Source organism: Tamandua tetradactyla, chromosome 8, assembly GCF_023851605.1.
Source record: "Tamandua tetradactyla isolate mTamTet1 chromosome 8, mTamTet1.pri, whole genome shotgun sequence".
NCBI lineage: Eukaryota > Metazoa > Chordata > Mammalia > Pilosa > Myrmecophagidae > Tamandua > Tamandua tetradactyla.
Window position 1 is genome coordinate 114,747,558 of NC_135334.1, and position 72,089 is coordinate 114,819,646.

Genomic DNA, 72,089 nt, shown 5'->3' on the forward strand with positions numbered 1-72,089 from the left:
AATATTATTTTTTAGGGTGTCATTATTCTTATCTTATAAGTAGAACACTCATATTTTGTCTTTAAGCTTTTATTATTTTTCAAGAATATAAAGAATAGTTTAGATTTGATATACATATTATTGAAGGGGACTTTAATCTTGGATGCTCATAAACCATACAGAATCATTAGCTAAAATAAACAGTTGTAATAGGATTCAATAATTAATTATTTTCAGTTGAAGAAATAATGAATCCATATCAAAGCAACTCATATAATACAAACAAGAACAAAATCTTATTAGAGAAGAAATCACACACCCTTTAATTATGATATTCCTCTAGTTGCCTGCAATATAATTGACTTATGGATTTTATCATTGAACCTTTCTTCAATTTAAAATTAAATTTCAAAACCAGAAAAAAATTATATTGTCTCAATGGCCAACCGTTGCTTACCTTCAAAGCAGAGTTTACAAACTTTTGCCTTATAATTCATATATGTAGTGCTTTGCTTGTTTTGTTGTTCTCATTGTGTGAGTACATGTGTATATGAAATGATTAAACAATAATTCTATTATCTATTGTGTACCTAGCACTGTTCTAAATGTCAGTGATCAAGTTATGAATTAGATAGGTAAATGCCTTACCATCAAATGGATCATGTTTTCTATGTATGTGCTTGTAAAGAGGGTAAGCTAGGAGGGGTAAGGGGGAAGAAAAATAGTAATTCCTGAAGAAGAAAATATATATCTCTGCAAAGATCAGTGCTGTGTGGAAAACAAAATATGGTATAGCAGTCAGGATTCAGTCAAGAAAATACAACCCATTCCAAGTATTTCAAACAGGAAGGGATTTATTAGAGGGATGTAGCTGGTTTCAAAAATTGAAAACACTGAAGAAATAAATATCTGGAGAGGCAACAACTAATCTCTGATTCACTGGTACATTTCTGGTAATGAGCACAACAACCTTCATCTTAAAAGAAGGTAATTTGCAGAAAAAAGAAATTAGTAGAGGCTCTTACAAAACCTCACATCTGTTGAAACCATCCATCTGCCTGCTGCAGAAGGAATACTAAAATGGATTTTGCTCCTTCCAAATTTCTTTAAAGTGCTTCTTATTGGTGGATTTTAATCAGGACTCCTACCGATTCCAGGTTTCCAGCAGCTGCAATGAAGCAGAGAGCAGTGAATGGTGCTGCGTTGTTGGCAATCTTTCAGAATCTTTCTTGCGGAGGGGACCAGTCAGCACTGGAGTTGTCCATTTTGTGGAACCTATGTATACCTTTTATTCCTGGTGCTATGGCATTTTTCCTTATGAGTCTACTGAGCAAATCTACAGTGACTGAGAGAAGTCATTGGCATTTACTGAATAAACCATTATATCTACCTGATAGGTGAGAACTTCCTCCAGAATGCTTTTCCTTGAAGGACATATATGAAGGGCAGATTTCCTTACATTCTCTGATGTTTCCAAGGAAGCCATCCATGCCACTTAGACAGACCTCTTGCCCCTTGTCTTCTTTCCCAGTCCCTTTGGATATAAACAAATGTTCAGCCAGTACACTTTGATTAGTATAGATCCACATATCTTGCCATATTTTCTTCCAGTAGAAGTTGATAACCAGATATAACATTCAAAGTTGTACTCACTGGGGATATATTTTAAATAACATACATCTAGATCACCCCTTAGTAAGGATATAATTCTGCAGCAGTCGAATGTGTGTGCTGCCAGTATTCACATCAAAATATCTGTAATCAGGTCTATTTTCTTCCTCAAAGTGGCGTGGAGAGGACTTGATCTGTTACATCATGTCCCTGAGAGATCACTGATTATGGATCCTCTCCCATCTTATACCCTTGGCTTTAAATTATTCACAAGCCAAACCTGGCTCCCAATACTTGCATGTATATTTTATTGGTTGTGACTCAGTCATGTTGTTATGCCTAACTGCAAAGAAAGTGTGAACAATAGTGAAACTTTGTGCATAGGAGTAACACAGGAGTAAAAGGAATGCATTTTGGTGAATTGCTAGTCAGTTTCTCCCTCACTGCACTTTAGTATTTGGTACTATCTAATTTTTTTATCCCACAGGGAAAAGTTCAAAGTCTCCAGATAATACACAGTCCTCTCAATGAGTTTTAGTTCATAATGGCATATGAACAAAAAATAAAAGAAAAAATAAAAAAATTATTAACTCCTTGAAATGTTTTTACCTGAAAATTACAAGTAAATGAATAAACAAAAATTCTATATTACAAACACTTTTCAAAAAAAATACAAGCAGACGTTACATAATAACTAAATAAAAATAACAAATATCCCTGAAATTGGAACCTATTTGATACAATTAGAGACCATAGGAAAATGTATAGCTTTAAATACACTTAAAAGAAAATAAAAAATAATGAAAATTAATAAATGAAGTTACAGTTTAAAAGTCAGAGAACATAACAAAAGAAAAAGAAGAAACCAGAAGGAATTATAAAATAAAAATTTAATAAATATCAATGAGAGAGAATATAGAAGTATTAGAAATAAATCAAAATCATGTGATTAAAAAAAAATGAACGAAACAGACAAACCCATAGCTCCAAATTAAGAAAATCCTAAGAGCGATAATAGTACAAATCTTAAAAAATGTGAGAAATCAACCATTAAAGATTTTTAAATTCATTATTGATTATTTTGCACATTTTGCAAATATGTCTGAAAACCAAGGTAAGCTGCAATAGAGATAGATAGAATTCCTAGGAATTCACAATTTGCAAATATTTTGTTTTCCTTTAGGGGAAAAAACTTAATCGTAGAAATTTCCATTAAAAATTAGAGATTCTTATCAAGGGAATATTCCCCATCGAAGAACCATACACATATATTTTTCACCAAGGGGTTCTGTACATAACAACAGCTCTACTTAAACTGTTCCAGAATATTGAATTAAAAAAAGAAAGCATATAAATTCATTTTTAAATGAAAGCATAACGTTAATATGCCAATCTTGTAAGAAAATCATGCCAAGAGAAACCTACAGAATAGTTTTACATATTAAAATTTATTAAAGAAAAATAAATGAAATATCAGCAAGCCAAATGTAATAGCACATTATAAATAATAGATTTCAGTGAAGTGGGTTTATTCAAAGAATGAAAAGATAGTTCAAAACTTGGAAATGAATATTGAATTGATATATTTAAGAAGAAAACTTATGATTTACTCATTTTTCATAAAAGGTGTTTAATAAATTCAATTCTTATAACTGATGTAGTCAATTCTTGTTATTCTTGGTAGTTATGTTCTATGAAGCTGCCATCAACAATGAATTAGTGAATACTGACCCACTGCTTTTAGGGAAAATGTAGTATTAGGTTCCTGTGATGATATAGTGCATTTGTACAATTAATACATACCTTGTTTTACATGCTTTCTGTTTAAATATGTGCTATTTAATCTATAATGTTGGTTCGTTAGCATTGAGCTCATGGCGGAGAGCACTGAAACTCATGCCGGAATGAAAAATCTAATGCACACCTTTTCTCTGCAGCGCTATCACAGCTTGCCGACACTGAGAAACACTAGACAGCACTTCAGCACTGTACTCGGGGGCCATTGTAAACACCAAAACCACCAACAAAAAGTACACACAAAAAACATGACATTAATTACATCGTGAAAAGGACACGTGTACAGTAAAAGATGCCAAACAAGAAGAGAGAGTGCTGCTCTGTTCGTTGTAACACAATGTGTTGTAACACATTGGTTACACGGAAACATGCACATATTGGTTGCACGGAAACATGTGCTTTGGTTTCACACACTGTTCATCACTTTGCACATGTCCGAAAAGGATACAAAAGCACCACAAGTATTGATTTGGGGTTTCAAATAACTTGTATCACGAAACTGAACTCACAAAGAGGGAATCTGCAAATAATGACGATTGATTTTATGTGCCGAACAATACAGGAATCAATGTGCTCTTTTTTAACATGAATATTATATGAGTGTAACAAAACATATCTTAGTTAATATAGAAAGCCTAGAGATAGTTCCACTCAATCAGGAACCAGGATAAATGTTCACTATGCCCACCACAATTTAATATCATATTGCATATTAGCCAAGATTATCAGGCAAGAGAAAAATTTAGAGATCTAAGAATTGGAAAATGAAAAAAAAAACTATATCTATTTGCAGATCATATGTTGTTAAACCTGGGAAACTCAAGAGAATCAATGATAAAATAAATCAAATAATATAAACATTCAGCAAGGCAGAAGGACGTAAAAAAATGAATGCATAAAAATAAATATACTAAATGCAAAAAATAATGAGATAAAATATATTGGAAGAGCTAATATTTTATAATAATAACCAAATTGACGAAATATTTAGGAATAAATTTAGTAAATAACACTTCAATCCTTTAGGGTAACAATATGGCAGCTGTCAGGTTAGAGTTGATGAAGAGTTCCCTTAATGAAATTGCCTTCTTAGAAGCCCAGGCTGAAATGCTGTCAGCTGTGATGATTATGAACATTTTACAATTTTGATGAGATAAAACCACATGCCTGTTCAAAGCAAAATTGTGAATGAAATATCTCATTTCGTCCATCAGTTTTTACTACCTCACAAAATCTACTAGCCAAATGGCAGTGCATGGAAGAGAGAGAAGTACGAGAAACCACACCTTATTAATAAGAAAATAAATAAAAGTGAACACGATGCAGATTTTTTTACAATAATAATTTTAGCTACAATATTTGGAAAGAGTAATGCAATTATAAATTTTACTGTAGATGAGGAAATGATGAGACTAATTAGGCTGCTGTTTGAGAACGTAAATTCACATATCCTTTCTAGAAATCAACTTAGCAATATGAATCAATAGGCTTTCAATTATTTATTTCTTTATTTCATCAGTCCCTCTTCTGGGGCTAGATATCCTATGAAATAAGCAGAATTTACTTAAAGGTAAATGGATGAACACATTCCTATAAGATTTATTTTTATTGATGAAAGGCAAGACATTCATATTCAACATTTTCAGGGAAATTTAAATATATGCATCTCCAAACTTCTAGCTTCTGAAAAGTAGCTTAAATCAGATCCACCCCCTTGTCTAAAACAAGTATTAGCTTTGGAAAAGAATCAAATGCACAACTGTTTGAAGGCACCAGAAGTCAATCAGGGTCAACAAAAGGTAGTAATTGGAAGTGAAACAACTCTTGAAATGAGGAAAACACAGGGGGTGATATTTCCATTTATTCTCCTTTTCCTATGAAAGAAATTCACAGTTTACAATACAAATGAGGAATAGGGCTCAAGTAGAAAGCAGTGAACTTAATGTGTTAAGAAATAGGAGGTATATGGTGGAAAATATCAAGAGAGTAATGGAAACAGTAAAAAAAAAAGTCAAAAATGAAAATTCCTACTGAAAACTGCAACATGAAATAAATTTGAGTTGGCTGGTTCTGAAAAGAAATTTGTCAATCCACAATAAAAAATCTGTGAACTTGAGAAGAGGACAACAGAAATTACCCAAACTTATTCACAAATAATTAATTGAAAACCTTGAAGAGAAACTCAACAACTTGTGTGATAGTATTAAACCATCTAGCATCTGTCTGATTGAAATACAAGATGGTAGCAGCAAAAACTAGGTCAGAGAGCGATATTAAAGAAATAGTTGCTGATAATTTTGCAAATTCATGAAAATGTTAAATCATTTAGACACATGATAGTCAAAATGCTGTAATCCAATGATAAAAATAAAATTATGGAGTCAGCCACAACATAATTTAATTATTCATGCAGGAGAATGGTGATAAAATATTGGCTAAATTGTCATGAGAAATAAGCAGAGTTACAGATTATAAAATTTGACTGCAAAAATGCAATCAAATTATTCCCCTCTTTTTGTACCCCATTTGGTACTTCCTTCCTGTACTAACCAAAGAATGCCACTGTAATTTGCTTTGACCAATTAACATAAGCAATGTAATGCACTGGAGGTTTGAAAAAGCATTTGCACAGAGGGGACTAAACTCCCATTACTCTTGAAGAGGGCTGTGATATGACAAAGCCCGGGCTAGGTTGCTGGATAATGAGCTACATGGGTGGAGACACAGATGGCTCAGTTGCCCTTATCATTACAAGTGAAAAAATGCCAACCATCAGAAGTGAATAACACCATCCTTGATCATAGAGCTATGAGCTGACCTGACATGGAGCCACTAAATTTGGGGAGAGTTCATTAGTAAGGCAAGCATTATTGAAACAGAATTCAGTTCTGGAAAGGATATCAGAGCAACAGTAAAACTAACATATGCAGTACTGAGTTTTGAGCTGGTCAGCATGCATTGCCTGTAAAAGCATTGAGGAAAAGCCTGGGGAAAAGGTAAGAAAAACAATAGCAGGGAATGGAGAAGTTATGAGGAAACTGATACATATGTTGGAAATACAGTGACGTGTGTTGGTTAGCAGTGAAAAGAGAGAACATAAAAAGGCAACATTCTTGCCTTCAGGAAAGTGGAAGATAGAATATGTACATAATGTGCTTGTGTTGATCAGCATGCCAGGCTGTTGCAGGACAGCATTTAACAATTTTTAGAAGTCTTTTCTTTGTCACTGAGTATCTACCATTCAGTGCCTTAAATCTTTAGATCTCTTAGGAAATAATCTCACATTTAGCCTGTTCATTTGATGTGCATCTTTTCACTTTGAATCTCATATCAAATACTGGTATTTCCTATTAACACTTGGTCATTTGGAACCTTTTCTCCTTTGGAGGACAAAAGTATTTAGAAACCAATATCTAGGTATCGGGTGTTCTCACTGACGCCAGCTTGTTACTGCTTTGGGCCTCAGAGAATAAAGCTGCAATAAAGTTGGAAAGAAAGGGAGAGAGTAGACGATGAAGCATAATATACATCAAGTTAAGGTTTTTTCTCTTTGTACTGAATGCAGTGGGAAGATTAATTTAAAGACTTTTAGGAAGGGGTGGATGATACAATATGATTTTATATTTTAGAAAGTTACTCTGGAAAGACTTTCCTGGGTATATAAAATGTACAAAATAGTTAAATTACTTAAAAATAACTCTGTCAACATAGGAAAGTTTATCTTGTACTGAGTTCCACACACCTGCCATGTGCATGTCCAAAAGGAAGGTAGTTTACAAATGTTCAAACTTCTTCAGCATGAATGATTGTTTTAAATATCATACTATTGGGCTGTATGGAGAACAATGATACAGAAACAGTAGTAAAAGTAAAACAGGAAGACCCTGGGGTCAAATAAAATGTCTATATAGCAAGCAAAATATCAAGGAGGAAGTTATACAAGAACAGATATATGGTTTCCTTGACACACACACACACACACACATTAATTTTTGTTCATTTGAGGAGTACTGATGAACCCTGTATAGCGAGCAGCAAGGTGGACAGACAAATTAAGGAAGCTGGTAGCAACTAGAATGTTGAGGAAATTATTTTCAGGCAACTATCTGCCACTGGGTGAGGTCTAAAACAAATTTGCCCTGCAGAATCAGTTTTTAAATGTTGAAAGGCTAACATTATAAATCACAGATGCTTTTCTACCTTTTTGTAATTGAGATTGTTAGACTTCCCTAAATTATATTGGAGACAATAAAAATTGACTCTAACTAAAGTCATTATCCTTTTAAATGAGAGTTACATAGCTTGGGCATTAAGAAATTTGCAAGCCAAAGCAATTTCAAAAAAACAAAAACGCATTTATTTTTAACTAAATCAAGCTGAAGAAAAAAGTGTGGGTAACTTCAAAACTCTGTGTTAACATCTCCCTAGAAGTGAGTAGATTCATAAGGTACTTGAAATTTCTTTTTCCATAAAATCACTGTTAATTATTGAGTACTTATAATACATTATTTATAAATCTGAGATGATTAAAAATAACAGTAATATAAAATAATTTATAGTTACTGTGCTGATTTGAAAGGATTCATATACCCTAGAAAAGCCATATTTTAATTCTAATCAATTTTGTGGGAGCAACTGTTTCTTTTAATACCTATGCAATAATGCAGGTTCGAAACTTGATTGAGTTGACTCCATGGAGATGTGACTCACCCAACTGTGGGTATTAACATTTGAATAGAGGGAGCTGTGACTCCACCCATCCTACCTGGGTCTTTATTAGTTTGCTGGAATCCTGTAAAAGAGGAGACATTTTGGAGAGAGTTCCTTTTGAGAACAAACAGAGCTGCAGAACCCCTACAGAAGGATGAAAGCCAGAGCCCATGCAACCACAGACCTTAGGAGATGAAGAAGGAACATCGCACCCCCGGGGAGCTTTGTGGAGCAAGAGGCCTGGAGAGAAAGCTATCAGACGTCTCCATGCTCGCCATGTACCTTTCCAGTTGAGAGAGGAACCCCAATCTTCATAAGCCTTTCTTGAGTGAAGGAACCTCTTGGTGCCTTAATTTGGACATTTTTATAGCCTTGCTTTAATTGGGACATTTTCTTGACCTTGGAATTGTAAACGTGCAACTTACTAAGTTCCCCCTTTTTAAAAGTCATTCTTTTTCTGGTATATCGCATTCCAGCAGCTAGCAAACTAGAACGTTTCCCAATCAACGTAAGAAATGAATTGGTAAAAAGAAAAGAACTATAGGGAAATCACTATCCTGAGTTGTGTATATTACCCATAAATGTAGGTTTACTATCTATAAATATAGATCCTGTATAAAACAATAGTTGTTAATGTTACAGAAACAAAGAATTCCAGTAGTACACACCGGAGTGGGTTTCATATCTAATCCTGAGCTAGGAAACCCCAATCTTTCATAATGGACTGAAAGCAAATCTTTCCAAAATTTTGTCATGCAAGCACACACATGTACGCACATGTACATATTTATGTATATGCATGCATGAGTGGTGTGTAAATGTATATATTATCTATGCGTGTGTTCCACATGTGCCCATAAATACATTCATACACATATATACACATGTATGCATACCCTCTTCTCCAAATGGATATTTTTTTATCTTCCCAGGCTGCTCATTGTACAAACATCCTTGAGAAAATAGTTTGAAATAAAACACTATAAGTGCCTCTGCTCACAAAACATTCAGATATATGAAAAAAAAAAAATAAATAAAAATTATCTTCCAACACTTAAGGAAACACTCTAAGTGTTACCTATTGGTATCATTATATCATACATACGGTTCATTCTATGGAAATCCACCCGATCTGAAATAATAAATATGTTGAGGTATCATGGCCTTTTAGGAATCATGTTTTAATATTGAGGTCATTAAGCCAAGTTAAAATGTAGTCTATGGTGGTGCGATGGTGGCTCAGTGGCAGAATTCTCACCAGCCATGTCAGAGACCCGGGTTCGATTCCCAGAACCTACTCATGCAGAAAAAAAAAAGAGTAGTCTAATAACACATAGGATAAATTTGAAATAGAAAACAAACAACAATTTTTTTTTTTTTATTTTATTTCCCTGAACCTGCTCTTGAAACAAAGAAAGCCAGGTACTTTTGTTTTCAGAAAGGCAGTTTAAGGTAAAACATGATTTAAATCAAATGCATTAACTAGAAATGGCAGGATTGAAGGATTACAGGCATACAGCGGGCAAGAAAATGTGAAAAATAAAGCAAAACTGCAAATATTCATGGCAACAAATCTCCTTTCATTGAGATACAAATACTGAGTGGTAAACCCAAAGAGCAGTACACACTTTATTTCTACCAGATTGTCAGAAGGCAGTACACATATATAAAATATGTTTAAAGAAACAAAAATAAGGAAAACTTTTATTGATTGACAGGTTCACAACAGTCACCAGTCTCAGTAAGTCAACGCATCAGGTACAGTAACAGTCCCTAAGCTAGATTCTCAGTCTTTCCTTGGCCTAAGGGCAGGGGTTGCAGAGAGGAGCTCGTTCCCCTTGTCCACTGGTCCTTAGGCACTCACAGCACCAGCAGAGATGTGCTGAGACGTGACCCTGATGAAATGTGATTTGTACCCAGGTGCTACCGGCCCCATGGGAAGCCAGATTCCTGAAGGCCCTCCCTGCACCACTGTGATTCCAAAGTCATGGACATTCTGCTACTCTGGATATGTGAACAATAGGGACGTTGTCTAGTTTGCTAGCTGCTGGGATGCAATATACCAGAAACAGAATGGCTTTTAAAAAGGGGAATTTAATAAGTTGCTAGTTTATATTTCTAAGGCCAAGAAAATGTCCCAATTAAAACAAGTCTATAGAAATATCCAATCAAAGGCATCCAGGGAAAGAAACCTTGGTTCAAGAAGGCCAATGAAGTTCAGGGTTTCTCTTTCAAGTGAGAAGGCACATGGCGAACACAGTGAGGGCTTCTCTCAACTGGAAGGGCACATGGCGAACACGGCGTCATCTACTAGCTTTCTCTCCTGGCTTCCTGTTCATGAAGCTCCCAGGGAGGTATTTTCCTTCTTCATCTCCAAAGATCGTTGGCTCGTGGACTTTCTGCTTTGTGGTGCTGTAGCATTCTCTGCTCTCCAAATCTTCTTTATTCTCCAAAATGCTTTCTCTTCTATAGGACTCCAATAAACCAATCAAGACCCACCCAAATGGGTGGAGACATGTCGTCCCCTAATCCAGTTTAAAAACCACTCTTGACTAAATCACATCATCCAGGGAGATGATCTGATGACAGTTTCAAACATACAGTATTGAATAGAGATTATTCTACCTTTATGAAATGATATTTTGATTAACACATGGCTTTTCTAGGGGACATACTTCCTTTCAAACCAGCACAGGAGGGAAAAGGAAGGACCGGAAGTACCGTGAGCTCCGGTACCGTGGCACTTTCCTGCCCACCCTGAACGGGTGAAGCAGAATCCGGCTTCTGCTGGCCAAATGTAGGGGCACTCCCTGCAGAAAGTTCACTTTATTTTTTTCCCAGTGAAAGACATTTCCTGTTTTAGTTTGGAAAACAGTTCTGCTTTTGGTGTGAGGCAGACGCATGCCTGGGCAAGGACACCCACAGGTAACAAAAGGGTAACCACGCTGGGACTCGAGAGATGCCAGACGTGGGTGATCACTCGGCTGCAGGTCTCGTAGCCTCAGTTCTCCCTCCAAGTGCCTCACAGGCCGAAAGTTGCCAATCTTCAACCAGGCACTGAGGCGTTGACCCCAAAGCTGCCAACCCAGAGGCAGAGAGAGCAAGTTACTGCAACTGTCACAAGGCAACCCCAGCCCCCCATTCAGCTTGAGGCCTGGTAGCAGGTGACAGGTTGCTGGGTCCCCTGGCTGCCGCAACCCTGTTGCACCAGCTTCCTTCTTTCCCCCAGCATCGCCTGAGGCAAGTTCCAGCGCTGAGCCTTCAGGCCTTGCAGCACACTAGGGTTCTGAGTCCATGTCCGCGTGAGTTTGGCCAACTGAATCCGGCGTCAGACACCACCTAGTGCAACAGTTATTCAGCAGCCAAAACGGGGCATCCTGGTGACCTTGGTGAGGTAATAAACTGTCCCTCCCACTATGGTGGGGGCACCTGATATTATCTTAAACAGACTGCAGGGTGATGAATGAGCTCTGCGGATGCGCTGTTTCTTTTGGGAGAGGATTTGGGACGTGTCTATGATACCTACTCTTCAAGGATTGGGTTAGGGAGCTGGACACATACGAACCTGCTGGGGAAGGTGTTGCCAAAGGCGTGGAGCCTGCAGAAGGGGCTCCGCGGATCAACGACGAGCGCGTTGCCTGGCACGAATCCTTGGTATGGCCATGCAACACAGCGATGAAGGAGTCGATGGTTGGGGGTGGCGGGATGCGGATCTCCAGGACGTCATGCTCGGATGAAGGTGGTCATGCCTGTGCTGAACTGGCCCTCGGGGAGCATCGTAGGTTTGTTGTTGAAGTCAACATCCGCCGGGGGGCGAATGGAAATCGTGGAGAAGACAGTGCTCCTCCAACGGCCGCAGCTTTTGTGCGCTGAGCTGGTGCAGGCCCCAGGTGACTGCCTGCAGGAACCCGTCTCTTTCTTGCGGCCACATTCTTGCCAGTTGCACATAATCGGGAGAGCAACCCTGGCTGGTGCTTTCTGTAGAGTGGAGTACTTTTTTTTTTCTTAATAGCAGAATACCACTTATGAATATTAAAGCTATATTCACATATCAAACGTATTTTACAAGGAAACATCCATATCTAACTACATGTAATAATGGATGCTTACAGGAGAGGAAAGCATGGAGGGGCGGGTTCATAAAACCAGAGAAGCCTATTACCTTCAACCCACTTAAAACAATCTCAGCCACTCATCTAAAATGCTCAGAATTTTGGGAGTAAATAAATCAAACCACAAACAATTCCTTCTTGATCATGTATTCATTCCTATATTTATACCTTGTTTTCTGACTAAATCTCAGTTCTCTAAGCTTTTTAATCCACTCGTTTGTCCACTCTTCAATCCACTTATCAAGCTGAATTATTGGAGTATTTTGTCTTTTGGGCTGCCTTTGCATAAGTATTCACTTACGTACAAATTCAGCAATGGAGCAAAACGTTCAGTTTGACAACCACAGGTTGCCAAATACTTTGAAAGGTCTTAGCCTCTGTGCTATCTCTAAGTGGATCCCTTAATAGATAACACAGTGCTCATTAATGATATATCAACAAAGGATATAAATTATTATTGTTTTCTAATCCTTTTGGTTAGCTACTCCTTAAGAAAAGTAATGGGGTTGAAAGTGCAGGATGTCTGGATGTTAAAGCTGCTCTTGAAGCAGCTTTAGTTGAATAGGTGTCTCTCAACGTCTTAGGAAGAAGGTGTCATATAAATTATGTGTGATTATTGAAATGTTCTTGCTTAGCATAATGCATGGCCTTTGATCTGCAATCAATAAATATTTTAGGGCAAAAGAGAATCACTTTCAGGTGCCTATATTTCCTCTCCTCCTGTTGTCGGGAAATGATTGATTATCTGCCAGAATATACTTTAAAAAGCTTTTCAGTAATGGCTTTATAATACATATATTTTTGTATATGCTTGTTTGAGTTAAAAATAAATTTTTAGCTATAGCTTAGATACTATAACCATAAGTCTGCAGAGAAAGTGGTGAGAACACATCAGGAAAATGCAAATTAAAACCATAATGAGATGTTATAATACACCTATTAGAATGCTTAAAATTAAAAGGTGGGCCATACAAAGTTTAGTAAAGATGTGGAGCAAGTGGGACTCCTGTTCACTGCTGGTGGTAATGAAAAATGGAGCTACCACTTTGGAAAACTCTTCTTAAAAAAGGCTAACATACATGTACCATTTATGTAAGTTATTCCAATACCAAGTATTTGCTCAGGAAATATGAAAAGCACATGTCCTCACAAAGAATTTATATGAGTGTTCATAGAAATTTTGTCTGTCATAGCCCAAAAATGGAAAGCGTGCAAATGTCTATCAAGTGGACAATTGCACAACACGTGGATTACCTATATAATGGAATACTATTGGACAATGAGAGGGACTAGACAAATCTCAAAATCATTATGATGACTGAAAAAACCAGATGCAAAAACATATTCTGTATGATTTAATTTATATAAAATGCAAACTAATCTATATGACAAAAATAATATCCATGGTTGCTGAAAGCTGGGGGACAGGAAGGAATAGTCTGTAAAGGGGCATAAAGAATACTTTGGGATTGATGGAAATGTTTTGGATCTCATTTGTGGTAAGAGTTTAATGAGTGTATACAAAAGTCGAAATATATAGAAGGTCATAATTTAAATGGTTGCATTTTTGCACATAAATCATTACTCAAGATATTTATTCAACAATTAAAATATAAGATAAGATTTGTTAATAAATACAAGTTATATTAGAAGTATTTTCTAATTAATGAATGGAATTGGTTTTAAAAATATGTAATTGCTTAAAAATATTGAGCACGAACCACCTTCTTTCCTTGAAAATATAAAATAATATGGTATACCTGACAATACCCAATCATTTTAATAGCCCAATCATTGTTATGCCTACTGTCTATAATGCGGACAATATATGTCTATTCTATTAGATCCCATATATTTGTACTTCATGGAGAACTATTTTGCCTGACCATACTTAGAACTTTTTCTGACTCCATTGCCATAATGTATGTCTAATATTTATCAACCCCAAGTTAAATGTCCCCCAAAGTGTCCTTATTGGAGGAAAGAGAGTTGGGAGTTACCCAAATTTTCCCAGAATGGGTTACATGGATCTTCTCTGACTGCTTATTTGCTATGTATGTTGAACATAAACTGGTTAAAACCATCATCTCTTTGTAATATTTCATCTACTAGTGAGTTTTTGGGTGAAAGACTATATACCCCTAATCCACTTCTTATTGTGAGAAACCATTGATATTTCTAAAATGATACAGTTATTATTAAAGAAGCTTATTGGCTTGTGTCAACTCATAGTCGTGAACTACCACTCAAGAAGTTGTAGATCAGGTAAAGAAGACTGTCCTTTGAGACTGAAACTCAGTAGATCCATACCCAATGGATTTGTTTAGTCATTTATGAAAGTGAATGTAGAGACTGCCTCTAAATGTATGACAAAAGAACTTATGCATTCTAAAGTCTAAAGGGTTTCACTCAAGAATGTCGACTGTAATCCGTTACATAGAAGCATGATAGATGACATCACTCTTTGTTTGAAAAAACACAGGGTTAACTTAGAACTTGACACAACACTGTTTATATACAACAATTTTGTAATATCCGCTTTATTTCTTGAAAATAATTTCATAGAAACTATACCTATGCATATAATTTCCAATGAAATTGCTATAAAATATAAATGTCATATGAAGGAGAAATAAAAGAAACATAATTTTATAAATAAAAAATAAAGTCAAATTACTCAGTATGTAAATATTTAGCCACAATTACGTTAAAAAGTATTTTGAGATGCTTCCAGTGGAATGTAGTAATTACCAAAGTAGACTTGAAAGAGATGGTAATTGAAATATTATGAGCACCATTGAAAACTATGATGTGAATTTCCAAAGTTTGAGCAAATCCTGGTAAAATCTGAACCATGGGAACACAAAGAAGGAACACTTGATCCAGTCTTGGAGAGTTAAGAAAGCCTTTGGAGATAGGGAAACAAATACACTAATAAATGAAGTTAATGGCATGAAATGCGGATGGTTATAGATTGAGGACACAGATTGTGCAATAACTCACATGGAGCTCAGCTTTCTCATCTGTAAAATTAGATGGCTAGTTTTGAAGATACCTGTTTATACATTCAAGTAGGGTCGTAGTATCTCAGGTTTCTCTAAGGAAATATACAAACTAAGCTTTAGACTATCCAAAGAGAGAGTAGAAATAATGACCTTTCATTTGAGGACATTTCCATAGTAATTTCCACTGCACAGTTTAATAGTTCTGAAATGTACATTCTTTAATAGAAGAGAATGTTTATATTGTCTTTTTCAAATAGAAAATTTGGGGAAAGATGTTATTCTCAAATAAAATGAGGAGACATTTGCTAGTCACTTATCAGCACAGTTCATCCATATTTGTGAATACATCTCATCCCAAATATATATTAATAGTTTCAGTTTATACACTTAGATACAAGATATTCAGCTATCTTCTTTTTTATTCTGAACGTATTAACATTTTGATTCATTTATTCGGCATGCTCCTTCAGGAATTGCCCTGAGTGTCAAGATCAATGGATAGATGTGCTCAATAGGGATGGGAAGAAGAGACGCACTTTTGGACACACACCATCAAAAACTAAAAAGAGTCTTTAGAAACATGCAGAGTTGTGTAAAACAGGATAGGAGTAGCTTTTGAAGACAAATCCCTCAAATGCAGCCAGTCTTACGGAGTCAAGTGCACAGGGGCTAGAGTTGAATGGAATGACTTAGAACTGGGATGCAAAATGAATCTTTAATAAAATATCTGATTTTGTAACAATTAAAAGAGAAAAATGTAGAATGGAGTGACCAGTAAGTCTTCACTTTTAAAAACATAAGTTAGAATAGTTAGCATCAATATTCAGAGTGAGCAACACACTTAAGTTTCCAAACATTAATTGAAAAACTGTGACTGGTATCAGTGTGTGCTGGGATTGGTGCTTAGAGAATTATATTAATCAAGTAGGAAACGTTCTTTACAGCTTTGTCATCTTTTCATGAAGAAACAAGTGCAGAAGATAGTATACTATAGTAAATAAGAGCACAGGATTTGGAATTGGCCCTAGGTTTAAATATTTGCTCTGCCATTGCTGTGTGGCCTTGAAAAATTGTTAAATCTATTTATGCCTCAATTTCTAATTTTTTTCAATTTCTAAAATGTAACAATCTCTACATATTGGAATTGCTATAAGATATTTAATTAAAGTTTATGTAATGTGATTGTCACAGAGTTTGGCATTAAGGGTGTGCTCAGTAATTGGAGAAAATATTATACACTATTAATAATATGAATCAATTATAATGACATATAAAATTGAAATAGGGGTCATTTGCATTTTCAAGATGATCCCAAAAGATTCTATCTTATGAAAAACTTAGGAGAGAGGTCAAAATTATCTATTAAGCATCTGCTACCTAAACCAGAGACTGTGCTGGCGTAAGCACTGGCTGTCTAGTGGTGAATGAGATGACAGCATTGCTGTACTCAAAGCATATAAAAAACACTTGAGAATTGTGAACATGTAAATATTCAGTAGAAAGAGTCTAGGTAAAAATGTTTTGAGGTATAGGCATTAGAGAAAGAACTAATTTTGAGGGAACTATCTGAAAGAAAAACTGGTATAACTCTAAGGAAACATAGGAGGAGCTGAGTGTGAAATTATTGGTTGAGAAAAGGTGATGCAGTGTAAGGAGAAAATATTATGTTTTCTTTCAGGGAATCTATCCTCTTGCAGAAAGGAGGCTTAATGAGGAATGGAACAATACCAGAAAGATTAGCTTTTGGCATACATTTTAGTTAGCTAGACTGCTTAAAGGAGATGCCATGAAATGGGTTGACTTAAATGATGGGAATGCATTAGCTTATAGTTTGAAGGCAAGAAACTGTCCGAATCAAGGCATCATCAAAGCAATGCTTTCTTCATGAGTACTGGCTGCCATGGATCCTTGGCTTCTTTGTAGCACGTCAAGGCACATGGCAGCATCTACTGGTCTCTTCCTTCTCTTCTAGTTTTTGTTGCCTTCAGCTTCTTGCTTCCATAGTTTTCTCTCTCTTTGCCTGGACTTCCTCCTCTTATAAAGGTCTCCAGAAATAGGATTAGGACCCATCATGGTTAAGGTGGGACACATGTTAATTAGATTAACCTTACCAAAAGGACCCAAGTACTATGAATTTATAGCCACTTATAGATTTAAGTACATGTTTTTTCTGGGATACATACAGTTTCAAATCACCACAGCTTATTTTGTCATAATTGAAGTGATGTGCATTTTGGAAAATGAAATTGAGAAATTTCAATTTTAAGATACCCTTTTCTTGTGCCCCAAAATTTTATATACTAATTTATATTATATGTAACATTACCGGAAATAAAAGCGACAAAACTCTATATGTACTAAAAAAAAAACTATAAGAATTTTCTGCTCTACATTTGTTTTTGGATAGGAAGAACTTCTTTAAAAGTAACAAAATTTAAAGTCTTAAAAATGAATTAAGGGCAGGGCGGTGTGATGGCGGCTCAGTGACAGAATTCTCACCTGCCACGCCAGAGACCCGGGTTCGGTTCACAGTACCTGCCCATACAAAAAAAAAAAAAAAGAAATGAATTAAGGGAGGTGCAACTGTGACCCAGAGGCAGAATTCTCACCTGCCATGCCAAATTCCCAGAGCCTGCCCATGTTAAATAAATAAATAAATAAAAGTGAAAAATGAATTAATGTCTCTGCATATAAATAAGTACATATTTTTATAGAAAATTATGCAGGCCAAGCAGGTTGGAGAGAACTCCTGATCCCTGCTGTGATGAAGTACTTTAAAATAAAGTTATCTTCCTATTATAAACAACTTTAAACTAGCAAAATATAGGAGGCAACTGTCCTGGGTATGAAGCAATAGTCGACATAGAAATGTGGCACTTGAGCAAATGGAAATCCAAATAAAAGATGCCCCACTTTTACCCTGGGCTTCTACCTGTCAACACTTTCCAAACAATAACGTAAAGAAAAAGAATCCTAGAAGAGAGGAATGGTCTTGCTAAATTGAAGAGCAGCAGATTAGAGTTTGAGCTGCTGCAGTGGCTAGTACTTATGGGATGGGTTCCATAAGGGAAAGAGCTGTGGGTGGGGAGTCCCAAGGGACAGGTGGGGTTTACCTATAGCACCTTGGCCAACATTTTGGTTGCACAAAAGTAGGACAAAGCTCTGCAAACTAAGCAGAGGGAATCCATTATTGGGCTAAGAACTCGGTAGAAATACCAGAGATAACGAGGCCTTGGAAACTGAAAATCTAATCCAAAAAGACTGGGAAGTCCTTAATAAGACCAATGGGCATTCAGATGAAAACTCAGAAATGGGATGGCTTCAAAATAAAAGTCATAGACTAAAGCGCAGAACCAGAATAAACTTTATCTAACACACTTTAAAATTAAGTCCAACAATATCAAGATCATTTATATGCAGTAATTTATCTGTTTGCTAGAACAAAATTCAACACCCTCTAAATGAAGATCACATATTTCATGCTCCTTATAGCATATCATCCACAGTTTACATCATTAAACAAAAATATCACTAAATTATTGTTTAGAATCAAAAAGAAAGAAAGCATTCAATGGAAATTGAATGTAATATATTGCAGACATTGCAATTAACAGGCAAATCTTTATATCAGCTATTGATACAATATATCAATATATCAATATATCAATATTGATATATATATATATATATATATCAAGGACTTAAAGGAATAGATGGTTATAATGACTACACAAGTGAGGAATTTCAAGAAAGAAGAGGGAACTACAAAAATGAATCAAATGGGGCAGGACACAGTGGTTCAGCAGGCAGAATTCTCGCCTGCCATGCCAGAGACCTGGGTTTGATTCTCAGTGTTTGCCCACACCAAAAAAAAAAAGAATCAAATGGAAATTAGGAACAAAAAGTACAGTAGCTAAAATGAAAAAGATAAAAATCCCAGAACTGGATTAAGACCCAGTTTGAAAGTAGAGAACAAAGGAAGTTTTACAACCTGAATAACATACAAAAAAATAAAAGATTGGAAACAAGTCAAATAGCGCCTCAGTGACCCTGGAACATCACAGTTTAACCAGAGTATGACTGAAGTCTTAAGAAGGATAGAAGACAGAGAGTTGTCTCTTAAAATCATATATATATATATATATATATATATATATATATATATATATATATATATATATATATATCTACACATATTAAATAATATGTAAACATATAAAGAAATATATAGAAGTTATAAAAAAACATCCAAACTTTCTTTAGTAAATTAAAAGAACACAAGTGCAGTGGCGTGTCTCACAGCATTACTTTATGAGAGAAAATACAAAAGACAACAACCAAAAGAAAACTAGAAATAACATCATCTTAAGAAAATTTCAAAAGCGCATGTTACTAACTGGTTATATCTATAGTACATATTACTCACTGTGGTCAATACAGAAACATTACATATATATGTATTATATATATATATTTGAATTTATAAAATAGGCTGGGATGCCGATTTCAGCTCCATAATATAAACAATCTGGAAGTCATCACTCCTGTTCTCACAACAAGAAAAGCTGACATACAGAAAACAAGAGCTTTCTATGGACTTATGAGAGATGGTTCGTCCAGATGGGCTCATACAGAAAGACACAGAGAAGATGCTGTATAGAGCTAAAGCTGCTGGAGGTATAAACTGGCAGTAACGCTTGCATGACAACTTTGACACATTTTTAGAGGCTGAGTGTGGACCAGGGTGAGAATGAGAAAGTTCTAAGAACACGGTAATAGGGGAAACTACACACTTCTGTCATGTTTTATCTTCAGGAAACCCACCAGATTCTTACAATGAATATCCAAGAAAGATCTCAGGGGGTTGAAAGGGAAGGTTAACTTCTCTGAAATATGCTCAGAGACTTCTCCAGGGTAAAAGAAATTTCCAGAATCATATCCCAACTTGAGAAAAAGTATACCTCCACTTCAACACCCACTAGCCTTCCATCCTCACATAAGATAGGAAGAATAAAAAACTATATATTCAAAAGGGATCAGGTATTTAAGAAAAGAGATTGAGAATATTGCATCCAGGGAAAACAGTGCAGGGAAAAGAGAAAGAGAAAATAACAAGAAAAATAAAAGCTATACCAAAGGAGAAACACTTGTTAAAGTCATACATCTAAGACATGGACCCATTAAAACACAGAGATTTAATCAGAAGCTTATAGAATGCCTCACTCTCATCCACACTTTATCACCCTGAATAGAGGCGCAGTATAATAACAGGGAATCACAGCTGAAAGAGTTGACAGATGCAGACTTACTCAGAGAGAAGAGGTTAGGGTACTGCGAAGATGATCACAGAGACAAACACAAGGATGCTAGAATAATTTGAAGCATCTAACACTTACAGCTGCAATAAATATAAACACTCCTAGTCAGGTTATCATAGAATCTCACTCAGAAGCCCTATTTCCCTCAGTTCTTATTACTCATATAAGCTCAATTTTGAAAAAAATATTAGGCTTACAAAAGACAAGGAAAATAGCACATTTAAAGAGGAAAGGAAAGCAAACATCAGAATCACAGTCAGAAGTGAGAAAGATGTAGGAATTTTCAGACAAGGAGTTTAAAAGTAACTATGCATAATGTGTTGTGCTGGTTTGAAACTATTATGTACCCCAGAAAAGCCACATTTTAATCTTGATCCACTCTTGTGGTGCAGCCGTTTCTTTTAATGCTGACTCAACATTGTGGGGTGAAATTTTTTTATTAGATTATCTCCACAGAGATATGGCATGTCCAATTGTGCCTGTGGCCTTTTGATTAGATGGAAATGTAATTCTACCCATTCTTGATTCATTTACTGGAGTTCTTTAAAAGAGGAAATATTTTGGGAAAACCTCAGATGCAAGCACTTGGAGAACAGTTACTTCAGAGCCAACAGAGCCAAGATGAGACCTAGACATTTGGAGATGCAGGGTCCAGCAGACAGCATGATGTGCCTTCTCATGAGATGCTAAGCAAGCCAGAACCTGGAGGAGCTAAGTGAAGGCCCACAGTTGCCAAGTGAGGGACCCTCACAGGAAAAAGGCGAAAGCAATGGAGCCCAGGAGCAAAGGAACAGCAGATGCCAGCCATTTGCCTTTTCAGCTGACAGCGGTGCTCCAGAAGGCATCAGCTTTTCTTAGAGTGAAGGTAAGAAAGAAACTCTTGCTGGTCCTTTGTTTGATCATTTTTTGCAGTGCTGTAACTGTAAACTTCTAACTTATTAAATTTCCTTCTTAAAAGCCATTTATTTTCTGATATAGTGCTTTCTGTCAGTGTTAGCAAACTAATACATGTGTCAAAGTCTATACTGGGAAAAACTGACGAAACACAAGAATAGATGGATGATGTAAGCAGAGAGGTGGAAACTGAGAAAATCAAAAGGAAATAAATAATTGGGTAATGGAAATGAAGATTGCCCTCAACGGTATCTTCAAGAGACTAGACAGGTGAGGAAAGAATTAGCAAGTTAAAGACTGCCCATATGTAAATGCAAAATCAAAAAGGAATAAAATTAGTCTAAAGAGAACACCCAAAAAGGATGACATTATTTAAACAAGAATAACATGTTGTATGTTGAATACCAGAAAAAAATAATTGAAACAATAACGGCTGAGAGTTTTCCAAAATTATTGATAGACACCAAATCACCGAGGGAGGAAGCTCAGTCAAAACAAGGTTGATTAAATACCAACTCCACTTTAAACCTACCTTGTAATTAATGTCAAAGGGAGTTTTTTAGACAGTAGGAACATGATAAAGAACAGAAACAAGGTATTACCTTAAAAAAAGTGTTAGAGAAGTTATAAATGACGGTAAAATGAAATCTTTTATTTTTCTGATACTTAATTGATCTAAAAGATAACTGCTTAATAACAATAAGAATGGATTGGGTGATTACAGTATATTAATACATGTATAAGTCAAATCAATTGCAGTATTTTCAAAAATGACAGGAGAGAGAAATTGGAAATATTACGTTATAAGGTATCTGCATGACACATAAAGTTGCATAATGTTGTGTGAAAGTAGACATAGATTAGTTTAAAATGTATAATATAAACTGTACAGCAAGTGCAAAAAAATAAAAATAAGAAATATAATTGATAAACTATCAGGGGAAATAAAATGGAATGATATAAAATGCTCAATTAAAACCAGATAAGGCAGAAAAAGGAACTAGAATATCTAAACAACAAAAATATCAGGTATCAAAAAATCTTGTAAGTATAAATGGATTTTAATCCAACTATACAATTATCACTTTAAATATTGCTATACTAAATATAACAATTAACAGACAGAAATATTCAGAGTAAATAAGCAAACAAGATTAAACAATATTTTCCTTGCAAGAAATTCATTTAAATACACAGACATATAAGTAAAAGCAAAGAATGGAGAAATATATGCCAAAGTAAAACTAAAACACAAGAAATCTGGAGCAGGCATCAATTTCAGACAGAGTAGACTTTAGAACAAGAAAGGTTTTCAGGGATAACAAAGAGTGATAGAGTCATCAATTTTTTCAAGATAACATACAACATTTAAATGTGTATGCATCTAATGAGAGGGCATTGAACTACAATAGTGAAAATTGATAGAACTGAAAGGAGAAATAGAAAAATCTACTATTATAGTTAGAAACAACACAGCCACTCTCTTAGTAATTTCTACATCCCACAATCATAAAATTGATAAGGCAATAGATGATCTAAACAGCACTATCAACTTGATTTAGCTGACATTGGTAGATACTCCATCTAATTAGAGCAAATTATAAATTTGTTGATGCTCACATAAAATATGCATGAAAATACTTAACATTCTTGGCCATAAAACACAAGTTAATCAATTTATAATAATATAAATCATACAAAATATGTGCTCTGACCATAGCTGAATTAAACTAGAAATCATTAAGAGAATGATAGCTAGAAAATCCACAACTATCTGAAAACTAAACAAGACTCTTCTAAAAAACACATGGATCAAAGTAGATGTCTCAAGAGACATTAAAGAAATGTCCTGAACCAAATTAAAATGAAGATGCAACTTATCATAGTTTGTGGATAAAATGAAATCATTGCCTGGAGGACAGTTTGTGCCTATAAATGTATGTATTAGATAATAAGAAAGGTCTAAAATTGATAAAATAAGCTTCCATGCAAAAGAAAGCAAAGAATGTGAGTTTAAGTCTAAAGCAAGTGGAAGAAAAGAAGTACTAAAATAGATCAGAAATCAATGGAATTTACAACAGGACAACAGCAGGGAAAATCAACAAAACCTAAAACGTTTCTTAGAAAATAGCCATAAAATTGGTACATTTATAGTTAGCTTAGCCAACTGGGAGGGAGAACAAAAGAAAGAGAGAAGTCAAAAAGTATCAGTACCACCAGAAAAGGTGAAGTTTTCAGTTGTTCAGTTCTGACATCATGGATATTAAAAGGAATACTGTCCAAAATTCAATGCCCACAATTTATGACATGAAATAGAACAATTTCCCAGAAGACACAAACCACAAATATTCACACAAGGAAAAATATATAGCATGAGTAGGTCTCTATTAAAATAGTTGAGTCAATAATTCTAAATATTCTAAAATAAAATTAGATGTCATCTTTGGTGAAATCTTCCAAATAATTAATGAAGAAATTATAGCATTTTTGCAAATTATTTTCTAGAAAATAGAAACAGTAAGAACATTTTCTATCTCAATCTCTGGACAAATATTACCCTATTAAAAAAGCAGATAGGGAGGGCCATGGTGGCTCAGCAGGCAAAAATGCTTGCCTGCCATGCCAGAGGACCCAGGTTCGATTCCCGGTGCCTGCCCATGTAAAAGAAAAAAATAAATAAATAAAAGCAGATAAAGATATTACAAAAAGAAAATCTACATACCAATATCTCTAATAAGCATAGATGCAAAAGTTCTAAAATATTAACAAATCAAATCCAAAAATGTATAAAATAATTATATGCAGCAACCAAGTGGAGTTTATTTTAGGTATGCAAGTCAGATACAACATTAAAAACTCAACTGACCCAGTCCATGATATCAATAGGATTATAAGGAAAAAAATCATATAATCATATCCTTTGATGAAGAAAAAAGCACTCAAAAATCCATCCAACAGACATTCTTAACAAAAATGGACAGCAAACTAGCAATATGGAGGAATTTCCTCAACTAGATAAAGAAACTCTACAAAAATATTAGAAATAACATCAAATTTAATGGTGAGAAACATGATACCTTTCATGTAAGAATGTTATGTATTATACTGGAAGTTGCAGCTAAAGCAATAGGACAAGAAAAGTAAATAAAAGGTAAACAGTTTCAGATGAAAGAAATAAATTTTCTTTGCTGATGACATGATTGTCTATTGTGGGAATTCAAGATGGTGCAGCCATTTTGCAAGACATTGGCATTTTCTCACAAGCCTCAGCAAAACATAGTCTTCATATGACCCAGCAATCATGCTCCTATATTTATTCCTAACTTAATAGAAAGCGTATGTCCACACAAAACATGGACATGAATGTTATAGAATTTATTCACAATTGCCCAAAACTGGAAGTAAACTAGGTGCAATTCAATATGAGAATAAATAAATGACTAATCGATTTCAGTGCACCCATACAATTGATATGACTATGAAACCACAAAAACACATGGATGAATCTTAGGTCTATAATGCTAAGTGAAAGAAGCCATTTGAAGGCTGCATAGCTCAACCAACCTTCCAAACAAATGGTATATTTCAAAATAATATACAAACATCTCCATTTTGCATATATGTCTGTATATATAAATTATCCTTTCATAAATGCTATCTGTTTAGTACCACACATCTCAGAATATAGATATATATCCTATGTCACAAGACCCATTACACAGATCAAAGCAGGCATATCAGCAAATATTTGGGACTGCTGTTTTTGTTAAATTAGCAGTGAATTATTTCCCCTTTAGTTCCCCGAATCTCCTATTAAAGGACTGCTTCCAACAGTCTTTGAAAACCAATCACCATCACATAGAATTCTGAAAAATTTCTCAAACAACTTGCATATTTATGTTATGTTCATTTCATCTAAATCATGAGATAACTGGAAGAGATAATCTCTAAAGAGCATTTTTATACAATTGTCTGAGTCCAATAAATATATGGTGTAGACAGTGCAAAAAAGAAAGGAAGTTTTCTCAAAACAACAATACTATCATTATCCAAATCATATAAGACACTAGTTTCAAAATGAGACTGAAACCCAGTGTTCTGACTCCAAATTTATTTATTTACTAAGCATGTGAAGTTTGGACTGTTAGGGTTTGGGACATCAATAGTTCTCAGAGGTCCAAGGTAAAAAAGAAGGCAAAGACCTATAAGATTTTTACAAATTACAGGACACCCTCTTTTCTCCAGGAACAAGAGGAGCAGAGGCATTTAGTCTCTGTTTTCCTAACATAAAATATTCTTTGTTACATGCTTAGCAAGCTGAACTTCAGGTTCTGACTATTACAATTTTTCTGAAGCCCAAATCAGCAATTAACTTTTACAAGTCCCAAGTAGTCCAATATGGGGAGGAAATGTGGGCAGTTATTTTTTCATAAAAATCCATGCATGAAGTATAAGTGTTCAATGTAAGTAACTAGAAGAGTCAATGAGTCTAAGTAGGAAGAGATATAGGATTTCTTTATTTTGTTATTTTAATGTTTTTTTAATTGTACAATAAACATATATACAAAAAAGCAATAAATTTCCAAGTACATTTTATTAAGTAGCTATATCGAAGATTTTAAAGTTTAGTATGGGTTACATTTCCACGATTTTTCATTTTTTCTTCTAGCTGCTCCAAGACACTGGAGACCAACTGACATATCAATATAATGATTCAGCAGTCATACTCATTCATTAAATCCTATCTTCTCTGTTATATTCCTCCTTCTCTTTAAATAACAAATATCTATAAAAGCAATAAATTTCAAATTATGTCACAATAATTAGTTGTAAAACAGATTTAAATTTGATGTCGGTCACTACTCCACAACTTTAGGTTTTTATTTCTAGCTGCTCTAAGGTACTAGAAACTAAAAGAAATATCAATATACTGATTCAGCACTCATACTCATTTGTTCTCTGTTTGACTCCAACATCAGTCTTGATCTTTTTTCCACTCTTTAGGGGCATTTGGGCTATGCCTATCCTAACTTTGTCATTTTTTAAGGAGCTATTGATAATATAGGATAGGGACATGGAAATAGTTGATGTTCTGGAAGGGCTGGCCCCTCTGCATTCCAGGACTTATCTGGTCCAGGCACTCATCTGGAGATCGTATGTTTTGGAAAGTTATCCTAGTGCATGGAACTTTAGTAGAATCTTATATATAATGCCCTAGGTGTTCTTTATAACTGGTAGGAATAGTATTGATTGGGGGTTGGCAGGTTATGATGGGTAGCAATGTTTAACTGAAACTTTCACAAGCGTGACCTCCAAAATAGCCTCTCAACTCTATTTGAACTGTCTCAGCCACTGATACCTTATTTATTACACTTCTTTCCCCTCTTTTTTTCAAAAAAGTGGTATTTTTTGGACATGGGATTTTTTTATGTAGATATATGCAGGAAGACAAAAATGTTCCTCTCTAGGTAATTATTATGGATAATGTGTTAGTATATTCTAAGGTGTTTTTTGCTTGCTTTCATCTTTGATTCTTTCTATTAAATACATATAAACCTATCTCACTGCTTGGATCTGATAGAATCATACAATATGCACATGGTTTTAGGTTATAGAATACACAAGCCCTTACTGGTAAATGTGGTGAAAGAAACATAGATGAACCAACATGAACCTGAATGCATTCAAAACAAGCAAGCGCAATCTTTGTTTTTAATGATGGAGTGGTCCCTTAAAACCGCTTGAAATTATTTGAGGCTTTTCCCTTCCATTTTCTTAAGAGAGCAAACCATGATCTAATTTAAAACTTTTAAGACACAGATCTAATTTATAATTCTGAACTTTTCCAGAGATTTTAAAATACAGCAGTCTCAACTCACTGGCTACTGAATGTAAGCACCTTTTTTATTTTTAGATATGAGCATCGTATTACAGTCATGTTTAGCTCAGCTGGGGAAGTCTAATGTAGCTTGAAATAATTTTTGTTATGATGAAGTAGTGACTCTGTGTGGGAATGCCTGGTTATGCTGGCCAGGGATGTTCACAGAGTCTAGCACTCATCTTGGGAGAAGAAATTTGAAATAAAGGTATACTTTTTAAGGGATTAGAAGTACTGCTTCAGCTGCAAATACAGTTTTTGGGTTTAATTTGTTTGCAATTCTGTTTATGCACAGAATTTTTCTTTCTTGGGGTATTGCTCACTTGAGTATCTTTGGTTTCCATAGTGATACCCACAAGTAGGTTCTCCTCTATTTGGTGCTTGGCTTACTATTGTTTATTTCTGGTCATAATATGCTTCACAAACCTATATTCTGCTGAATATCACTGAAGGTTATTAGGGAATCTATTTTAAAAATCATATTGTCAGTCTTTTCTATTTCCCAAACCAGATAAAACTTTAGCTTCTAAAACATAGCAGTTCTTCTAAAAGCATTAGAATAAATCCTTAAGATCAAGTAATCCCAGGTACTTTCCAATTAAATGCAACAAAAAGACATTTAACCAGATATTTTAAATATGAAAAAAGAGCTCTACCTGTATTGATTAGATGAATTTTCTGATTGGTAATTACTAATGAGTAATTATATAATTATTATATAATTTTGGATACTCATTTTGTTATTTTTAATAGGGTCAGAAAAATATCAAAAAGAACATTGAAAAAGGTACTGTGAAAAATGGCACAGAAAAGAAAGAAAGTTCTTGGGCTCTCATCCTGAGTTTTACTCAAGAAGGTATTCTCAATTCCATGATGCCAGGGCCAGGCTCATTCCTGCGAGTAATATTTCGCAAAGGCAGAGAGACTTACCCCCCTGAGGGTCATGTCCCACTTAGAGGGGAGAGTAGCTTCACCATTGCAGAGATGAGTTTCATAAGGGTGAGCCTGAACAAGGCTTGGCTTATTACATTGGTATTCCCTAATGCTTGAGAGAATATCAGGAATTCCTCTGGTAGGGAAGATTAATATTTCCACATTTTTCCCTGGTCCCTCAAGGGGACTTTGAAAATACTTTATTGTATACCTCAAATAGTATGGAATACGTCAGGTTATTACCTTAACTGGTAGAAAATAAGATCGTTTTCTCTATTCTAGTTTCCATGTAATTAAATTGCTTAGATATACTGATCAAACAAGTTAAGTAAGAATTGTGTTACAGAAAATGTAAACTTCCAAATAAAATAAACATTTCTTCCTTTGGTCTTCAACAGAAGTTCAAGTTTTAAAATAAAGACACTATCAACACTTACCCTGTATTCTGATTTACCTTAGTCCTAACCATGTTCATTTCATTCATATCTCTAGATATGAAGTATCATAGAAGTATGCTCTCTTTTTCACCTTCTTAAACCATTTCTGTATGGAATAATGCTGACTTTCAGAGCTGTAGAACTCTAATTCTGAGTTTCAGGTCTCATACAGATACCCAAAGTTCTAGGGAACTACCAGCCTCTATACAAAGAGCACAGCATCTCAGAACTTAGAGATAACAGTTAAACTCTGTAATAGTATGACTGTTGTAAAAGCTTACAATCTAGGAACCTTTAAAATGATCTTTATTGAACATTCCATACTATGTAAATCATCAATTGTCCAATTTCTGTCAACTTTCTATGCCCTGATATCTTATGCTTTTGAATTCAATTCTCAGAGTTTCTTCATTATGGTTAGTTTATATTAGTGAAATCATATAATATTTGTACATTGTTTTCTGGCTTGTTTCAATTGATGTAATGTCCTCAACGTTCATCCACAACTGTCGCATGCTTCATGATTTTATTCTTTCTTACAGCTGTGTAATATTCCATCATATGCATATATCACAGTTTGTTTATCCACTCATCCATTGATGGACATTTGGGCTGTATCCATATCTTGGCGATTGTCCACAATGCCACTATAAACATTGGTGTGAAAATTGCCTATGCTTTCAGTTCTTCTGGTATATACCTAGTAATGGGATTGTAGATGATATGGGAATTCTATACTAAGCTTCTGAGGAAATGTCAAAGTGCCTTCCAAACTGGCTGCACCATTCTACATTCCCATCAACAGCAAAGAAGTGTGCTCCACATTCTCTCTAGCACTTGTGGCTTCCTGTCGTTTTGATAATGCTCATTCTAGTAGTTGTGATGTATCTCATCGTGGCTTTGACTTGCATTTCCATAGTAGCTAGTGAAGATGAGCATGTTTTCATATGCTTTTGAGCCATTTTTATCTATGTCTTTTCCCTATTTTTAATCCAGTTGTGTGTCTTTATTTGTGAGTTGTAAGATCACTTTATATATTCTGGACACTAAAGCCTTCCTTATCTGATATATGATTTCTGAATGTTGTCTCTCATTGTGTAGTCTGAATTTTCGCTTTCCTGACATGGTCCTTTTATTTTTTGTTTTTTGCGTGGATAGCCACCGGGAATCAAACCCGGGTCTCCAGCATAGCAGGTGAGAATTCTGCCTGATGAGCCACCACCATACCTTACCTGACATACTCCTTTGACATGCAAAAGTATCCAATTTTGAGGACATCCCATTTATCTATTTCTTCTTTCATTGCTTGCACTTTAGGTGTAAGGTCTAGGAAATGACATCCTAGCATAAAGTCCTTAGGATGTTTTATTTTAAAAGTTTTATGGTCTTAGTTCTAATGTTTAGGGTTTTTTATCCATTTTGAGTTAATTTTTGTATAAGGTGTGACGTAGGGTCCTGTTTCATTTTGGGGGCTATGGATGTCCAGTTCTCCAACCACCATTTGATGAAGAGACTGTTCTGTTCCACTTGAGTCAACTTGACCGCCTTATCAAAAATGAATTAACTAAAAAACAAAGTCAATTGACTGTAAATGAGAGGGTTCACTTCTGAATATGCATTTCAATTCCATTGGTCAGTATATCTATCTTTTTGGCAGTACCATGCTGTTTTGACCACAGAAGCTTTGTAATATGCTTTAAAGTCTGGTAGGGTAAGACCTCCTTCTTCATTTTTCTTTCCCAAGATATTTTAAGCTATTCAGAACACACTGCCTTTCCAAATAAATTTGGTTATTGGTATTTTCATTTCTGCAAAGTAAGTTGTTGGGATTTTAATTGATACTGCATTGAATCTGTAAATCAAGTTTGGGTAGAATTGACATCTTAATTATATTTAGTTTTCCAATCCATGAGCATGGTAGTTCTTTATTTTGGTCTTCCTTGATTTCTTTTAGCATTTTTTTATAGATTGCTGTATAAATCTTGTATGTCCTTGCTTAAATTTATTACTAAATATTTAATTCTTTTGATTGCTATTGCAAATGGAATTTTTTCTTGATTTCCTCCTCAAGTTGCTCTTAATAGTGTATAGAAGCATTACTCATTTTTGAGTGTTGCTCTCGTACCCTGCCACTTCACTGAACTCATTTATTAGCTCTAGTAGCTTTGATGTAGAGTTTTCGGTATTTTCTATGTATAGGATAAGGTCATCTGCAAACAGGGAAAGACTTTCTTCTTCTTTTTCAATCTGAATGCCTTTTATTTCTTTTTCTTGCCTAATTGCTCTAGCTAGAATATCCAGCACAATGTTTGAATAGCAATGGTAGAGGGCATCCTTGTATTGTTCCTGATCTTAGAGGAAAAGCTTTCAGCTGTGGGTTTTTCCTGTATTCCCTTTATTATGTTGAGGAGGTTTACTTCTATTCCTATCCTTTGAAGTGTTTTCATCAAGAAAGGATGCTGAATTTAGTCAAATGCCTTTTCTGCATCAATTGAAATGATCATGTGGTTTTCACCTTTCATCTATTGATGTGGTGCATTCATTAATTGTTTTTCTCATATAGAACCAGGCTTGCATACCTGGAATTAAATCCACTTGGTCATGGTTGACAATTCTTTTAAAATACTGCTGGATTCAATTTGCAAGTACTTTGTTGAAGAATTTTGCATCTATATTCATTAAAGAGATTGGCCTGTAATTTTCCTTCCTTTTAGTACCATAGTCTTACTTTGGTATTATGGTGATTTTGCTTCATAGAACAAGTTAAGTAGCCTTTCCTCTTCTTCAATCTTTTTTTTTTTTTTTTTGGCAGAGTTTGAGTGGGATTGGTACTAAGTATTTCTTGAATGCTTGCTAAAATTCACATGTAAAGCCATCTGGTCCTGGATTTTCTTGTTTTGGAGTTGGTGACTAATTCAATCTTTTCACTTGTGACTGGTTTGCTGAGGTCTTCTATTTCTTCTTCAGTCAATATTGGTTGTCCTGGTTTCTTTAGGAAGTTGTCCATTTCCTTTAAAATTTGTCTAGTTATTTAGTATATAGTTAGTCATAGCATCCTTTCATTAGCTCCTTTATTTCTGTAGTTTCAGTAGTTTTGTCCCACTTCCATTTCTCATTTTTAAAAAATTTCCATCCTCTCTTTTTTTCTTTGTCAGCCTAGTGTAGAGTCCCCTGATTTTATGAGTATTCTCAAGAACGATCTTCTTGTTTTTTTTATTCTCTCAATTGTTTTCATGTTCTCAGTTTCCTTTATTTCTGCTCTACTTTTTTTGTTGTTTTCCTTCTCTTTGCTTTGGGTTGGTTTGCCTAATCTTTTTATTTCTTTCTGTCTGTTTGCTTTGGGGTTCATTTGCTATCCTTTCTCTAGTTCGTCAAGGTGAGCAATTAATTCCTTGATTTTTGCTCTGTATTATTTTTTAATATACATTTTCCAGGCAATAAATTTCACTCTCAGCACTGCCTTTGCTGCATCTCATAAGTTTTTATATGTTGTGTTCTCATTTTCATTTGCCTCAAAATATACATTGATTTCTCTTATAATTTATTCCTTAACACACTGGTTGTTTAAGAGTGTGATGCTCAGCCTCTATATATTTATGAATTTTCCAGCTTTTCACCAGTTATTGATTTTGAACTTCATTATGATACAGGAAAGTGTTTTTTTATGATTTTGAATTCTAAAAATTTATTAAGACCTGCTTTGTGACCTGGCATGTGGTCTATCGTGGAGAATGACCCATGGGCACTAGAGAATAATGTGTATCCTGCTGTTCTGGGGTGAAATGTTCACAGATGTCTCTTAAATCTACTTCATTAATCAAATTATTCAAGATCTATTTGCTTATTGGTCCTCTGTCCAGATATTCTATACATTGATGACAGTGGTGTATTGAAGACATCAACTATTATTGTAGAAGTATCTACTTCTCCTTTCAGTGTTGTCAGGGTTTATTTCTGGCTGGTGCGTAAATATTAATAATTGCTATTTTTTCTTGATGGCTTGTCCCTTTCATTAGTTCATATTGTCCTTCATTGTCCCTTTACATTGTTTTACATTTGAAGTCTAATTTGTCTGATACTGCTATTGCTACTCCTGCTTTCTTCTGTTTGTTGTTTGCATGAAATATATTTTTCCAGCCTCTCATTTTCAACCTATTTTTGACCTTGGGCATAAAGTGAGTCTCTTGTAGACAGTATATAGATGTATTTTGTTTGTTTTTTTAAATCCATTTTGCCAATCCTTGTCTTTTGACTAGTGCATTCCATTAACATTTAATTTTATAACTGTAAAAGCAATACTTTCTTCAATCATTTTGCCTTTTGGATTTTATACATCATGTCTTTTGTTTTCCCTCTCTTTGTAACCATTTAATTACCCTTTCTGATAATCTTAATTTCTACACTCTTTCCAGACCTCTCTCTCCTGTCTTTTCCTACCTTCCTGTAGTACTCCCTTTAGAATTTCTCATAGAGCAGATCTATTGTTTATGAGCTCTCTCAGTATCTGTTTATTTATAAATATTGTAAACTCTTCCTCATTTTTGAAGGACAATTTTGACATCTATAAAATTCTTTTTTGATATTTTTTCTCTTTCATTACCTTAAATATGTCACACCACTGCCTTCTCGCCTCCATGGTTCCTGCTGAGAGTTATGCACTTAGTTTTATAGAGCTCGTCTTGCATTTGATGGATTGTTTTCTCTTGCTATATTGAGAATTCTCTTTGTCTTCGACATATGACAATCTGATTAGTAAGTGCCTTGTGTAGGTCTACTTGGATCTATTCTGTTTGGCATATCCTGTACTTCTTAGACATGTAATTTTATTTCTTTCATAAGAATTGGAAAATTTTCAGTGATTTTGTCCTCCATTATTCTTTCTACCCTTTTCCCCTTCTCATCTTCTTCTGGGACACCCATCACACATATATCCATGTACTTCATGCTTTCATTCAGTCCCTGAGACCCTGCTCATATTTCTTCATTTTTTCCTCAAACGTTCTTTTGTGTATATGATTTCAGATGTTCTGTCTTTCGTTCACTAATTCTTTCTTCTGCCCCTTCTAGTCTACTGTTATATATGTCCATTGTGCTTTTCATTCCCATAAGTTGTATTTGATTTTTCAAGTTTTCAAGTCTTCTGTATGGTCACTCTGATTCTTCTTTATATCCATTGCCTTTTTTTTGCCACATTTTCTTTCAACTCACTGATTTGATTGAGAATACTTGTTTGAACATCTTTAATTAGTTGTTTGAACTCCTGTATCTCATTTGAAATTCTGGAAGTTCTCACTCTTTTGCCTAGGTGTTCTCATTGGCTGGTTTTGCTCTCTCTCTGTTCTTTGCCTCTCTCACTGCACAGTTGTCAGGTTGACTGTCACCCAGAGTCTCACCAAAACCATGCACCCGTGGGGTTGTTTCTGTGCCCTTACTTCATGGTGTGAGACCAAGGACAGGGAGAGGAGAAGACCAGCTCTTTCAGTAAAGAATTTTTCTACCTAATATTTTCCTCTTTCTTCAATTTGACATTTGTAAGGACTTTCTCCAATATATAACTTCTTCCAGATTTCTGAAAAGGTCAAAATTGCCCTTTACTTTGTGAATCTCTGGGGAGAAGTTTTCAGTAGCTGTTTATGTCACCATATTGGTGACATCATCTTAGATGTTCACACAAATCTTTCTTTAAAAAGTTCTAAATAATTAAAGGAAATAAAATCGAATTCTTAACATTCATTTCCAATAATGATTGTTCATTTAGGGTTCAGAATGCATAAGTTTCAATTATTTCTCTTGAAAAAGTTAGAATGAATTACTAAATCATGATTTACGTATATATGGGGTGCTTCACACCCTCCCTCACAATCTCACAGCCACTTTTTATGAAGTCCTTTATTATAATCAGTTTCACCCAAATGTGATGTGATTGTCTTTCTTTGCTGGGATTCCTTTCTGTGTCTCATCACATGCTGGAAACTTCCAGAAGTGTTTGGAAGGGCAGTACTTGACCAATGAGGGACAAGATTTGCTTTTGTTGCAATTACTTTACTAGAGGAATTGCATGCATGTAGTCCTTTGACTTGGACTCTGTTTGCCTCCCCAAACCAGCTTAAGACATGAAGCTAGAAGGTCCAGATGCTATATTTTCATACATTCACCCTTATTTATATCTATGTCAGGAGGATAAATTCCCTAAATCTATTTTCAAAAATCTATGTCCTATGCAGACATTTTTAAACTTGAATGCAATTAATTTTGAATTTACTTACATGTAATCAACGGAAAATACTATTTATCAAACTCTTCATGAGTCTTTGTTGCTGGGCTTAGGAATAAGAAACAAAGAATGCATTCAAACATGTATATACATTCTTCAAAATATAATCCATTATTTTTATTTTAAATGTATATATATCAATGTACATATGTACACATATACAATAAAGCATATTATGTTTTATACAGGGACAATGAGAATATTGATTTAGAGTTGTTCAACCACTACTTGGTTGATTCTTTATTTTAAATAAGAAGTTTCAGGATACCATGCAGAAATAAATAAGTCCAATGATTTATTGAAATCATTCAATAAGTCTTTGATTTGTTGAATGATTCTGAATCTTAGACCTGACTTTTCTCAAATGGTGACCCAGGACAGATGGCAAAGCCTTCATGGTTATTGTCCAAAAATGAAGCAGGAAAAGACAGGGGCAGAGGGTGTGGGGAAAATTAGGCACTGATCGATTCTCATTTATTGTTTACTAAAGGCAGAAATTGAACATCCAAGATAGCCTCCAGTTACAATTTAAGTTTTCCTGACTTTTGACACAGAAAGCCTGGTTTCTCTTTAGTATTTTCTTTTAATATGAGGAGCATGAATGGTTTCTGAACCAATAAACATCAAGTACAATATTTATAGCCTCCGAGCTTGGTCATAAGCATGAAATGGAACTAGGTTTCCTTCTTTTAGACTGAGGTAACATTTTATTATTCATTTTTTCCTCTTATTCATTATTATGCATTCTAATAATATCCCTTTATTGCTTACTCTAGAGATTATCATATGCATTCTTGAATTTTTATTATCTGGTAATAATATTTCCTTTTACCATTATTAGAACTTTTAAATTCCACTAACTTTTGCATCATTTTGTATACATTTTAATTTTATATATATAATTTAAACTTTTTAAGGCATTACATTATTGAGCAGTTTAGACAATATTTTTACATGTGTAAATATATATATTTATATTTAACCTAAATTTATATATACATATAAATGTGTATATATATATATTTAACCCTTATATCTTTATTTCCTTCTGCTTGTCTATGTAAGTTTTTAGACTCATTTTCCAGTTTTAACTGAAAGGCTGCTGACAATGAATGTCCTCAGTTTTGGTTAATCTTAACACATTGAAACATTTTTATTCTACCTTTCTCTTTGAAGGATATATTCTGTACATAAACCATTCTAGTTTGGCAGTTATTTTCAGCAATATAAATACCTATTTAACTGTAGTCAACTTTCTCTCTGTTGAAATGGCACCTGTCATCTTATTTATTATTTTTGTATGTTGTATTGGTCACATTTCATTCCTTTTCCATGTGATATCCCCTTATTGCTGCACCATTTCCTGAATTTTGTTTGTTTGTTTGGGAAGTGCATTGGCTGGGAATCGAACCCAGGTTTCCTGCAAGACAAGCGAGAATTCTACCACTGAAATACCTTTGCACCCCCCTTAATCTTACTTTTGCATTATTGAAGGTACTGCATCTTGTTTTCTCTAGTGGCTCTTAAATCCTCTTACTCTTTGTGATCCTTAGGGTCCTATGTCAACTTAACCAGGTGATGGCATCCAGTTGTCTGATTAAGCCAGCACTGGCCTGATTTTTACTGTGAGGTTATTTTGTTGTGTGGATTTGAATAATCAGTAAACTCATTGTTCTATGGCTGATTGCATCTACATTCTACTGAAGACATTGTCTTCAACAATTAGAGATGTCTCATCCAATTAGTTGAAGGCTTTAAAAGAAGTGATGGTTTCAGCTTTCAGAAGAGAAAATATTCATCTCTACTTCAGCCAGTGATGAATTCCTAGGGAATTCATCAAGGACTTTCATTGGAATTTCCAGCTTACAGCCTGTCCTATAGAATTTGGACTTGTTCTTTCCTATAATCATATGAAGCAATTCTTTTAAAGTTCTCAGAACATTACAGAGAACCTTTAATAAAACATTCCTTTTCTTTTGTCTACAGCATGTGCAATATAATGTGCTTAAGAGAAGTTTTCTCTATTTATCCTCCCTGAGGTTTGCTATGTTCCTTCATTCCATGGGTTGATATTTCACCTCTACTTTCAGGAGAATATCTCAAATGTCTCTTAAATTATGATCTGAAGTTTTTATTTCATTTTATTTTCATTCCCCTCCCTTCCCTTCTTTCCTTCCCTTCTCCCCTTCCTCCCTCCTCCCCTCCCTTCATTCCCACTTATCCATACTTCAATCTGAGTAATTTCTATTGACATACCTTTGATTTCATTCAGTGGGCATTCATTGTCTCCAATCTGTTATTGAACCATATGCTAAAATTTTAATGTTAGGAATTTTAGAATTTTTCAATTCATTAATCCATTTCATCATTTTTTAAAAGTTAAATTCTGTATTTTTTCCATCAAATTTTCCTCTTTCCCTAAATTGTGCTTGCTTTATTCAGCTCATAAGAATTTATCAAACATTCATTATGTTTCTTGTAATTGTTTCCCTATGAACTAGTAAGGGTGGAATAGAAGTGAAAATATTTTATCATTAATGTACCAATAATTCAATCATATTTATTTAATTAGAAACATCTGAATCATCATTGTTTCCTTTTCTATTATTTTCAATAAATATTTTTACCTCTTAAATGTATAGTAATTTTTTGTACTGGACACTGTACAAACGGGGAAATTTCAATAAACACAATCTGATCAGAAACTGAGTTTGAACAGTACTAAATTGCCAGTTTAGTGAGACTGAGTGAATCTATAGATCATTCTGAGGGGTTGATCCTTCCAGGAGCTTGACTGAAAGTTTGTGGGTCTTAGGCATCTTGAGATTGGTAAAAGATCGTAAAAATTTCGAGTTTTTCTTTTACAGTTTCCAGCCCAGACAGCCATGTGGCTTAAAGATCTGGGAACTTTTCTGAGGGAATCTGAGTGGAATGTGTGACATGAACCCACTTCCAGTAGTACTTTGTGTCCTTAGCATTGTGAAACTGTAGGAGAGTTAACACTGTGTTTTAGCTTTTAACCTGGCTCCTATTTCTCCCCTAAAGCACTTGAACTCATCAGAAGTTTGGGACATCTAATACTATGTTTTATCTTTCTGTTTCCAATCTGACACTCCAGCCCCAAATGTTTGCTGATTTCCTTTGCCCCCAGGTACAGGCTCTCTATCTGGAAAAAACAAGCCTTAAACCATGCCCAGATTGAAAAATGCCCCCATGATAAAACAAAGTCTAAGATCATTAACTAAACCATAAATACTCTCCTCTTTTAGAATTACATGTCTTATAATTTTTATTGCTTTTTCATTTCTTTGAAATCTTTAAACATATGATTTGTGTAATTTATTCAGTTCTTCTTAGTGGTTGCTATGGGGGACAGGCTCACTGAAAGCTACTCCCCAAACCACACTATTTTCAAGTGAAAAATACTGCCTGCACAGTTTGTGTGGTACCTTGTAAATACAGAGCAGAAGTTATTAGCTAGAGGATATTTTCAATTCTACTTTTTCCACATCGAAATGGAGAAATATTATAGTCCAAGTATTTTCATTGATACTGATTTTTTGCCTGCATTTATAGTTCATTTTTGACATATATTTTATAAGACAAGAGTCATCAAATAGCAAAAACTCAGCCCACACGCCCTCTGCACTTTAATACAGTCCCAATAGGCTGGAAAGAGTTCAGGGTATGACAAGTGAATTTGGCCCTGAATTAAAAATGACTTCTGCCTAGAAGGAAACTCTGCTGCATAAGAAATAGCTAGAGGGGGACTTCCAGGAAGATGACTGACTAGAGCAGCTTGAAATTAGCCCTGCTCCAAGAAAAAGTTAGAGAAGGGACAGGAGGGTGACTGAGGCAGCAATTCGGGAGCGCGGCTGACCTGGGAGAGCCTTCTGCACTACATGTGTCAACCCTAGTTTCAGAGGCTGAGGGACTGAGAGGCAGAAAGCTGAAGCCTGGCATAGAGCCGTGGAGCTGCAGAGCTGCAGAGCCCGTGGGAGGGCACAGCTGGGAACATGGAACTAGGAAGTAAGCCAGGCCACAGTTTCTTGGGCAGGCTACCTTCACCGGTGCATCCCTGTCATCAGTGACTCACCCCACACCCCATGCACCTGAACCCTGTCACCTGCTCCCATTGCCCAAGCTCCAGGCACCCCCTGCCCCACCAGTCCCCAGTGCATGCACCTGTCCCCCACCCCTACCCTAAATGCAGCCCAACCCACCTCTCCTACACCCCTCCCAAGCACTACCTCCCCTTCCCAGATCCCTGTAGGCTGTTATCAGTGCATAAAGGTTGTGGGCACTAACTTCCATACCTAGGCTACCTGCGCATCCCCCACCCCCATCCCCCCAGCACCCAACCTTGCCCAAAGTGTCACACAGCCTCATCCTACCCTCCCAGAGCCCAGAACATCCATTTATGGCACTCCCAGGCCCACGCATGTGCATGGACCCCCAAACAGTTCTAGGAACTGCACATCTCAGCACCACACATGTGCACAGTCCTCAGCCTCACTTCCCAGCTCTAAGAAAGTGCCAGTCTGAACAGCCAGGTCACATCTGCACCCAGTCCAAGAAGGCATAACACCAATCTGCTGCCACAGTTCTATGCATGCACACAAAGGGCCCAGAACCTTAGACCAGTGCACATCAGGGTTACATCCCCCAGATCAGTGCAAACAATAGCTATATCCTCCCTGGCCTCTGGGTGCCTACATTCACAAGCAACAGCATAACAGCCCCAACCTGCACCCATACCTGCCCTGAAAAAAAATCACCATGCTGAGTGCTCCACCCTGTGCCCTGCTCCCTGCTGTACAACCATCCCACAAACACAAGGCCTTAGACTAGTGAAAGAAATCAACTCCCCAAGTAAATCAATCAAGATATCTACATGCAATGAAGAGAGCAGAAGATCACAAAGCGTATCATGATGTGGACAGATATAGTCTCAACTAATGACCAAATTAAAACACCTGAGGAAACACAGATGTTGGAACAACTAATCAAAGATGTTCATACAACTCTACTTAATAAAATAAGCTGGATAACAAATGACATAAAGGAGATCAGGAAGACAGTAAAGAGCACAAAGAGGGATTTGAAATAATAAATAGAAAATCAGCAGTAATCACAGAGATTAAAGACTCTGTTGACCAAATAAAAAACATACTAGAGGCACACAACACAAGATTTCGAGAAACAGAAGAAAGAATAAGTGATACAGAGGACAGGATAATTGACTTCAAAGACTCAAAACAGCAAATGGCAAAAAAGATGGAACAAGTTCAATGGGAACTCAGGGAAATGATAGACAAAACAAAGCACACAAATCATTGGTGTCCCAGAAGGAGAAGAGAGGAGTAAAGGGCCAGAAAGAGTAGTTGAGGATATAATGGGGGAAAACTTCCCAACCCTTATAAAGGACATAAATATACAAGTCAAAGAAACTCAAAGATCTCCAAATAGAATAAATTCAAATAGGCCTTCCCAAAGGCACATACTAATTAGTCTGTCAATTGTTGAAGAGAAGCAGAATATCTTGAAAGGGGCAAGAGAAAGCAATCTACTACATACGAGGGAAATCAAATAAGACTGAGTTCAGACTACTCAACTAGGACTCTGGAGGAAAGAAGGCAGTGGTATGATATTAAGTCAAGATCTTGAAAGATAAAGACCTCCAATCAAGAATTCTGTACCCAGCCAAATTGTCCTTTGAAACTGAGGGAGAGATTAAAGCTTTCAGACAAAGAAGTCCTGAAAGAATTTGTCAACAAGAGATCAGCCCTACAAGAAATTAGAAGGAGTTCTGCTAGCTGAAAAAAAAAAAAAAAAGACAGGAGAGGGAGGTCTGAAGGAGGGCACAGAATTGAAGAGTACCGCTAAGGGTAATTTAAATAATATAAAGAGAAAGATGGAAAATAATATGTATAGATCTGAAAAAATAAAATGAAAAAGATAAGACACTGGAATCAAGAAATGCCTTTTCAGTAATAACTTAGAATGTTAATGGACTGAACTTACCAATTAAAAGATACAGATGGCAGAATGGATTAAGAAACATAATCCAACTATATGATGCTTGCAAGAGACTCATCTTAGACATGAGATTATAAATAGATTGAAAGTGAAAGGATAGAAAAAGTTCTCCCACACAAGTTGTAACCAAAAGAAAGCAGGAATAGCTATACTAATATCGGACAAAATAGACACTAAATGTAAAGACATCATAAGAGACAAAGAAGGACACTATATACTAATTAAAGGGTCAATTCACCAAGAAGACATAACAATCATAAATGTTTATGCTCCCAATCAAGGAGCTCCGAAATACATGGAACAGACATTGGCAAAACTGAAGGGAGCAATAGATGTTTCAACAATAATAGTAGGAGATTTCAATACACCACTCTCCTCTATAGATAGAACAGCCAGACAGAAGATCAACAATGAAATAGAGAATTGAATAACTTGATAAATGGATTAGACCTAACAGACAAACATAGGTCGTTGCACCCCAAAGTGCAAGGTTATATATTCTTTTCTAGAGCTCATGGAACATTCTCCAGGATAGATCATATGCTGGGGCACAAAACAAGTCTTTATAAATTTAAAAATATTGAAATTATTCAAAGCACTTTCTCTGATCACAATGGGATGAAGATGGATCTCAATAACTACCAAAGAGTGAGATCATTCACAAATATATGGAGAGTAAACAACACAACTGTTAAACAACCAATGGGTCAAAGAAATTGCTAGAGAAATCAGCAGCTATCTGGAGATGAATGGAAATGAGAATACATCTCATCAGAACTTATGGGATGTGGCAAAGGCTGTGCTGAGAGGGAAGTTTATTACTTAAATGCCTGTATTAAAAAACAAGAAAGAGAAAAAAATGAGGACTTAACAGAAAACCTGGAGGAACTTGAGAAAGAACAGTAAGCTAACCCCAAAGCAAATAAGAGAAGAGAAATAACAAAGATTAAAGCAGAGATAAATGAATGAGAGAACAAAAGAACAATAGAAAGAATCAATAAAACCAAAAGATAGTTCCTTGAGAAAATCAATAAAATTGATGGGCCACTAGGAAGACTGACAAAGAAAAAGAGAGATGCAAATAAACAAAATCAGAAATGAGAAGGGGTGTGTTACCACAGACCCTGAAGAAATAAAGAAAATCATAAGAGGATACTATGAACAACTATATGTCAAAAAATTAGACAACTTAGATGAAATGGAGAAATTCCTGGAGACACACAAACAAGCTATACTGACTCAGGAAGAAATAGAAGATCTCAACAAACCAATCACAAGTAAAGAGATTCAGTCAATAAAAATCTTCTTACAAAGATGGGCCACATCAATACACTTCAGGAAATACAGGTCTTACGTATTGATATTTATACTTTCTCATCTATCTATCTATATCTATCTAATCTAATCATTTTCTAATGCATATCATCACCTATTTTTCAATATTTTGTCATCTATCTAGGTAATGTCTGTCTGTCATCAAGCTCACTAATGAACTAGCTAGCTCTTGATCTATCTATTCATTCAGGAGAAATACTGCTTTAAATAAAGAGTGTTCATTCTGGGAGATCCAGGTATCAGAGAAGTAGGTGAGCTACTGTAAAGTCAGAATATGCTGTCATATATCCTGGGTAAAAGTTCAATGCAATGATTCATGTAGGAAAGTTCAGTGAGCACCAGCATTTGTGTGCAAGATTCTTGATCTAATAAATGAAGATTCAAAAGAACTTTAAGATTGGTATCGATTTACTCAATTAAAAATGAGGAAAATAAAGTTCACTAAGAATAGTAAGAGGTAAATTAAGAGTGTATAACTCTGACTTATATGGATTTAAATTAGATTTAAACTGTCTTATTATGTACTTCATATCTATAAGTGCATTTTATATTTAATTGTCCACTCAAAATTATATTGTGGGAAAAATAGAATTGTGAGTCAGAAAGATTGTGAGATTGAAGATGGCTCTAACATTGAAGTGGTCCATTGGATTTTTCTTCAAATAATCTTTCTCTTCTATGTAAACATACACGCAAATGATGCATTTGCCCTTGTAATGCCCAGGAAGGTATATATATATATATATATTGCACTCTGGATCAAATAAGAAAGTTTGAGGAATTCACCTTAGAGACAATATAACAGTATCTGGTAGAGGATAAGAAATGGAAATATTTCTGACAACATTTTTGCTTCTATAATAGATGTCTACTTTTCTTTCTATTTTCTATCTGGCTAAAATGCCAACCATGTTTCAATAGTGCAGCTTTATTGTTATGTGCTAAAAACTTATTTAAAATATCAAATCATCTTGAAATTTGGTTAAACTTACCAGAAAAATATGCCAGTATTGAAATTAATTCAAATATTTGGTATGTGCATTTTTATATATGTGTATGTATACATATATATATATTTATATATCAGTGTGTATATACATATATATGTATATTCCTTACATGGTAATCTTTTTCAACTTTAATATTTTTGGCAAATTTGCATACTTTCTTATAATTGAATACAATTTCTATTCATTTCCTTATAATTCAATTACTTAGTTTATTAATAAGAAATATTTTATATTGTTTTATTATCTTTTTCTATACTATAGCGTATAAATTACAATTTATTAAAATATCTAGCATATTTATAATTACACTTATCTTTTTATGTGCTTATTTTTACCATGACAATTTTCAGTGCTCATGTTGGCAAAAAAATGTGCATTTGGGTGTATATCTTTTACAAGAACTAATTTTAACTTAAGTGATTAACACATTTTTTCCCTTAATATTTTTTTATTGTGAAATATCAAAGTACATTTTTAAAAACATAGTTGTATATCAAATTTCAAAGTATGGTATGGTTTACATTTCCATGATTTCACATATTTCTTTTTAGCTGCTCTAAGACACTGGAGACTAACAAGAAATGTCAATATAATGATTCAGTATCACATTCATTTGTTTAATCTTATCTTCTCTGTTACACTCCTCTTTCTCCTTTCATCCTTCTCTCAATCATTAGGGACATTTGGGCAATGACCATTCTAACTTCTTCATGTTGAAAAGTGTTTTTACATTACGGGGTACAGGGTGGCAACAGTAGCTCTGGGTTTCAGGGTTTATCTGGCCTAGGAACCATCTGGAAGTTTTAGGTTTCTGAAAAATAAACTTAGTGAAATTTTTATAAAGTCTCATATAAAGCCTAGGTATGCATAAGGGTTTACAGGAATACTGTCAGCTGGGGCTTGGCTTATCATGGCAATTGCCACCATCTAGCCGAAGTGGCATAAGTGTAACCTCCAGAATAACCTCTCAGCTCAATTTGAAATCTCTTAGCCACTGATACCTTATTTTGTCACATTTCTTTTTCACTTTTTGGTAAGGAAGATATTCTCGATTCCATGGTGCCAGGGCCAGGTTCATTCCTGGGAGTCATGTCCCACATTGCCAGAGAGACTTTCATCCCTGGATGTCATGTCCCATGTAGTGGGGAGGTGTGCTGGTTTGAAAGGATGTATGGACCCTAGAAAAGCCATGTTTTAATCCTAATCCCATTTTATAAATGCAGCTGTTTCCTCTGATCCCTATTCAGTATTGTATGTTTGAAACTGTAATTAGATCATCTCCCCGGAGATGTGATTTAATCAAGAGTAGTTAGGTAGAGGCATGTCTCCACCCATTTGAGTGGGTCTTAATTAGGTTCTGGAGTCCTATAAAAGAGGAAACATTTTTGAGAATGAGAAATTCAGAGAGAGCAGAGCAGAATGACATAGCCACAAGAAACAGAGTCCACCAGCCAGCGACTTTTGGAGATGAAGAAGGAAAATGCCTCCCAGGGAGCTTTATGAAACAGGAAGCCAGAAGAACCTAGCAAATGATGCCATGTTCACCATGTACCCTTCCAGATGAGAGAGAAACCCTGAACTTCATCAGCCTTCTCGAATCAAGGTATCTTTCCCTGGATGCTTTTGATTGGACATTTCTATAGAATTGTTTTAATTGGGACATTTTCTCGGCCTTAGAAGAGTAAACTAGCAACTTATAAAATTCCCTTTTTTAAAAGACATTCAGTTTCTGGTATATTGCATTCCGTCAGCTGGCAAACTAGAACAGGAGGACAATAATTTTCCTTGCGGAGTTGGGCTTAGAGAGAGAGAGAGAGATCACATCTGAACAACAAAAGAAATCAGAATCAGAGGTTTCCCAGGTGGGGAAGTTTAATAGTTCCCTATTTTATCTCCAGTCCCTTAAGGGACTTTACCAATACTTTTAAAGTATCTGCTCAGCAGAATATGTCTGCGTATTACATTAAGCTATACAGAATTGCAAGACCTTGTTCTCAATTCTAGTGTAATTAATAAAGTATCAGTGGCAGAGAGAGTTTAAATAGAGTCAAGAGGCTACTCTGGAGGTCACTCTTATGCAAGCTTCAGGTAGACCTTGCTACCTATCATAACCTGCCTACCCCCAACCAGGACCACTCCAGCCAATCTTAAAGAACTTCTAGGGCAATTTATAAGATTCTACAAGGGTTCCAGGTAAAAGAGTAACTTTCCAGAAACCTACAACCTCCAGATGGGTTCCTGGTCCAGATAAGTCCTGAAACCTAGCCCAGCCTCTCCAGAACATCAGATAGTTTCACCTCCCTACCCCATATTAGACCCTTCCAATATCAAAAATTAAGAATTGCCATAGCCCAAACAACCCCAATGAGAGGTATGGAAAGATCAAAGGTGATAGGAGAATTATACATTAAGATAGGACTTAAATGAATATGTATTTTGAATCCTTAAATTGATATCTTTTTGAGTCTCCAATATTTTAGAGAAGTTAAAAGTAAAAATCTAAAATTGTGAAATTATAATCCACGTCAAAGTCTGATAATGTTCTACAACTAATTATGGTGCTGTGCTTGGAAATTTATAGCTTTTTCATATATATGTTATTATTCACAAAAAAAAAAAGAAGGAAAAAAAAGTCGATTGCGATGATAAAAAAGTATTTAAGCCCGATAACCTCCTATATTCTGGAGTAGCTAGAAGGAAAAATATGAGAGGATTGTATGGTAGCCCATGACAAACTCTGGGCTCTATCCTGTAACCACTTTTTGAAGAGTGCCTTGAAAACTATTGCTTTTTTATTTCTTTGCTTTGTATATAGGTTATACTATACAATAAAAAAAAGTTTTTAAAAAAGTCATCAAATAAACAATCTCAATGAATAACTACTTTGAATATTCTAACAAACATTTTTCCTGCAAACTTTGCTTTTCCAACTCTATACCATTCTTGAAAAAATAAATTTATCTAGTTAAGTTAGTATTCCATTAAAAGACTGTCCCTATAATATAGATTTACTTTAAACTTTCAAAATTTAAAAGTAAAACTGTTTGAATTGTCCGTATTTTAACATCTACTAACATGACATTGTTAGTATAGATTTTAATGATTTCCTGTCTAAAATCTCTTTAATTAAATCTTCAAAGGTCTTAAAGTTTATGGTATTTCATTTCTTGAAAAGTTTAATTTAAGATCTCCCACAGATTTTGAATTAAAATGACCCAGAAAACTAGAGAATTCTTTTTAAGAAGAAGTTATTTTCCATTTTAGGATTTATTTTAGCAGTTGTTCTTGAAAGACTTAAACATTTTTAAGTTTGATGGAAAGTAATAGTTATATCTTCAATATGAATTTATTTAACTGAATTTATTATAGCAACTACAATGATATCAGATATTTCACACTGGCATTTTGAACTTCCAAAAGCTTTATTTCATTACAGGATTTGGATGAAAACACGGAGACCTCTAATCGAGATTAATTGATTTTCTACTTGGAGCTTCTAATAACATTAATGTTTAACTGTTGGTGAAATTCTCATGGTAATGAAACCAATAAAGTAATGGTTATACTTTCACTCGTGTATATTCACTAGAATTGAAGATGATTCTGTCTTTGGAATCCGAGGTGAAGGAAACTTACTTAGAAAAGACTTTTCATCCTACTTAAAGCCAATGCTTTATAGAAATATGTAACTGAGTTGCCTTTCACTACCCATTAGAAATCATTACCTGGCATGGTATTTTTGAAATAGCTTCTAAATTTTGAAGTATATATATTGAAGCCTCTTCAGGAGATTTGTATATTCTGTCTTATATGTGTACAAAAATATCATTTTGATGTCCATTTTGAATGGTAAATGTTTCTGTATCATTTTTACTTAAACCATTTCTGGTATAATTGACGTAAAATAAACAAAACTCAATTTAATTGAACAATTGTACTAGTTTATCAGATGCATACACCTGTATAACCATTTCTACAATACAGAGAGAATTATGTTCATCACTCAAAAAGGTTCAAGTTCGTTACTTTATGGTAAATCCCTCGCTCCCATTTCCTCAGGCAACAAATGTTTGTTTCCTCTCATTATAAAGTAGCTTTATCTTTAATAAAGTTTCATATAAATGTAATCATATAGTATGCATAATGTTTGGTATCTGTCTTTTTCCATTCAGCAAATAATTTCATCCATATTTTTTGCATATGATTTCTCTGAATATTCAAGATTTTTTGATGGCATCTGTTTTGCATTTCTCTTGAGTCATCACCAAAAAGTGATGGTGTCATTTTACATTCTCACTAGCACTAGACGAGGGTTTCAATTGCTCCATCTCCTTGTCAACATTGGTGTCTCTCTCTCTCTCTTTCACTCTTGGCCATTCTATGAATAAAAGAGGTACACCATTGTGGTTTTATTGTTCTTATCTCTGATATTGAGAAGCTTTACTTCTGCTCATGACAATTTATATATCTCCTGTTCTGAGATGTCCATTTACATATTTTGCCCTTATTGAGATTTTGTTGTTATTATTCTGAGATTTTTTTTTAATATATATTAATCTGAAGGAGGTCCTATTCCTGTGACTACTTTCTCCCCATCTGTGGTTGGCAATTTTATTTGCTTTTCAGCCTTTAAAACAGATAAATATTTAAAAATAAACATATATACATGCATATAAATATTTTAATATAACTGAACATGTTATCTACAAAAAAAGACGGTTTTGCTTCTTTTCCAATATGGATGCCTTATTACTCTTTCTAGGAACTTCAGTATAGCATTGAATCCAAATGGAAAGTGAACACCTATAACTTGTTGCCAATTTTAGGAGGAGTTTCCAACTTTTCATAAGTAAGCATTACCTTAGCCCTAGGTTTATCATGGAAGCTTTTTATTAGGCTGAGGAAATTTTCAAGTCCTACTAGTGTGCTGAAAGTTTTATCATAAATGGATGCTGAATATTGGCTAATAACTTATTTCATCTATTGAAATGACTATATGCTATTTATATTTTACTCTATTAATATGACAAATAACATTGATTTTTTTATTACGAAATATCCTTGTTTTTCTGAAATAATCCCTGGTTTGTCATGGTGTAACATCCACCATATATTGCTAGAAATGTTTGCTAATAAGTTTTTTGCATCTATATCCATGAGGTGTTTTGGTCTGTAGTAGTTTTTGAGTAATATCTTTCTGCAGTCTGATAAAAATCTTGGAAAGTGTTTTTTCCCTTTGCTTTACTAAACAGCATGTTTCACATTATTATTTTTCTTTAGCTGATTGATAGAATTTATCAGTGAAGCCACCTGAGGTTAGCGTTTACACTGACAGATGCAGTTAATTGTGCATTAAAATCTTTTTAATTTAAAATTTTTATTTTTTTTTTAGATTTTTATTTTTATTTAGATTTTTTATTTCTTGAGGCAGTTTTCACAATTATCCTCAAGGGATTTGTCCATTTTATCCCGTTTTCAATTTTTGTCGGCATAAATTTGTTTAGTATATATATGCATACGTACATATATACATATAGATATATTGTTTTTGTATACTGTATGGCAGGGGCATGTTTCATTATTTTTCCATGTGAGTACCCCATTATTACAGCATCGTTTGTTAACTTTTTGTTTGTTTTCTTGTTTTTTGGGAAGTGCATGGACTGGGAATTGAGCCCAGGTCTCCCACATGGCAGGCGAGAATTCTACCACTGAACTACCCTTGCACCCTCTATGATAGTTTTATTATACTTTTAGATAATGATGTCTGATTTTGTTAATTTGTGTCTTCTCTCTTATTTATATTGGGCTGACCTTATTATAAGCATGTCAATTGTATTGATTGCAAAAATATAAGCAAACTTTTGGTTTCTGTGATTTGATAGATTATTTTTCTTTTTGCTTTGTCATAGATTTTTACTCTTTGTTATTTCTTTCTTCCCACTTACTTTGGCTCTAACTTGTTTGTACAATCAATTTTAGACATTTCTTCTTTTCTTATTTAATTATTTAAAGTATTAAATTATCTATCAGCACTGATTCAGTGGTAACACTTCACAGTTATACTTTCATTCTGTTCAAAATATTCTCATTTCCCTTGTGATTTCTTCTTTGGCCCTTAGTTTATTTAGGACTGTGTACTTCACTTCCATATTGTGGATACTTATACAGACATCTTTCTGCTATTTGATTTCTAATTTAATTCCATTTGGGTCAGAAAAGATATTCTATGTTATTTCAATGCTTTAAAATATATTAAGATTTTGTTTTATGAACAAGGATATCATACATCTTTGTAAATGTTCCAGGTGCACTTAAAAATAATATATATTCTAGGTTGAAGAGTTGCCAAAATGTCAGTTATGGTTAAGTTGATTGACAATGCTTCTCATGTCTTACATATATTGTCTGACTTTCTGTCCAAGTGTTCTTTCCATTTCTGGGAGGGTACTTGTGGTGGTTTGAAGCTATATGTACCACAAAAAATGTGTCCTTAAGTCAAATCCATACCTGTGAGTGTAAACAATAGTAAGTAGGATGTTTTGATGAGGCTACTTCTGTAGGTTTGACTCACTTCATTCAGGATAGGACTTCATCTTATCACTGGAATCCTTTATAAAGGGAAGCAAGACAAAGAGTGAAAAAGCCACTGAAGCAAGAAGGTAAAATCAATGAAACCAAGAAGCAAAGGGAGAGAGCTGCAGATGTTGCCATGTAGTAGATAAGCCAAGGATAGCTGGCACTGGGTTTTCAGGAAGAAAGCGTCACCTTGATCATGTCTTGATTTGAACATATTCTTTGTCTCAAACTAATAAAACTGCCCATTGTTTAAGCCAACCCATTTCATGATATCTGCTTTCAATGGCCTAAGAAACCAAAACAGTGCAACTAAAATATCTGATGATTTGTACAATTGCTTTATTTCCATCCATATTTGTCAGCATTTGCTTCATGTGTTTTGATCATCTGTATTTGGGTACAAAATACAGACAAAAAGAAGTATTAATGCTTTTTTGATAAAATGAATCATTTTTTATTAGGGTATTTCCCCCATTCCATGGAAATACTCTTTCTACTGAACTATACTATGTTTGAGATTAATGTAGCCACTGATCTCTTATGTTTAGTGTTTGCTTCCTACATATTAGTCAGTCATTTTATTTTCAACCTATCTATCATTTTATTTACAATGTTTTTTTATAGGGAGTATTTTTGAAAGGCAATATATAATAAAGTCTTGCTTTTTAAATCCGTTTAGAAATCTCAATCTATTTTTTGACATGTATCAACAACTTGTATCTGATTTAATTATTGATAACATTGGGCTTAAATTTACCTTGCTATTTGTTTTTCATTTATTCCATTTGATCATCCTTTTTAAAAATCTTTCCCTGTCTTTTTTAATTATTTCATTTCACTTCCACTTCTAAATCATTACTTCACTCTCTCTGTTTTTGCTTTTCAGAGGTTACTCTAGGGATATGAATAAAATTTTAAAAAATAAACAGAAAGGTACAAGTACAGGAGAATACGTGGAGAGAGAAATATAACTATTCACTGTTGGCAGTGAAGTAGAATTATGCAGGCTCACTGGATGACAATGTGGCAGTTCTACAGGAGGCTACATTAAGGGTTGCCATATGATCCTGCAATCCAGTAACTAGGTATATCACTGGAAGAAGTAAGAGCAGGGAAATAGACATTTGCACAGTGGTGTTTATGGCAGCATTATTCATGATTGCCAATGGATGGAGTTGGCCCGAGGCATATTGACTGATGAGTGGAGGAGTGAACTGTGGTGTACACATATGATGGAATATTGTGCATTTACAGAAAGGAATGAAGTCATGAGACATGCTTCTAGGTGAATGACACTTGAGGACATTACGTTAAATGAAATAAGCCAGAAATGAAATAACAAATATTGTATGGTCTTACTAACATAAATTCACTATAATGAGCTAACTCTGAGAAGAAAATTCCAAGGCATAGGTTAGCAGGATATAGAAAGTGGGCAGAGACTGGGCAATTGATGATTAAATAATAGGGAATGTTCAGTAAGGTTCATTGTAATGATTCCTAGATTGTAAGCTCTTACAGCAGCTTTATTACTGAGTTTTAACTTTTACTTTAAGTACAGAAATGATGTGCTCTTTGTGTATTACATGGTAGTTCCGTGAGACTTTGGGTATCTTTGTGATAACTGAGACTCAGAATTAGAGTTCTGCAGCTCTGTAAGTCAGCACTACTCCATAAACAACTATTAAAGAATCTGAAAAAGATGTCATTCTTCAACTACATAAATGAATGAAACTGAGTACAGGATAAAGGATGATAATGTCTATATTTTAAAATGGCAACTTCTGTGTGAGACCGAAGGAATTTTCCCTGGCAACATGGGACATGATTCTCAGGGATGATCCTGGCCCTGGCCTTGTGAGATGGGTAATGCCTCTTACCAAAAGGGGGAACAGAAATTAAGCAAAATAAAGTTGATGGCTAAGAGATTTCATATAGAGTTCAGAGGACATTCTGGAGGTCAGATATTGAAAATTGCCATAGTACGCCAAACCCCAATCGCCAGTATTCCTGAAAACATTAAAGAATACCTTGGGCTCTATCTAAGATTCTATTAAAGTTTTGCTTCAGTTTATTTTTTCAGAAACTTAAAGCCTCCAGAAGGCTCCTGTGCCAGATAAGCCCTGAGACCCAGAGGTACCAGGGTCTCCAAGAACATCAACCAGTTTCTCTCCTCCATGCCATAATGTCAAAACCCCTTTTCAGCATGAAGGTAATGTGGTCATTGCAGATATCTCTGAAGAGTGAGTGGATGATCAAATGAGAGGGAGGAGTGGTAACTGAGAAGTTAGGATTTAACAAATGATTATGAATACTGAATCATATATGGATATTCCTTTTTAGTTTCTACTGTTTTAGAATAGCCAAAAGGAAATACCTGAAATTGTTGAACTGTAATCCAGTAGCCTTGATCTTTGATAATGATTGTAGAAGCTTTTTTCTTGTGAGCATGTGATTGTCAAAACCTTATGACTGACTCCCCTTTATCCAGTGTATGGGTAGATGAGCAATAAAATAAAGACATGCATGAAAAAAATAGGTTGGAAATATGTGGAAAATACCAGTATGTAAACTATGGTTAATAGTTGAAGCACGACTTTAGTAATCTTTTATCAATTGCAACAGATATAATTTCTGTTAAAAAATAGTATAATACAAAAAGGTGCTATCATCAAATGTAGCAAATTTCCACACCAATGCAAATGTTAGTGGAGGGGATGTGCATGGAAATCCTGTATTTTATGCATGATTATTTCACTACAACTTCTCCAGTGGAAAAAAAAAAAATTAAATTACCTGGGAGTAGCTCCCTAGCTTAATGTGAACATTCAGTGAAATTTAATAGAAGTGGGAAAATTCTATCTTCTCCATGGGTCAAAAGTAGCAAAGTTTTGGCTACTTCCACTAAAAAATAATATGTAAATATACCCATTTCTCAGATGGGATGTATAAATCATTAAATTTTATAAGTTAATCAGGCCCTGGTGTTCAAAAGGTTATTCAGTTGCCACTCAACTCAAAAGATAGGAGTCTTTGACTTTAGAAAACCTGGAATGAATGGGATTTGTAAGAAAATCTGTTTTCTCCATTTGGTATTTTAGTAAAGTGGTAGCTATAATACTGTGCTATATTAATCATCACTGGAAAAAAAATCCCTTCATTTTATAAATTATATTCAAATGCAGCAACAAAAATCCCTTCATTTTATAAATTGTATTCAAATGCATTTTAAACTTTAAATTCTCACCAAAATCTTTGTTAGTAATTAAATTAAATAGGATTAACTCATCCTTTTGTGCCAGAGATCCAGAAAAATTAAAGTTAAAATGAGAGTTTTATTAAATGAGAATAAAAGACCAGAAGTCAAGTTACTTGTGGATCGGTTTGACCCTTAGGAGGCTTTTTAAAAACTTTGAGTCTATTTTAATCCTTACTCTAGGGATTTTTTAACCCTACTCCTAAATTATAGCCCTTCTGGGGTTTTACTGAAATCCCCATATGAACACCAAGCACTCTCCTCTATTGCTAGTGAGAGTTGGCACGTCTTCTTGTCTGGTAGGAGCTCAGGGACTTTGTCAGTTTATAGCACACCAACCATTTTTTTTTTTCTTGCCTATGCCCACAGAGTTTTATCTTATGCATTCATGCTTATCATTCAACAGCAATTCAAGGATATCCCTGCACATTTTCATGCTTCTCTTTTTCTGATAACTTTATCCTCCCTCAAATCCCCTCTAAAACATTCAGCTCTACAGGTTCCCTAAACTCAACTCTCTCTGTTCCTAATTCTCTGAGGCATCTGTGAACTTCATCAGATTCTCCTTAACCACACTGCTGAAAGCAATAGCCTCATTTTTCAATTCTCTCAGTGTTCATATTACTCTGCTGTCTGTTTTCCTTTTTCTGAATATAGTTGTTCTATTTATTTTGTCTACTTTGCTATTTGTGAATAGTAGAGTAATTCTAGCCTCAGTTGTCAAACATGGCCCAAAACACAAATCTCTAGACATTTTTGAAAATATACATTCATCATTTACTTATTTAATAAATTGTGATAGTTTCAATTTCTTTATTGTGCAGTTACTTTTGAAAAGTGTTGATTAAAAAGAGAAAATAATTCTAAATAATGAGATTGAATTAATTAACATTTTAATACTATTTTCCTTATCTTCCACTGACCCTGCTGACCAGTAGCATTGCTACTTTGTGTCTGGAAATAGTTTGGAAAAGACAATGTATTCTTTTTGACTTCCTAGTTTAACAGGGTATTAAATTGAAAACTATGTTCAACCTACTTGAGTCTCATGCACTCCCACATGAGGCTAAGCTGCAACTACAATTACACAGTAAAGAGCTACTTGTCCCACCTTGGTTCATTTTTAATTCAACTATTAAACTGGCTACTTTCATAAAAAAACTGAGAAATTGTGTAGAAAAGATAAATTGGACAGGATACCATGAAGACAACCATGAAAAGGATGATGCTAATCAAACAGGGATATTAGATCATCATAGCCATAAATAATATCCTATGTCCTTCATAATATTTTTAATCTTTATAGTTACCAAAAAGTATCCTGTTAAGTATTGGTACCATTTGTTTAAAAATCCCTTACTAATTGGTTAGCTGGTGGTTTAAATTGCTTTGTGCTATTTCATATGAAAATATGGTCCTAAATGTCCTTTGAATTCTCTGTGTTGCCCACATTCACATTTCAGAGATTCCACCTCCATAAACAGCTCTGCTTAATCTATGCCTTCATGGGTTTAATCTACAAAAAATGGTCCCACATCTACATTTATGGGTTATGGGGTAGAGAGGGTATCTGATTGAAATGGATTCCATTCTTAGGCTAGCATAAAACCTATGATTTCCTTAACTAGCCTGATGTGATGAACAGTTCTGATGGATTCTTCTCATGAATACGAAATTGGGCCAATGAGGGAATATTGACAAATGTGGGAGGCTGGCCTTGACCCAAAAGTTAAAGAAGACATTTTAAGTTATATGAGAAATCCCCAGAGATGCATAAAGTGGAAAAGGATATGGGGAATAACACCGTACCGAACAAAAACAAAACAACAAAACAAATACACACACGTTAATTCTGAATCTTTCCTGAAGCTCATTTTGCTTTTTGTTTTTTTTTGCACTTACAATTCTGGTTTCAGTATTCAAAAAATAACCTTCTACCCTATCACCAATGTGATAAATTAATAAATTAAGTGATGTTGGACCCTTCTCAAATATAAGGGTCCTAATTGGGGTAACTCAGACTATAATAGCTTGTTTTCCCCATGCTTTGCATTATTTGAGTATGAGGACTTAGGGAAAAAAGAAAGGAGAAAACATTTTTCCACAAATCATTTTCTGGTTTTATTGCCAGTGATATAATATTGAAATAAACAGATTATTTGTCTGATTAAAAATGAATCTTAATTTTCATTATTTTTATAATAAATAAATAAAATTTCCCAATCCACAATTTATATTTAGTGAGAGACCCATTTAATATCAAAGGTAGTTTCCAACTTTTACTCTAAAAAAAAATTAATAACAAATTTACTTTTTTTCAAAACTGTCTCATATAGCTACGTGCACTGTTAATAATTTTATTTTTGAATTGAAGTAGAAAAGTACGTACAATTTATCAAAACTGTAGAGCATAAACTAATAGTGCATACCTCTAACTATATTTTATTTTATTTGACTTGTGCAATTTTATTTACAGAAAACACTGAAAATAAATTTTAAACTCATTGGAAAAAATAGAAACAATGCATTTCCAGATTGATCAACAGTAGTCTCAAGTAAAATGACACATGCTCCCATACATTCTTTTTTTTTTTTTTTTTTTTTTTTTTTTACGTGGGCAGGGACCAGGAATCGAACCTGGGTCCTCTGGCATGGCAGGCAAGCATTCTTGCCTGCTGAGCCACCATGGCCCACCCTCCCATACATTCTTAATATTTTTATATCAAAAGTTACACAAAAACAAAAACATTATTGATAAAGGTTAATGACCCTCCACAACTCCTATCCTTGAAACCACAGTTTCTCATTGTTTTTATTTTGGGACTTGAGTAGATGCCCCTTAAAGGAACATTGTCAAATTCCATGATGGACTCTGGCAGCCTGTCATGATTAGTTGTGCTTCACTACGGCTTCCACTAATTTAATGGTGTGTTTGAGACAAAATACACTTTCAAGTTGGCAGGATGTCAGGCAGGTTCGAAAATAATTCTCATTAGCTGCCGATAGCCTAAGCTGGTCAGCAGGTGTTATCAGTGTCCTGTGATTTTCTCATATTTATTGGCCTATTATTGGGAAGTGGGGCTAAACAAAACTTACCATTACACATTTCAGCATCGAATTTTAAAACACTTAATTGAAAAAGGCCTGAACGTTCATAGCAACAAACATGTTCTTGCTAATAACCTCCTCACAATATACTCATTAGTGTTTCGGGGATATGAATTCTGGCTAATAGATGTTTGCTCTACCACAGGATGGGGGAATGACCGTCCATAGCTGATCAGAAAATCACATTTGGATTACAAAGCGCAAACGACCTAAATGTTCCACAGTCTTACCGTCTTTGGCAATAGAAAATATGTTCAAGAAGTTAAAATCAGAACTCAAGTCAAGTGTCTGAGATGCTAGTTAGTACTTCTAATGACACTTTTTGTGTTACTTGACAACTCACATAAAAGCACCTCAATAAAAACCGTGAAAACACTACAAAATTATTAACATAAACCTTTTCGGAACCCAGGAAATTATAGAAAGGCTTTATACATTCTGAGCAATGTTTATTAAAGAAAGATGCCAGCACCTTTTTAGGGAACTTTGTGATATTTTACCTTGGGTATTCCCAACATCTCCTCACCTCCATGATAATCTGGAAACCAAATGTCCTTATAGCCATGGTGGCTGTGACAATCAGGGGTGTCCCAGCCATTTGAGGGGTGGGTTAGGTTTGGAAAGCATTGCCATAACTCAATTTATCTTACAACTCCTTAGAAAAGTCCCACTCATAAGATACTAATATTTGACTTAGAGTTCATTCCGTGGAAAAAGCCCAATGTCTAGGACATTTTTTGAAATTAACTAGTGGAGCTGTTTTACCTCAAAGTTATCTGATGCTGTGAATCAGTTGGGGAGAACAAGAGTCTGGCCAAAACTTTTTTTAAAAATTGGGGAAACGAGATGTCTGTAAGAGCCATTGAAAAATTCTGACATATTCCTGAGTATACAGAAAACTATGCAGATGTCCAGGAAATACCTGAAAGGGGCTTAGTCTCTTACCTCTGGCTGAACTTGAGACCATGAAGTGAAGTGAAGGCTAAGAAAGAGTTTTAAACTGCCTAAGAGTTGAAGATGTGCCCCCAACACACACATAAAGGCATTAGCTAAGGGTGGAAGATTTATTGATTAAAAACATATAATGAAATCTCTCAGCAGTCATTAGCTGCCATTAAGCTTACCAAAAAGAATCTTCAGAGGCTGCACACTACAGGGAATACAGAGCTTAGGGAAATATTTCAGGAAAGTTACTACAGTAAAAGCAACAACAACAACAACAAAAGAAATCAAACCCTGGGAAGGGGAAGGGAAATCTGATCTCCAGAATTACCACATTCTATTATCTAGCATACCCAGCTTTCAACAAAATGCATGACAATTAATAAGAGTACTATGCAAAGAAACAAGAAAGTATGACTCATACACAGGTAACAAAGAGTCAATAAAAAGCTGTCTTTATAGTAGTCCAGCTGTTAGACTTACTAGACAAAGCAGCTTTAAATCAGATATTTTAAATGTGTTCAAAGAAATAAGGAAACCATATCTGTGGAATCAAAGCAAAGTAAGATAACAATGTCTTACCAATTAATAATGATGATTATTAAATAGTATTTATGAATGACAATTTTAAATAAACCAAACAGAAAATTTGGAGTTAAAAAGTACAGTAATGAAGTTTAAAAAAATACACTAGAGGGGTTCAAAAGCAGATTTAAACTAGTCATACCAAGAATCAGTAAACTTTAAGATAGATCAATTGTAAAGAACAGAGAGAAGAAACAGATGAAGAAAACTGTACAGTGCCTCAGAGACCTGAAGGACTTCATCAATTTTACAAACATACTACTACTACTACTAATAATAGGAGTTTAAGAAGGAAAAGAGACAGAAAAGTTCAGGAAAAATATTTGAAGAAATGATGATCTAACTTGTCCCAATTTGATAAACCATGTTAATGTATATATACATCCAAGATGAATTCTGAGTAGAACAAGCTCAAGATGCACTCCTAGATACATCATACTCCAACTGGAGAAAGACATAGATAAAGGGAGACTCTTGCAACCAGCAAATGAAAAATATTTAGCACATACTGGAATATCAATAAGATTTACAGCAGACTTTTCATCAAAAAACAAGGGGGGCCCTAAGACAATGAATGGCATATTCAATATGCTGAAGGAAAAAAGACTATCAACCAATAATTCTATGTTGAGCAAATCTGTTGTTCAAAAATGAAGGAGAGACTTTCATTTCTGTCAAGGTAAAGTAGCAACATTATTCCAGGTCTTCGCCTTTATAACTAAAATGAAAATCTGGAACTAATACATCAAAAAGGCATAGGAAGTCTCTGAAAGACTGTCTAAGAGCCTCATTCCTTGAGGAAAAATGGTGATGAGTTCCTGTTTTCATTAGTGCCTCCCATACATTCCAGAGAGTGAACTGCAAAAGCTTCTGACACAGAACTGGCAAGTCATAGACAATAAAAGTTCCAAGGAAATCCTTGTCCCCCTAGTAAAGAACTGGAAAAAGGATCACCTAACCTCAGAAAACATTTTGGCAAGACATATTGTTCTGGTTTGTTAATGCTGCCAGAATGGAATATTACCAGAAATTGATGTTTTTTTATAATGGGGATTTATTTAGTTGTAAGTTACAATTCTAAGGCCATGAAAATGTCCAAATTAAGGCATCAACAAGGGGAAACGTTCTCAGGAGAAAGGCAGCTAGCATCTGGATCCTCTGTCACATGGGAAGGCACTTGGCAATGTCTACTGTCCTTCTTTCTTGGCTTCTGGTTTCAAATGGCTCTCTAAGTGTCTGTTGTTCCTCACTTAGCTTCTCTGGGGCAAACTCTGGGTTTCAGTTCATAGCTTAGCATCTCTAGATTTCTGTGTCTTACTTTCGTATCTCTACTCTCTGTGTTGGTTCTGATCTCTCTCTCAACTCTTTCAAAGACTCCAGTAAACTAATTAAGAGCCACCTTGAATAGGTGGGATCACATCTCCATGAAAATAATCTAACCATGAGGTCGCACCCTAAACAGTCTGCCCAGTCAAGATTTGATTAGGATTAAAAGAGCATGACTTTTCTGGGGTACAAAACAGTTTCAAATCAGCACACTTAACACTCTGTACCACAAAAAGACAAGTTCTTCCCATATGCAAAAAACAAAAAACAAACTAACAAAAAACTCAAAACTTTCATTCCATCACTATATCACAAAAGTCTTTCAGTAATTACTGAAATTACAATTTCAGTAATAATACAAGTAAAATGCAAAGTCAGAAAGAGTAACATTTCATCAAAGTCAGTTTTAGGCCTGGTCTTTTCTAAGGCAAATTCTCCTCTGGCTTTGGACCTGTGAAACAAGTTAGCTCTTTCCAATACACAAAGGGGATACCATCATAGGATACTTATTTCCATTACACAGGAATATATTAGGAGGAAAACAAGAGTCAAAGGTACCAAACATTTCCTAAAACCTTCGGGGTACACTCCATTAGATTTCAAAGTCTGAGAGTCATTTAAAGAATGATGTTTCACCTTTGGGACTTGAAAGATTGGCAGTCCCACCCCCCTAGGGTTTATACAGTTGTCCTGTCCTCTCAGAACACTGACATAAGGGTTGTAACATTGAGGAACATTGGTGAGACAACCTTGTTCTTAGCCACATTCTCCTCAAGTGTGCTATCTCTGAGACACACACTCAACCCCTTCATAACAGTGGGGTGTATACCAGACTCTTCCCAATCCCTGGGGAACATATTCCACCCTCTCTGAGGCTGGAGGGGGCAACATTCCTTCCAAGCAAGAAGAATAAGGCATGTCCTCTGCCTCCAGGGCAAACTCACCCTCTCCACATGCATGGGTGGATCTGCTCTCCTGGGCTGAGATTTCCTGGCTTCAGACCTTAGCTTCTACAGCTCTGCCCTTGAAGTCATTTTTCCTTCAATCTGTCTGTTTTCTCTCCCTTTTAGTCCATGAAAGTGGTTCCATTCATACAGATCTTAAAAAAAATGGGTTGACTTGGCATGGCAGCATACATGGGCCAAAATCATCAGACAATAGTATTTTCCACAAATCCTTTCTGTGTAACTCCATTGGCAATCCTGATTTTTCTTAAATGGCTGACCGTTTCCTTACTTGGTTATACCCTCACATGGGGCAATATTCTTTGGGGTCTCATTTTCCTAAAGCTCAGAATTTTCCAAACTACCAGTTTCTGGTTTCCTTGTACCCAAGAGTTCAGTTCTCATCTTATCCCTTTCCTGTTACATTTTACTATATGCTGCAAGCAGAAGCCAGGTTGGATTTTCCACAATTAGTTTAGAAATTTCCTCAACTAGATATCTGGACTTGTTGCCTTCATATTCTACCTTCCATCCAACACCAGGACTTAATTTTGCTAAATTCTCTGCACTTTGAAACAAAGTTTGCCTTTCTTCCAGTTTCCAATGATACATTCATCCTTTCTAAGGCTTTATTGGAAGAAACTTTACCATCCATATTTCTACCAATAGTCTCTTCAAAACAATCCAGATCTTTTCTTTCATGCATCTCAGAATTCTTCCAGAGTCTTCCCCTTATCCATGTAAAAAGCCATTCCAACTTGTTTGGTATTTGCAAACCACAGCACCCTACTTCTGATACCAAAATTTCTTCTGGACTGCTAATGTTGCCAGAATATAATATACCAGAAATTGATTAACTTTTTTTGTTTGCATGGACGGGCACCAGGAATTGAACCCCATGTCTCTGGCATGGCAGGTGAGAACTCTGCCACTGAGCCACCATTGCCTGCCCTTGATTGACTTTTATAAAGGGAATTTATTAAGTTGCAAGTTACAATTCTAAGCCCATGAAAATGCCCAAATTAAGGCATCAACAGGAGAATAACTTCTGGTAGGAAAGGGAGTTGATATACAGTTCCTCTTTCACAGAAGACGGTGCATGGCAAAGTCTACTCTCCTTCTCTCCCAGCTTCTGGATTCAAATGGCTCTCTAAGCATCTGTAGGTCCTCACTTAGCCTCTCTGGGGAACGCTCTGGGTTCCATCTCTTAGCACGGCATCTCTAAATTTCTGTGTCTTGCTTTCATATCTCTGCTCTCTGTGTCGGCTTGTTTAATGACTCTGGTGAACTAATTGAAACACCTCTGAATGGGCATGGCATCATCTCCATGGAAATAATCCAATCAAGGTGATCCACCCAAACAATAGGTCTGCCCCCACAAGATTGTGTTAAGATTAAAAGAACATGGCTTTTCTGGAGTACATCGCTGTTTCAAACCAACCCTAGATCAAGATCAATAACCCCAACAGAGTGGATAGTTCTCTGATTCCCCTGTCAGAGTAATATTGGTAGTTCTGAGCTGATCAATAATTACCCACAAGTAGAAAGAAGGCACTTCTATTTCTCAGCAGAGTGCTGTCAGCATGGTTCATCCTCAAACTGCATTTCTACCCGCAGTTAACAGTATTGAGATTTAATGAGGCAGTGAGAACTGGTGCTGGGCATAGCTAGACTTCACTCCTTCCATGTTGAAGGGGCGTGGTGGGACAGTGGAAGTATTCACTAGACTCGCCATCAACAAGTGAAAGTCAGGACTAAGAAGCACTTCACTTTCCCCCTACTCCTAGTTTTGAGGCCCAGTGGAAGGATGAGAACTCACATATATCTGTTAGAAATGAGAATGAAGCAGGCCTAATATGTACCTCCCTTCTGACTGTTGTTAGGCCGGTGATGAACTAAGCCTCCCTTCCATCTGGTGTTCATGAGACATAATAAAATTGTGTGAGTTGGCATAGTCAATACTCTGCTTTTCTGTTCTCTAGTATCAGCAGTGCCCAATGAGGAACTGCGACTTCACAACCAAATTCCACCAATCAGGAGGAATGGGGTGGTAAGGGCAGGGTAGGAGACACTGTGAGGTACTTCAATTCTTTCATACATTGCTAACACACAACTTGTTTTTGGTCACAGTTTGCATTTCATCCTATGATCTCCCAACCTCTTAAATGATTTTTTTTTTATTTAAATACTGTAAGTTTCACTCTCTGTGCTGTAGAGTTCTATGGGTTTTATCACATGCGTAGCATCATGTACCCACAATTAATTATCACACAGAACTGTTTTCACCATTTAAAAACATCTGTATTAAAATCCAACCCTCACCAAACCACTGTTAACCACTCATCTATTTTCTGTCTCTGTGTTTTTGCCTTCTCCACATTGTCATATAAATGAAGTAATTTATATGAAGTCCAACAGTCTTTGTAGATTGGCTTCTTTCAGTTAGTAATATGCATTTAAGATTCATCAAGGTTTTTTTTAACAGTTCTTACTTATTTATTTTTATCTCTGAATAGTATTCTGTTGTATGGGTATAAAATTTCTTTTGTTGCTGTTGTTTTATTTTTTAATCCAATAATCCATTGAAATATATTTTGGTTGTTTATAGTTTTTTGTGATTATGAGTCAAACTACATACAAATTCTTGCATGTAGATTTTTGTATGGCAATTTGTTTTCAAATGAGTTGAACAAATATCCAGCAGAATGATTTCTGTATCTTATTGTAGGACTAAGTTTAGTTTTGTAAGGTATACCCAAACTGCTTCCACGGTGGCTGTGCCATTTTGAATTCCCACCAACAATGAATGAATTTTGTTGCTCTGTATCTTCACAAACAATTGGTATTTTCTGTTTTGCTTTTGTTTCTGTTTTTATTTTACTCATTCTAATATGTTAATGACATCTCATTATGTTTTGTTTGCATTCTTCTAATAGCATATGATGTTGAGCATCTTTTCATATGTGTAATTACCATCTTCTTTGGTGTATATCTTCTTTTGGTGAGGTAACTGTTCACATCTTTTGCCCACTTTTTAATTGGGTTGTTTATTTGCTTATTGTTGAATTTTAAGAGTTTAATTTTTAAACAAGCCGGTTATCATAAAATGTTTCAAAAATATTTTATTCTTTCACAGAGAAGATACATTTATTTTTAATAAACTACAACTCTTCCATTTTTTCTTTCATGAGTCATGCTTTTGTTGCTATATATAAAACTCATCTCCAAACTCTTGATCATCTAAATTTTCTCCTATTTTTTCTTCTAGTTGTTTCATAGTTTTGTGTTTTTCATGTACATCTATGATCCATTTTGATTCAATTTTTGTGAAAGATGTAAGGTCTGTGATTATGTTCATATTTTTTAATATGGATATCAAATTATTCTAGTTACATTTCTTGAAAAGTAATTTTGTTCCTGCTAAACTCTCTCTTCTTTATCAAAAATTAGTTGACCATATTTGTGTAAATCTATTTGGTTTCAGTAATCTATTTGTCTATTCTTTTATCAATATAGTAGGATTTGATACCGTAGCTTCATAATAATTTTTTTAACTGGTAGTGCTAATCTTCCAACATTGTTTTTCACTGTTATGTTGGATTTTCTAGGTTCTTTGCCTTCCCACATACATCAGTTTGACAGTATCTAACAGAATACTAGGGGTTTTTATTGTGATTGTGTTGAATTTATAGATGAAGTTAGAAAGAATTGATATTTTCACAATATTGAGTGTCCCAATTCATGGCCACAAATGTTTCTTTATTTATTTAGATCTGCATTGATTTTTCCATCAGTGTTTCATAGTTTTTGTAGTATGTTAGCTGCTGGTCCTTTATAGATGGTCTTTATTAAGTTGGGGAATTTGCCCTCTTTCCCTAGTTTGTTGAATGTTTTTGCCTTGAATGAATAGAAATTGTATTTTATTAAATGCTTTTTCTGCATCAAATAAAGTCATCATATGATTTTTCCAATGCATATCATGTCTAATACAACTTCATCTATGTTTTCCATATTCTGCTAAGTTACACTGAAGCTAGGAGCAAGGCTGGGAAATCTTGGAATTCCATACCTAGAAATTTTTCTTCAAAATGAAGTCATAATTGACTTAAGGATTCTTAAGTTTTTCATTTTTGGTACATTTTCTGTTAGTTTTTTCATTTTTACTTATTTATTTATTTTTATGTGGGCAGGCACCAGGAACCGAATCCAGGTCTCTGGCATGGGAGGTGAGAATTCCGCCACTGAGCCACCATTGCACTACCCTCTGTTAGTTTTTAACTGTGTGAACTTCAAAAAGAATTTTAGCTCTTAAACTCCAATACACATGGAAATGTTAGCACATTTTGAAGACTCTATATATGTCAATTGCTAATACTATTATTATATCCATCAATTTAAAATTTTCTAATAGTTGTTGAACACAACTGCCCTTTCCTTTGTGTGTATTTGTGTGTGTGTGCTTTATTCACAATGATTTCTTTATAATTCTTTGAAGCCACTCACTTTCTTTGACCTCTCAATGTAGGAAATGTGATTACTTTTACAAGATTTATCTCTAATTAATCATTGTGTATTCCTAGTGGTTGCTAGTTTTCAATTAAATATTTTCCAAGCCATCTCCTTAATAATTTATAGTTAAGATTAAGCTGAGCATTCCAGTCTAATGAGGTGTTCAGCATCTCCATTTACAGAAGAAGGTTTATACTTCCACGTCTTTTGAATCCTCCAACAATGGCTGTTTACATTTTATTGAATTTACTACAATGAATTAGGGCTGAACTTAATAAAAAGTTTTTGTTACTAATGACTTAGGTAGTACATGAGAGGTGCTATCTCAGATACCAAAACAAGAACTTAGTAGAAACTTTCTCTGTTTTGAGTGTTTCAGTCATTTTGCAGAGGGATCCTTGTTATTTTCAGTGATGTAATGTTTAAGGGATCATTAAAAGTCCTGGCAAAAGGAAGATGAGGAGTATCATATTTAACCTTTATTAATTTTTTTCTTCTCTGTCCCTTGAGAAATCATATTACACAGTTTAAAGAGTACTGTTCTACTATTGAGTATTATCACCACTATAAAATGTTTTTCTATTCCAGATTTATGTTCAGAAAATTAACTAGAATTTTCTTTTTTTAATTCTGCATTTCAAAGTCTCTCGTAGGATGCTTTGTCTTTTGTCTCAATGGGTATAACTGCTTACATCAAGAATATTAAGATATTAAGAAAGAACAAAGGAATGTCAATAATGCAGGGTGTTAAAAAATAAAAGAATATTAAGATGACAATGCAATGGACTATGCTAAGGGTCCCGAATGTTATTGTTTCAATTAAGGTATTTTGAAGAGAAAAATACATAAACATATACTGGGGAGGGAGGTGGGGATATTTACCACATTCTTATCCATTTCCTTCTGAAATAATATCCCTTTTCATTCACATTTTTGGAGGGAAACATATATTCTAAGAATAGGAAAAAAATGTGAGATTTTCTCTCCTCTCTCTGATCTCCTTGTGACTAGGTTTTTCCAGGGATGCAATGTGTGCAATATTTAAAATTTGAAGTTTGGAATGTTTTTGTTTAATCTGCCACTGTTTTAAGCATAGGTAAAGGATTGAAGCCATTTGAATTAAATTGACTGTGTCTAATGTGCTGCATCTTTACTATAAAAGCCCCATTTTTGTTCACTTAATATGCCCGACCTGTCACTAGACTGTACTTGGTGTGTGTGAAATGCCATTTCTTGTCAATTTTGGATTCTTTGCTAGGAGAGAAGTTACTATTTTCTTGTCCTAAGTCTACATGTAACTTTGACATATTTTTAACAGGAGTGCCATTTATCTCTTCCTATGTATTTGAAAGTAAGAAATTATAGAAGAAAGCCTTTCCAAACATCCCACTTCATTTCATTCCTATTCCCAAACTCTCTTCTATACACCACTTTGCCAAAAGTTACTCTTTAAAACTGAATTCCAGCTTCAGTAAATTCATTCACACAACCTTCTCTCATGTTTGGCTTACTATTTTTATAGAGTGGTAAAACATGAAATCGTAACATAATTATTTCAAATTCCCTCAACTGACTATACTACCATTTACCTTCTTTTTACCTATTCCATTTTTCATCCTGTAGATGACCCTGGAACTTGAACACTGTCAGAATTCTCTTGATCTCCTGTTTCTTTTTTTCTCTGAAGACTTGGTTTAATATTGTTTGTTACACCATACATTGTCTCTACCTCTTTATTTCACCAATAGCGATGGGCTCATATGTGAAGTCTCACATCCAGAGATTAAATCATCTATTTTTTTTAGATTCTAGAGAAAGACACTCAAAGGTCTGGGGAATTTGCATATGCTGAGATTAATTTCCATGGCCAGAAATACGGAGAGGTCAGGAAACCTCTCCTAGAAACCTTTCCCAGGAAAGTGGGAGACCGCTAATATGATTACATGTCTAGCCACATGTGGGGGTTGAGGAAATTTTTATAAGCTCCATATAATTTCTAGTGGTGTTATTCTTCAACATGTTAATTTTCTTTACGTGTGAAGAACTGAACTAATCATAATCCTTGATTTTTGATACCTTCTCATCATTCTTTCCAGAAATATTTTATTGTATTTTTTTTCATCCCTGTGTTCTGTTTTTGACATTGTATTGAGGTCCAAAAATAAAATAGGTGTTCAACATAAAAAATGTTGTTTGTATAGTCTAGGCACAATGGGCCCCTCTTATAATTTATAGAAAGTTATAAACATTTTTTTTATCTGCATAAAGAACAACTTGCTGTTCATGTTTCTAGTTGCTACCCAAGGACCAACCCTGCAAGTTGGCCTTTCTAAGCATAGCAAACTCAGGTAAACTACGGTAACTGCTTTCTCCACAGATGTGTAGGCAGTTGTATGATACTTTTGTTAAAGACAATTTATATAATTTTGCAATAAATGAATTAGTTATATAATCTATTATAGGGCAAGTGCTTAAGGAATTTAAACAAAATACAATTTATAATACCATTTTCATAATCATCATCTCAAAATCAATCTCAGATTCTGGATTGCCAATACACAGGTGGTAATCACCTATTCTCCAGGTGGTGATATCAGCATCCAGGTTAAAGAAGCCTTTGCCATGGCATGACCTTCATTCTCTCTCATTAACTTCTCTTTCTCCATCACTATTTCTCCAAATCACTTCTGCAAATACCATCACTACTGATTACTTTCTCTTGTGATGGCTTTTGCATTCTTGACTGTATCAAGATTGTCATCTTACTATGATAACATTGGCTGTGTCACTGTAATTTCATATGAAGATCCACTATGTATTTTTCATGCATGTATTATTCCTTAAGTTTCCTACTTAGTCTGTAATGATTTAATGAATTTGCACATCTTCTATAATCCTCTCAACCTACCATTATGCTTGGATAGATATAAAGAGCCTTCAGTTATTCTCTTGTAACATATACCTGTGCCATGGACTTAAACCCCAGCAGTGTAGTTACTGCATATGTCACCAGGAATACAATCTGACTTGAACTTTACTCTTCATCCTTTCAGCATTCGAGACACTGATTCACAGGCACCAATTCCCTTCCATTTTTCTTACCAAATGCAAAAGGTTACATGATTCCATCTTCTTGACCCTGATATGCCTTTAAAAAATTAATCAGCTGTCATTTTTTTTTTAAACATTTTTTTTTTTTTTTTAAACATGGGCAGGCACCGGGAATCGAACCCGGGTCCTTGGGCATGGCAGGCAAGCATTCTTACCTGCTGAGCCACCGTGGCCCGCCCCAGCTGTCATTTTTTTTTCTATTTTTCTTTCTTTCCATGGCTCATGACCAAATTAAGGAGGATTTTAATATCCTTCAGTCCAGTTCTCAGTAATGTAGCAAAGGAAGTTGCAAAGCAAATCAAACATCTAACAACAGTTATTCCAGAAAATTGAGAGTGTGGTGTGGGGATAAAGGAAGGGTCTTGTTCTCTAACTGACTTGATCTTGACTTAAAGATTCTCCACTTCTCAACTTTGTGAAAATGAACAAGTTACTTAAGTAACCGTACTGGAGGGAGTTGCTACAATGGTGAATCATGGAGAAATAGGTTCAGGAGCAAAAGAAACATTTAGCAAATGATCCCTTTGTTTTTTGCACAGCATAAAGACTCTTGAAAGGGAAAACAGCCTCTTTATACTTACACAGCACAAAGAATCCAAAAGGGCAGGTGAAGAATTCCAATCACAGCCAGTCTCGTGGGGTGACCAAACTGTTGGGTTGTGGTCAGTAGATGGCCGCTTCACACACTCCACTTCCTGCCAGAGAAGAGAGAAAAGTCTACGCGGTTTGAGTGTGGATTTACCCCCTAGGGGAGAAAGGTCCTGCTACTGAGGATTCCTGTTCTGAGAAGCATCTAGGGCTGCTTATTCCTGCACTCTGGGTTTAAGGTCTGGCCAGGCATTTTCTTAGACTTACCATCTCCCCCAGATTGTGGAATGACACACAATAGAAAATGAGGTGTGGTACGTAGGAAAAGGCCACAGGATGGCCACTCAGTGTGTGTTCCTGAATTTCCCAGGGGTGGAAGTGGGGGTAGGTGAGGTCTGGGTGATGCCACTTAACAAGTGCCTGAGTTCCCTAACAACCCTCATTTCATCAAGTATGAAAATGAGGATAAAATTAATACATCTGGAAAAATTATGAGAATTGAATGAAAATAAATATAAATAATTATATTCCATATATGTAAACGAGGAAAATGCAAGTTTCACTTTCTTTTATCTTGCACTTTGTTTCATTTCACTGTTCTATTCTGGAAATGTTCAATTTTATTTTATAATCAGGGAGAAAATGGGAAAGAAGAAAATCAAATGAAAAATGGGAAATAAAATCAAATAACATTAGTCCATAAATTGGATTCCAGGAAAACATATTTTAAACAATAAGCACTGATATTCAATTTTGCAAAGTATTAAAATCATTAATATATTTATTCCAAGTCAGTTCTGGCATATCAGAGATAAAATCTTTATCTCTTAATATTGCTGTTCATGATGGATTTCAGGACCCTTAACAGATTGCTACAAATCAAATTTGAATTTCAAAATTTCTAAGAACATGAAAAGCTAACTTTTTAGTAAAATAGCAACTGTTGATACATCTCAGAAATGAATATATTTTGATATCAGGAATTAAACATAAAAATACTGTATGAAAATTCAAATTTTAATAACTTAATATTGCTCATTTTTAAGCAACCAACTGCCTGTTATTATGAAAGCATTTTGATGATCAAACCTAGAATATTTATCTTACTTAAATATATCAAAATCATTTTAGCTTTAATTTCCAGGCAACTGTTGAGACATGAACTAAAGCAAAGAAAAAATCAGTGCAAAGTCACCATTGCCAAAAGGCCATCGTTTGAGGGCTCCCATTCAGTTATTTCAGTCTTGCTTATTTGGTTCCAATCTGATAGATTTGCAGCCTGAGCTAGTTGGCTGGATGATGCAATAGATAATATTTCAGAACTCTTCCACCTACGTCTTTCTTAGCTGATTTAGTAACATGAAATTCAAAATCGTCTGTCTTGGAAATGATTATGAGTTTTGATCCTTTCAAGACCTTTCTATTTAATTTTATTCTATTATGGATATGCTTTCTTTTATTTAATTATATTTTATTATCATTATTAATTTCAGTGAATTGATTTAGAAGAGTTTTTGAACATCTTTAATTCATTGTTTCAACTCCTGCATCTCATTTTAAGTGTTGCTTTGTTCCTTTGACTGGGCCATATCTTTGTGCTTCCTAATATGACTAGTGATTTTTTTGCTGGTGTCTAGGCATTTGATTTTATTGATTAGTTTATTCCAGAGATCATTTTCTCTCTGTTGCAAAGAGTTTTCTAGGTGGTTGTCTTTGTTCTCTATCTGTTCTTTAACACCCAATTCAACTTATTCTAGACCCCTAGCACAGCTTCTGTTGAACTGATCAGAATTTTTCAGCTCTTGTTTTTCTGGTCCTTGCCTACATGGGATGTTTTTTTGAGATTTTCTTATGTGTGTGTGCAATTGTTTCACCCCCAGGAAGAATTTCTCTCTTCTCTCTTCCTCCTCAGGGAGTGTCGATCTTCTGTTTGCTTTGCTTGTTTTGTTAGCCTTTGCATGTTTTCAATATTCCTTTCATTTCCTCTAGCTGCTTCACCTGGAGGTCTGGCTTTGGAGAAGGGTCTCCCCAAATAAGATCAATCCCATCAGATTTTCCCAGACAAGATGGGCCCAAGACACATGAAGAGATTGTAATCAGTGTCAAAGTTCCCTGGGGATGAGACCCAGTAGACTGATTGTCTTTCCTGTGAAGCTTGTTAATTATGTGCTTCTCATGCCCTACCCAGAAGATGCTGCTTACTTGTCTGTGCCTCCCTACTGGTGTAAAGTGTTGTGGTTCCTTTAAGTCTCCATTGACCCTGCACCTGCCCAGGGCATGGTTGAGACAGAGGCTGAGGATGAAGAAGAACTTCAACTGTTTCTGTTTTCCAGCTTCTGGTGTCTGAATTTTCTAAATAACCATCATGGCTCCTGTGCTGAGCTTTGTCCCACCCCGATTATTTTTTATTTTGGCAGGAGAGCTGATATTCAACCCCAGTTCCCTACAGACTGGAAAAGTTACAAGTCTCTCTAGCAGACCCTTTTTCTGACCTGCCAGGGACATGTTTGAGACTGTGTGGTCTCTGCTTTTTGTAGGTTGAAACTGCTGCAGATATCCCAGGCCCTGGGGACTTGCCACCTGTGCTGGGCTCTGCCTATCCCAAGAGTTTTCTTGTGGAAGATCTCTTTCACTTGCTTAGTTTCTTTGTCTCTCAGTCATTCCTCAGTTCCACACCTGCCAGGGGCAGTGCTGAAAACTAAGAATGCCTGCTAATGGGCTGCTAAAATGGAAAAAAAAAAAAAGAAAGAAAAACCTTCTCAGGCCTCATCCTCAGCCCCCCAGGTTCACTCTATGTACCCCTTTTTCTTAGGACACAGCCTTTTTATAGTATTACAAGTTCACCAAACTCCAAAAGCCTCTGTGTTTTCCAATGACCCCATCTCTTCTCTGCTGGGAGAGGCCTCCTGATTTCTTTCAGTTTGACTTGTAGTTTTATCGGTGCTCAGAACTTGTATTCAGCAGTTCAAATTTGTTAATCAATTCCATAATTGGAGGTTGGTTGAACTCTCCTTCCCTTGATCCAGTTGTGAGGTCTTCTCCTTCTCAAATGGGAAGAGACTCTGAGTCAGACTGCCTTGCCAGTGGGGCAGAGGCACCGTCCACAGCAGGGAAGAATTTACTTACAGTTCTGTGCTGTGATCTCAGCCCTTCCACCCTTTCCAGGCTGGTTTAAGATGGGCATCTAGTCACAGAAGTCCCCCTAATAGTTGTTCCAGAAAGTTCCTTGCTATTTATTAGCTGCCCTAAAGGACGAACTTAAATTCCACACTTCCTTATGCCAACAACTTAACTTGCCCCATGTATGTGCTCATGCATATGATTTAGTTTGTGAAATATTATGTGTATTATCAGGAATATATACACAGTTTCATATGTTTATAAGGGCACAGGTTCCACCTTGTGCCACAATTGAAATAGCTAAAGCCATTCTAATTTTTTTAAGAGTACAGCTTTATTAACTGTCACAAACTTAACACATTTGACTAACTAGAACATACTTGCCCCTATTGTTAAGCAGTAGAGGACAGACATTAAAAACTGCATGATTCCAACTATATTAACCACAGTGTAGATTATCCTTGGGGGAAGAGGGTAAGTACATAATGAGGCATAGTTAGTTTTTTGGAAGTTGCCATTTTGTGGTTACCTGGGAGCTTTATTAAATTAGGGGGAACTGCGCTGTATATTGTGAGGAAAATCTACCTATAAATACAAGCAAGAGAAGAAGGAAAAAAAACACAATTTCAGTAAGTAGATTTCCTCTGCTGGCTACAAAAAGAAGACAAAAATGATTTAAAAAGGAAATA